The sequence below is a fragment of the Dromiciops gliroides genome, chromosome 3, assembly GCF_019393635.1.
Source record: "Dromiciops gliroides isolate mDroGli1 chromosome 3, mDroGli1.pri, whole genome shotgun sequence".
Taxonomy (NCBI): Eukaryota; Metazoa; Chordata; class Mammalia; order Microbiotheria; family Microbiotheriidae; genus Dromiciops; species Dromiciops gliroides.
The window spans coordinates 584,730,905-584,802,993 of record NC_057863.1 but is presented as its reverse complement, the minus strand read 5'-3'; the positions used below and the strand labels follow the sequence as shown (position 1 = coordinate 584,802,993).

General features: G+C 38.9%; 4 protein-coding genes and 1 pseudogene across 4 annotated transcripts; 1 reads left to right on the top strand and 4 right to left on the bottom strand.

Moving 5' to 3' along the window:
* Positions 1 to 1,924: 1,924 nt before the first annotated feature.
* Positions 1,925 to 2,872, bottom strand: LOC122750818 (olfactory receptor 52N5-like). The gene is given in 3 exon segments (XM_043997636.1): positions 1,925 to 1,964; positions 1,966 to 2,095; positions 2,098 to 2,872. Coding segments are annotated over 3 exon segments (945 nt in total).
* Positions 2,873 to 24,716: 21,844 nt separating this feature from the next.
* On the top strand, positions 24,717 to 29,183 carry LOC122748089 (probable E3 ubiquitin-protein ligase TRIML1). Its single transcript, XM_043993810.1, has 6 exons — positions 24,717 to 25,130; positions 25,768 to 25,845; positions 26,467 to 26,685; positions 27,355 to 27,377; positions 27,495 to 27,592; positions 28,633 to 29,183. Exons 1-6 carry the CDS (start codon positions 24,717 to 24,719, stop codon positions 29,181 to 29,183), a joined length of 1,383 nt encoding a protein of 460 aa, XP_043849745.1.
* A 6,057-nt stretch (positions 29,184 to 35,240) lies between these two features.
* LOC122748087 lies at positions 35,241 to 36,196 on the bottom strand (annotated as a pseudogene).
* Positions 36,197 to 49,466: 13,270 nt separating this feature from the next.
* LOC122748086 (olfactory receptor 56B1-like) lies at positions 49,467 to 50,426 on the bottom strand. The gene has a single exon (XM_043993809.1). It carries the CDS (start codon positions 50,424 to 50,426, stop codon positions 49,467 to 49,469), a length of 960 nt encoding a protein of 319 aa, XP_043849744.1.
* A 14,896-nt stretch (positions 50,427 to 65,322) lies between these two features.
* Positions 65,323 to 66,273, bottom strand: LOC122748085 (olfactory receptor 56B1-like). The gene has a single exon (XM_043993808.1). It carries the CDS (start codon positions 66,271 to 66,273, stop codon positions 65,323 to 65,325), a length of 951 nt encoding a protein of 316 aa, XP_043849743.1.
* Positions 66,274 to 72,089: the final 5,816 nt, after the last annotated feature.

Here is a 72,089-nt window from a genome sequence, read left to right as displayed (position 1 = left end):
TGCTCTTGAACAATGGTGGAGAAAATCTTGGTACACTATACATTTATATCAACTGGGCCATCACTGCTATTAGGCAATCCTTCTATAACCACTTTTTAAACTCACTATCCCATTTTCCCCAGAGGCTTTTTCAAACCTTTTCATCCCTCCTTGAACCTCTCTTGACTCCCCCTCCTTCCCCGCCTCGGGTGTGAACCTTGCTTCATATTTTATAGAAAATAATTGAAGACATCCATCATAATCTCCCTTTTCCTCATCTATCACTCTGATGCCCTCTGCCACTATCTGCTCTACCCCTGACTCACATAATGAGGTGGCCTTTCTCTTTACCAAAGCTAACCACTCTATTCACTTAAATGATCCCATTCCATTCCATCTCCTCCAACAGATTATCCCCTCTGTCATGCCCACTCTTTTTACTTATTTTCAATTTCTCCCTGTCTCCTCTCATTTCCTACTGACTATAAACATGTTCATGGCTCCCCCATCCTGAAAAACTCTCACTTGGTCCTTCATCCATCCCTCCCATTATCTTATATCTCTTCTCTCCTCTAACTCTCTTAACTTCTTACACTATGACTCCAAACCTTAGAGTTCCAATTTCATATCTCTAACTGCCTTTCAGAAACCTCAAGCTGGGTATTCAGTAGTCATCTTAAAGTCAACATGTCCAAAACGAAATTTATTATTATTTCCCCTAAGCTAGCTCCTTACCTTCTACGTTCCCTATTAGTGTAGAAAGCAATATCACCCTCCCAGTCCCTTAGATTTTAGCCTTTCCTGGATTCCTCACTAAATCTCACCCCCACCCCTCTAGCCCCACTTATCCAATCCGTTGCAAAGACCTGATGATTTCACCTTTGCAAAATTTCTTAAATACTCCCCCCTCTCCTCTGACACCACCACCACTTTAGTGTGAGCCCTAATCACTTCATGTCTGGACCTCACACCTGCTGGTGGGTCTGCCTGCCTTAAGTCTCTCCCCACTCCAATACATTCTCCATTCAGCCACCAAAGTGATTTTCCTAAAGTGTTCCTTATTGCCTCCAGGATCAAATACAAAATACTCTGGTGTTCAAAGTCATTTATAACATAGTCCCTTCTACTTTTCCAGTCTTTTTATACCATACTCCCTGCCAAATATTCTTCCACCCATTGACAATAGTTTCCTGGCTATTCCAAGAACAAGAAACTCCATTTTTTGGTTACAGGTATTTTCTATGGCAGTCTCCCTTGACTCAAATGTTCTTTCTCCTCAATTTTGCCTACTGCTTTCCCTGTCTTCCTTTAAGTTCCAATTACAATCAATTTCTTCTTCAAGAAAGCTTTCCTAATCCCTTTTAATTCTAATGCCTTCCTTCTGCTATTTCCTATTTATCCTGCATATAGCATAGTTGTACATATTTGTTTACTTGTCTCCTCTTTTAAATTGTGAGTTTCTTGAGGGGAAAGTATTGTCTTTTGCCTCTTTTTGTATCTCTGATGTTTTAACACAGTGTCTGACACATAGTAGGCACATAATAAGTGTTAATTGATTGACTACTGCAGTATTCAGTAATGTTATAATCTATTCTAGAGTGTTTTTCTCATACCTTGACACAGTGTGTCAAAGTTATAGTGGCACAGAAGACTGGTTGCATGTACAAGCATGAGTCAATAAAATCATAGTCCTGAACCAATTATCCTTAAGCACTAGAAAGTAATCCAAACTTAAGAAAAGTTTTGCAGAGGACCACAGGTGATATATATGAGCAGGATAGTGGGACATAACAGGGCTGTTAGAGGCATGGCTGGAGATCTCGAATGACAGATCTATTTTGGGATACCCTGGAAAACTAATAGAGGTAAGTCTGAGTAAACTTTTAGTCTCCATTTTCATATCCTATGGTAATTTTTTTTCCTGTGGCTTTCAAAATATCTCAGTTCACCTTCCCTCCTTGTCACAATGGAAGAACCTGATGACAGTCTCTGATCTCCTTGGTCTTCACCCCATACACAATGGGGTTCAGGGTTGGGGGTAGGAGTAGATAGAGATTAGCCACAATTATGTGGAGGGATAGAGGAATAGAATGTCTTCCAAAGCAGTGGGTGAAGTAAAAAAGGCTGGAACATACGTAATGATGATGGCACAGATATGGGCTGTGCAGGTACTAAAGGCCTTCTGTCTTGCATCTGTAGATGCCAGACTCACCACAGCTCGCAGTATCATGGTATAGGACACAGAAATGCAACATATGTCAAACACACCAATTAGGAAGGCAACCATTAGACCATAGATAACATTCACCTTAATGCTGGCACAAGATAACTTCACCACAGACATATGGTCACAGTAGGTGTGGGAAATGATATTGTTCTGGCAAAAGGGTAGACGTTTGACCAAGAAGGGGAAAGGTATCGTGAGTATCACACCCCGAAGGAAGGTAGCAAGCCCATCCTTGGCAATAATAGTATTGGAGAGGATAGAGGCATAGCAGAGGGGGCAGCAGAGAGCCACATAGCGGTCCAGCACCATGAGCATTAGTACCCCAGACTCTACCCCCATGAACCCATGGACAAAGAACATTTGGACTAGGCAGGCATCAAACTTGATCTCCTTTAAGTTAAACCAGAAGATGCCCAGTGCATTAGGGAGGGTAGTACTGCAAGTGAGAAGGTCAGTGAGTGAGAGCATTGCCAGGAAGAAGTACATTGGCCGGTGAAGCGACTCTTCATACTGGATGAGATACACAAGGCCCAGGTTGCCCACAAGAGATATGGCGTACATAGCACAGAGAGGAAGAGAGATCCATATATGGGCAGCTTCCAGGCCAGGAATGCCATTCAAGATGAAAGAGTCTGGGGCCACATAGGAATTGTTGAAAATTGACATTCTTGTCTTCAGAAGACTCTATGGCTTCACAACAGACTAATTTTCCTGGGGAGATTGGGAGGAAAGGAAATTAGGAAAAAGCATATGGCTCAAAACTTCCTATAGAATCCAGACATATTTTCCCCAGTTTTAATAGGAAATAAACTTGTTCCTAAGCTTAGGGCAGACAAGCTGAGGGAAGGTGAATTCTACTAAAGTTCTATTCTTTGACACAAAAGTTAATAATAACTAACATTTGTATGGTGCTTCTTGTTGTTAAGGAGCAACTAGTTAGTTCAGTGGATAGAGCACTAGACCTGGAGTCAGGAAGACCTGAGTTCAAATATGGCTTCAGATACTTTCTAGCTAGGTGACCCTGGGCAAGTCACTTAACTCTGTTATCTTTAAAAAGAAAGATAGTAGGGCGCAGCTAGGTGGTGCAGTGGATAAAGCACCAGCCCTGGATTCAGGAGTACCTGAGTTCAAATCTGGCCTCAGACACTTGATACTTACTAGCTGTGTGACCCCGGGCAAGTCACTTAACCGACATTGCCCCCGCAAAAAAAAAAAAAAAAAAGAAGAGAAAGATAGTAACAATAACTGATATTTATATAGTGCTTATTATGTGCTAAGTACTTTACAATGATCTCATTTGATCTTACAACCCTGGAAGGTAGGTGTCATCATTATACTCATTTTATAGATGAGGAAACTGAGGCAAATAGTGGTTAAGTGACTTGATCAGGGTCACCCAGTTATTAAGTACCTGAGGCCAGATTTGAATTTGTCTTCCTGATTCCAGACCCAGTACTTTATCTATCGTACCACCTAGCTGCCCCACTTGTTAGTTTACAGTTAGTAAGATCAGTTATATAAGAACACATCTGCACAAAATCAAAACTGAGAAGGCTACTGCCTTTTCTACACTGAGCCTTTGCTTTATGAATCAAGATGAACCTCATTTCTCTTGTCCCTCTTGATACTTTCCAGTCATCTCCAGGTCATTCTGCCTGTACCTGTCTTTGTCTTCAATCTTTTAACCCTAGCAGTATCACACCTGCTTTTGAAGAAGAAAAGGTTTTATATTAAGGTCATCCCCTAGCTCACATAGGCCTCCCTAGAAGCTAGGTGAAGACATTGTTTTTATTCCAAATTATCAAAATATTCCCATAATAGTAATAACTAACATTTATATAGCACTTACTATGTGCCAGGCACCACACTTAGTGCCTTACAACTATTATCTCATTCAATCCTCACAACACCCCTGGGAAGTAAATGCTAATGCCCATTTTGCAGATGAGAAAACTGAGACAGACAGTGATTAAGTGACTTAAGTGTCTTAGGCAGTATTTTAACTTTGGTCTTGCTGATTCCAGGCCCAGCATGCTATCTACTGTACCACCTGGCTGCTGTCAAATCTCAGTATAATTTATATATTTATGGTGATAATGATGATCAGTATTGAAGCATCCCTGAAATGGTAGCAATGCCAGTGTCAGAGATACCATTTGTAAGTGAATACTGATTCCTTATTTTCCCAATATGTATTGCTGGGCTACATCCTTTCAGAAGCTCAAAGCCATATTTTTGGCCTTACAAAATGCTTTGAGGCTACTGGCAGATAAACTGAACTAGCAGGAGGAGAGAGAATGTAGAAAATGACCAACCTTTATCCCTACTATTTGAATCCGGAATAGTTGTGAGAATATGGATAAACTGAGTTTGCAGGGGGATAGTTATATTGAAGCTAAATAGACTATAAGATTTACCCCTGTGTCAATCCAAGGATATACTCATTTTAAATTCATTCATGTAATTTCAGAACTGAACCTCTGGAGCTGTGGGGGAGCCATGGAGTCTAACACACTTGTGAAAGAAAACTCTGCATTCTGCTTGAAAACCAATGTTCTTTGTTCAAAATTGATGGAATAGACTACTTCTTTTTGTATCACCAGTGGTTAGCACAATATTTAGCACATAGTAAGTAGTTAATTAAAGGTTTATTTACTGACTGACTAACTGACATCCCAAGATATCCCATTTCACTTTTGGTTAGGACAATGTTTGGAAGTATCTTTTCTCCTTGTTTTAAACCTTAATTTGCCCCCTTGTAACTTATGTCTATTGTTCCTAGTTCAGGACTCATAAAAAAGTAGAAAAGTTTAATCCCTTTTTCATGTGAAAATCTTTCAGAGACTTAAGGACAGCTGTCATGTTCTTCTTTGTCTTTTTCCATCCTCCTGTGGAAATTTATTTTGATTTGGGGACCCTACCTTTAGGCTGAGATTAGAAAGCCTTAGGCCCTCAGGGTCTCTCCCCCTCCTCCTCAGCTTCAGCTGAGTGAAAAAGCCCCATGGACTATACAAGACACCAGGTCAGACTGCTGGGGGTGGGGGGGATAAAAGCCCCTAGCTCCCTCTGACCTGAGTGGAGCTATCTGAAAGATAGCCTGTGCTGAGGCACATGAAGTGGGAGTGCACCCCCACCCCCCAAACCAGCCGCAGCCCTGGCTGGCAGATTAGCTTGGTCTGTGGGGGCGAAGGAAGCCCCGAGATTTGAGTGGAGAGAAGAAAAGGTATATATAGACCTGGGAGATAGACAGGAAAAGAAAGAAGGAGCGAGGACGGATGAGAGAGAGAGAGAGAGAGAGAGAGAGAGAGAGAGAGAGAGAGAGAGAGAGAGAGAGAGAGAGAGAGAGAGAAGATTAAGGAGGGGGGCTGACTGGAGGAGGACGGACTAGATAGACAAGAAAGAGGGTGTGACCAGAGGGGAGCACGGTCAAGGACAGAGGAGAGTTCGGTTAGGAAAAGGAGAGATGGGCTGACAAGGTTACAGGCCTTAATACAAGCCAGGGAAAATGTAACGTGCCTTGAGGCCGGAGGCGGCTAAGGCCCTTATTGTATTCAAGAAGTTAGAAGCTCAGCAGGTGGGAAAGAGATGCAGTGGAAAGAAACCGCAGGAAAGCAGTCAGGTTGTACATTTTATTTCCCTGTATTCTTAATTTTAAATAGTATCTCATAAATAAACTCTGCTTTGATTATTTGGTTAAGAGGCTTCTTAATCTTTAGTTTATCAATTTGAGAGTGAAGCAGTGTGGTAGAACTTTAATTTTTTGTACACTCCCCACCTCAAAGGAGAAAAAAATAAAAGTTCTTCTATTCTCTTGACTAAATATCTTCAGCTCCTTCAACCAATTTTCATATACCATAAAGTCCTGGATCTTGACTATCCTAAGTTGCCTTCCTCCAGATATCCTCCAGCTCATCAATGTCCTTCTAAAGTATATTTCACAAAATTAAGTATAAAACTCCAGATATTATTTTACCAGGTCTGAGTACAACATACCTGCTATTCCTTAATACTAGAAGATAGACCTCTCAATGCAATCTAAGTTTTATCAGCTGCCATATCACACTGTGTACCCAGATAGAGCTTACATACAGTTAGTATGGGCACCTAGATGGCACAGTGGATAGACTTAAGTTCAAATCCAGCCTCAGATGCTTATTAGCTATGTGATCCTGGATAAGTCCCTTAATCCAGTTTGCCTCATTTTCCTCATCTATAAAATGACCTAGAGAAGGAAATGTCAAAGAACTCCAGTATCTTTCCCAGGAAAACCCCAAATGGGGTTAAAAAAGAGTCAGAAACAAGTGAACAACAATACCAAGAACAACAATACCACCACCACGTGTTTTGTCATGCTTCTCAGAGAGATTAAGTGATTGGTTCAAGGTAACTGAGGTAGAAAATGATAAGGCTACAATTCAAAACAGTTTTCTAATTGTTCTTTCTATCTTGGTTTATATACTGCCACCAAAACTTAAACCACACATATTACTGATGAGAAAACAATTCAAAATCTTGGCCTATGGACACAGAATAGGCATATGGTATAATTCCTTTCAACTGTGTTTTTGTTAAGAAGGAAGAATGAGGGGGCAGCTAGGGTAAAGCACAGGCCCTGGATTCAGAAGGTCCTGAGTTCAAATTTGGCCTCAGAAACTTAACACTTACCAGCTGTGTGACCCTGGGCAAGTCACTTAACCCTCATTGCCCTGCAGAAGAAGAAGAAGAAGGAGGAGGAGGAGGAGGAAGAGGAGGAATGGTACATTTTTCTCAGTGGTTTTGGAAACAATGTAATGATGCTGATGGTAATAATGAGAGGAATGACAAAAAGAGATCATGGTAGCAGTAATAATAGTTCTGGAAATGATGGCGAAGACAGCAACTAGATATGAGAAGTCTGTGCTATCCCTTTCTATAGTTCAATAGGATATACACCTATCAGAAGAGAGTTTTTCCCCTCTAAATTTTCTTGACACTCACATGGCTAACTTTACCTTTAAGATGATTCCACAGGAGTCCATTCCTTGAAGGTCATATTCCCTTGGTTTTCTGATGACAAGACTAGCCTTTACTGCTTTAACATACCAATCAATCAATCAACAAGGATTTTTTAAGTGCTTACTATGTACCAGGAATCCTCCCTACTGACTTGTATCACCCATGACACATGGTAGTACAAACTAAATCACAAATAGGAAACATTTAAACATTAAGCTATGTGGTTAGTTACTATTTCCCTTTGACTAGAATTCCAAGCCTTTTATAGAAAAGATCAACTTTTAATTTGCCTGAAGTCTCAAGATAACTAATAAGTAAAACAGTAGGAGAAAACACTAATAATGATTAGGTGAGGGAGTAGGCTAGACTATATAGCTAACCTTAACTGATGGTTGCAAGGTTCTTTCTTAGTCATTTTTTTCTATCATCAAGAAGAGCTACAATTATAGTACTACCTCTACCGGTAGACTAGTGACTCTTTTGAAGTATCAAAATAAATGAAAAAGATGTCAAAAAAGTGTTATAAAAAATGATTCCTATAAGACTGAAGACCATTTTCCAGTGGATAAATGTTTGGATACTGTTAGCTGAAGGATTTTCAAAGGAAGTATTAAGAACTACTAACAAATGAAAGGTTGCTGCAATAATCAAATAACTCTGAGGTTCTACCTACCACTGAGAAAACTGGCAAAAATGACAAAAGATGGGAGTAGTCCACCTCAGAGGGAACACAGATAGACAAGCATACTAGTATATTTTCAGTGGAGTTGTGAATGGAACCAATCATTCCTGAAAGCAATTTTGAATTATGCTAACAAAGTGACTTAAATGTCCATATCCTTTGGCCCATCAATTACACGGATAGACACATACCTCAAGGAAGCCAAAGGCTGAAAGAAAGGTTATATATGTGTGTGTATATGTATGTATGTAAGTTTGTATATATAACTGTGTGTATATGTGTCTGTACATACACTGTTTGTAGTACCAGACAATAGGACACAAAATAGAAACTCATTTGTTGGGGAATGGCTAAACAAAATGTGTTATATGAGTATGTTAGAATATCAGTGTGCCATGGTAAAAAAATGAATACAGAAATTCAGATAAATGTGGGAAGACAAATGAACTGATGCAAAGTGACATAAAGAGAATGAGGATAGTGGCATACACAATGATTAAAACAATATAAATGGAAACAACAGCAACAATAGGACACTAATTTTAATGACTATGGTACATGTGAGATGTTTGAAGTGTTAGTTTTACCAAACTGATTTTTTTTTCTTTCTTATTTGTCCTTTGTTACCATATATAGATTGTTGAGCAAAGGAGGGAAAGCGAGACATTTGAAAATAAAGGGGATATAAGACAAAAACTATTAATAACATTTAAAAAAATTGTTCAGGGAAGAAGAGCTAACTTCCACTTATTAGTCCAAACTCATCCCACCTCCAACACTGTTTTGACAGCGGAGGAAACTAAGTCCCAGATAGGTTATATAACATTATACAAATGACTTGGATGAAAAGTCAGAACTAGAACCCAGTTCTCCCATATCCCAATTGAAGTTCACTTTCCCCTCACAATAATGCATCCCTCATTTTATATTACAAATGAAATTCAAGGTCTTCATACCTTAATAATAATGTTAACTATGATGTCCAGAAAACCAATGTCTTCCTCTCAAGGGAACAGGTCTCTTGAGTAGTTGGGTGTACAGGTGCATTGAGGACAGGAGCCCAAGATCTAGTCTGGCAAAACATCTTTATGTGAGGCCCTCAGAAAGGTTTTAAAACAAAGCAACCTGTAAAGTGAAAGGGAGCATGCTACTATATTTGGAGATATACAATGTAAAGATTTCTCCTCCTCCTCTCCTTCTTCTTCCTCCTTCTCCCCCTCCTCCTCCTCCAGCAATTTGGGTTAAGTGATTTGCCCAGGGTCACACAGCTAGTAAATATCTGAGGCTAGATTTGAACTCAGGTTACCCTGACTCCAGGGCACCAGTGTTCTATCCACAGTACCATGTAGTTGCTCTGATAAGGATACTTTAAATATCTACACAACCGGAGAAGTTTTCTCTGACCAAAGAAGAGCAGCTAATACTTTTTTGACTTGAATTAGTAGAAGCTGACCACACAATTATGACATGACACTGTTAGAATATTATCAGGAAGGCTGAGATATCTTCATTCCAAATGTTCATATAGACTATTTGTGTCCAACCTATGTTAAAGCTTCCCATGCTCATATTGGTCTGATCAGCCACCATTGGATAAACTATACCTTGACCTTGATGACATCATTTTGGTCCTCTTTAAACAAAGACAACAATCACTTAACCATGAGGAAGGTGAAAGTGCAGAAGGAATTAAAGTTGGTGATGAGTGCTAAGAACAAGAAAAATGGGTTTTTCTTTGGCCCTATTGTGGGAAAGAGGAGGGTCAAAGATTGGTGCTCAGTTTAGCTGTGAAATTGTTAATTAATGATGGAGAAAAAGCTGAGCTGTGAGGCTCTTATTTTGCGTCTCCCTTGATTTCTCTAGCTTCTCAATTCCAGGATACAATTTAGAGAGACCTTAGGAGCAGTGAAGAACCTTGACCTTTCTTATTGTTTTTGTTTGTTTGTTTGTTTGTCTGTTTGTTTTGTTTTTTTTTTGCAGGGCAATGAAGGTTAAGTAACTTGCCCAGGGTCACACAGCTAGTAAGTGTCTGAGGCCGGATTTGAACTTGGGTCCTCCTGAATCCAAGGCCGGTGCTTTATCCACTGCACTACCTAGCTGCCCCCTAACCTTTCTTATTGTAAAGCACGAAATTTTAAGATCATGCAGCTAGGGCTGGAAGAGACTTGAAAAGCCATCTGGCTCAATGCTTTCATTTTATATATAAGAAAGCTGAAGGCTAAGGAAACTGTCATATAGACCAAAATAGAGACTTGGACTTGGAGTCAGGAATATCTGAGTTCTAATCCTGTAGCAGACACTAGCTGTAAAGACCCTGGGCAAGTCACAACCTCCAACTACTTTAGTTTCCCCGTCTATAAAATGAATATAATAGCATCTATTTCCCAGGGATAAATTGTGAGGATGAAATGAAATCATATTTGTAAAGCCCTTTGAAAACCTTAAAACTGTACAAAACTAGTTGTTGTTGTTATTAATATCATTATATAGCTAGTGGAACAGTGGATAGAGTGCTGGGCCAGGAGTCAGGAAGTTCAAATCTGGTCTCAGACAATTCCTAGGCATATGTCCTTGGGCAAGTCAATTAACCTCTGTTTGCCTCAGTTTCCTTAAATGTAAAATGAAGATAATAGCACTTACTAGGGGGCAGCTAGGTGGTACAGTGGATAAAGCACTGGCCCTAGATTCAGGAGGACCTGAGTTCAAATCTGGCCTAAGACACTTGACACTTACTAGTGGTGTGATCCTGGGCAAGTCACTTAACCTTCACTGACCTGCTAAAAAAGAAAAAAAAAATATCGCTTACCTTGAAAGGTTGTTGTGAAGATTAAATAATACTTGTAAAGATCACTAGTGCCTTGACACTATATAAATGCTATATAAATGTTTATTTTCTTCCTCCCTCCTTCCGTCTCTTTCTTCTTTCCTTTCTTTGTTCCCTTTTCCCCCTTCTTTCCTCCCTCCTTTCCTTCCTTCCAAAGTTACAGAATAAGTAAGTAGCAGAGGTAAGATTGGATTCACATGATCTGATTGTAGACCAAGAGTTCAGTCCAAGAACAGATTTCAGGAGATCCATTCAGTTGAATGGGGGAAAATATTTCACCTTTATAGTCACTAACTTGTATCAATTTATTGTCCAGCTTGGCTCCTCTGGAAAACAAGCGGAAAAATGTTTTCTATTTGGATATTTAGCTTGGGATGGACCTGTGCATACTTATGTTTGTAAATCCCAAGCGTCATCCTTCCCTATGTCTCCTCTTTTGGGCCTAATTGTAAATTCACAGACCCTTTTACTTCCCTTCCTCTCCCAATTTCAAAAACTGATACTTTAGGGAGGGAGAAAGGGCTTAGTGGCCTTCAGTTTCAACTCCCTGAAGATCTTTTCTTTCTCTCAAGGCAGCACGGTATAAACAAAAGATTATAAACACTAAAACGATTTTTTAAAAACCCTTTTTGTGGCATTGATCCCTTTTGGCAGTATGTATGGATCCACCCCACGCTAAATATACAACTAGAATATCTTCCTTTTCTTGTTTTCCAGAAGAGTCAAGTATGAACAACAAACTGGTAATGGAATCCATTGATTAAATCAAATTTCTTTGTTACAGAGAGAGCCCCCAAAGAGATAAACAACCGACTTCCTTTCAAGCATAGAGCATTTGCTTCCTCTTGTAATACCTAATCCTAAAGATCCGATTATTTCTGGTGAACCCAGAGTAAACTGAGAGAAAAGTGCAGACCTGTCCCAAACAACAATTAGAGAGGGAAAGGGATGAGAACAGTGGTTCTAAGAAAAAAAAAAAAAGAAAAAGAAAGAGAAAAAAACCTTTAATTTCTCTTTAATCCGCTTGCAATTTAGCTCTTACTAAAAATTCTTTCTTTGTATAAACCTATGCAATTCCTTAGTGTTCAAAGTCCTGAATGAGCCAAAGCACTCTTAACATAAATAAACCTATCAATGAATTAATAATGAGCATAAGCTGGGAAAGCCAGTATGGCATGGGGCAAGGTAGGTTGGATCTGCAATCATGAAGTTCCTGCTTGTGTAACTGACCAGTTCATTTAACCTCTCAGGGCTCCCAGCCATTCTATAAATTACAAATAATTATATAAATTATATACAACTATAATTTTTTTTACTGTTTAAATAGAATTTTATTTTCCAAAATATATGTAAAAACAAATTTTAACAACTATAAATTATAGACAAGTTTTCCCATCAGTTGAGTGTAGATCAATTTTTTTTTCTCAGACAAATAAAATCACAGTTCTTCATTGAAAAAGAACAGTACGAGCCACAGCCCCAAGAGGCCTGGGCCGCGAAGGATGGAGCCCGGCAGCGCAGCCAGCGCGCCAAAGGTCGGCCAGAGGCCGCTCCTCTCCTTCCTTTTCCTCTGCCAGCTGTTGCTCCTCCTGCTGCTGCCGCCGCCGCCGCCGCTGCCGGGCTCCTGCGCCCGGGCCACAGGGCAGCCCAACATCGTCTTCGTGCTGGCAGACAACCTGGGCTGGAAAGACGTGGGCTACCACGGCTCCAGTTTCTTCACCTCACACCTGGACGTGCTGGCGGCCGGCGGAGTCTGGCTGGAAAACTACTACACCCAGCCCCTGTGCACACCGTCCTGGAGCCAGCTCCTGAGAGGCCGCTACCAGTTTCAGCTACCACCTCACCCACCCATCTATCTCAGGACCTGATCTCTCTTCTGAACTGCAGATCCACTCTCCAGTAGTCTCTGGAACATCTCCACCAGGATGGCCCCCAGACACCCTAAATTCCATGTGTCCTAGTCTGTGATTGTTATTATTAATTATTATATGACATATAATACAATATGATATAATATTGATATATGATATTAAATATTAATCGTATTAAATAACAACCACCAAAAAAAAAGAAAAAGAACAGTACAAGCTTAAAGTTCTTTCGTGTACCTTGTAAGACTCATAAGGAAATGAGAAAATAAAGTTAATGGACTATATTCACGTAGGTATTCAGGCTCCAGAGCACAGAATTTTTTCCACTATGTGCTGATTGACACCTTGAGAAGAAATAATAAAATATTTCCAAAGGCAAATCAAACCTTGTCCGACTTTTCCTATAGCTCCCCATTCTCAACTGGGGGAAAAAAAGGTGACCCAAAATCAACTCACTCCCTCATTCCCAAGAAAATCTCAATAATTAAATTTAATAACTGAAAAGAGTAAACTGTAGCTCACTATATGGATTTTCAGTCTCAAGTGATTTGCCCAGTTGCTTTCCTCAGGCTATTGTTGTTCAGTTGAGTCCAGATCTCCATGACCCCATTTGGAGTTTTCTTGGCAAAGATACTGGAGCAGTTTTCCATTTCCTTCTCCAGCTCATTTTACAGATGAGGAAACTGAGGCAAACAAGGTTAAATGACTTGCACAGGGTCACACTTGCTTGTTAAGTATATGAGGCCAAATTTGAACTCAGGTCTTCCTGACTCCAAGTCCTGTGTTCTAAACACTGCACCACCATGCTTTCCTCATACACCAAAGCTAAAAGGGAATCTCACATATTTTATCCAGCCCCTGCCTCTAGCAAACACTGTACCTAATTTCATTTTGAGAGAAAGTGGTATTTCAGTCCTCCAATGCATCTGTAATCTGTCCACCTAGGCCTTCCCTCCATTGATGCATATCAAAAACCAATCCATCCTTACCCCTCCTGTCCCATAAGGAAAGAAATTGTTATGTCCTTTCCTGCACATTCCCAAGTCAGCCTCAGGTAAGATTACCTACAGGTCTCTGAATCTTGACACATCAATGCAAATCCTATTATCTTCTCTTTGTCTCACTTTCCTTATTCAGAAATCAAGACCAACATATATGTCTGAAAACGTGTCTATGCCACATATAAGGATATCGTCTTTTAAAAAAAATTACTATACTTAAAAAAATTTTATTGATAGCTTTTGTTTCTTTTATTACCTTCATTTTCCAAAATGTCCCTTCCTCACCCCTCACCAGCACTTGATCCCTAATTACAAATAACTTTTTAGAAAGAGAAAAAAATTCAGTAAACTTAACCAATACATCAAACAAGTCTGACAACATCTGCAGTGTTTCATGTTCAAAATTCTCTACCTGTGCAAAGAAGGTAGAGAGAGGTGCAGGGAAGTTTTAATTGGTAGAACTGGATCTACAGAGTACATACAGCTTTTCTCAGTGAATCACTTGGACAGACCCAAACTTCTATTATTAGGGTTATGTGAGGTTATGGATAGCAGAAAGAAGAAAAGGTGGCCAGAAATGCTAGCCATCTTGAATCTCCATTACTCTCCACAGCTCTTACTCAGTACTATTTTCCAGGGATTTTAAATAACTCAGCAAGTTTAGATAATGTTTCAATAATAGAGCACAGTACTTCAAACTCCAAAGTCAATGATTTTCTCACAGAACCTTGAGGCTAATTCATTATCCATTTGTTATTCTTCACAGTGACCAGTTTGAGGCTCATTAGTTAAAAAAAAAAAAACATTTGCTATTTGGTGATGACTGACTATAATTAAGAACTCGAGAAAGATTTGGGGATTTCAACAGTTCCAACTTTATTGCTACATCCTTTTTCATTTATCTTTTCTCCAAGGAAGTTCTTGGAATACATTACAGAGGGTCCGACATCAGGAAGATCTAAGATAGGAAAAAGAAAACACTGGACCTAGCTATGAAAGGCACAGAAGAGAAGGGAGGGGGGTGTCTCATTTTCAGGACAAATATTCTGGAATGGTAACTATTCTGAAGCATCACCAAGAGTAGGCTGCTTCCAGGGAATCTGGATTTATGTTATAAAAGGCAGGGGGCAGTTAGGTGACACAGAGCACTGGCCCTGGATTCAGGGGGACCTGAGTTCAAGTCCAACCTCAGACACTTGACACTTACTAGCTGTGTGACCCTAGGCAAGTCATTTAACCCCAATTGCCTCACCAAAAATAAATAAGTAGATTTTAAAAGGCAATAAAAAGAGCAATATGCTCTATAAGGCAAATACTTCTGATACTGCCCCAAAGAACAATGACCAATGAAGACTCAGGGAAGGCTCTACTCCCCAATACCTGAGCTCCAAATAATTTGGGTGTGACAAAATTGAGTTCTCAGATAAAATATTCATTCCATTAATTTGGTTATTTATTATGGGTAAAATAGATGGGTCAATGAAGACTGAGGCTTTTCCAGGCAAAGAGCCTCCAGAAGAGAGAAGCTGAGGCCAGGCTGGGCCTTTTCTACAGAATGAGAAGACATGTTCCCAATGGGAGGAGACTTAGTGTATTCTGATCTTTTCTTTTCCTCTAAAAGGAACAGAAGCAGCAAAGGTCCAAGCCCTTACATAAATTAACTAACTAGTTGTATGACCTTGAAAAAATAACAATTTTTGAGGCCTCTTTTCCTCTTTTCAAAATGGGCAGGCCAGCATATTCAGCCTCTCTTGCCCCTTCTAGATCAAAAAAGGTATAACTACCTGATTCTACTATGAAGATAAATCTTCTTAATACCAACTATCCTATATACCACACCCTGCTCTAGGAACAAAACCCAGAGTTTTCCTTCATAGTCCAATACTGGTCAAAACTTCAGGGAATCACACAATCAGATATTTCTCAATTAAATTTAGCAGCTTTATTTTAAGGACCTATGATGTGTATAATTTAAAATTCTAAATATGGGTTCTAATCTGTTCCCCCGGTTTTTTTTTTAAGGGTTTATTGAAAGTTAGTAAAAGAAAGAGAAAGATTGAGAACAGATTTCCAATAACCTGGTGACCCTAACCTTCTTAAACCTCCCACTCCTGAAGTTCTCTGCCACCATGCCAATGTCTTGCACCAAAAGAGCAAGAGCTCTCTCGCCAGTATCTGCTTCCTCCTTCCTGTTCCCCTCCCACAAATGGGAGGTTCTTCAAGCTGATTGGCTAGTGTCATTCAAATTCATTTGTTCACTGGACCCGAAGGTGGTCTCGGTGTGAAGTTCAAAGTTTTTAGCTTCTGAGAACAATTACTTTCTTAAGTACCCTTAAGTACCAGCCAAATGTGTTTACAATCTAGTTAACTAGAAGTAAAGCAGTAATCCAGTCAGCAGTCAGTTGCCTTATCCAATTCAATCAGTTTAAATCAGTCTCCAGGTGGGCCTCTGAGTATCTGCTAATTTTCATCTATCACATTTCATTATCTTGACACGGATGTGAGGAAGCAGGCAACAGATGAGTAAAAAACTAATTAGACCCTTCTGATGACTTCCTACACCTTATAGAAAAATATGGATATGGAACACATGAAAAAGTAACCATGATATAAAATACTCCACAAATCAATCAGTAAACTTTTATTAACCATCTACTATGTGCCAGGAAATGTGCTAAAAATCTGAGGATACAAAAAAAGTAAAAAGACTGCTCCTACTCTCAAATAGCCCACAATCTACTGAGTGAGACAATATGCAAAGAATTACCTCACAAACAAGTTATATACAGGATAAATTGGAGAGGATCAAGAGGAGGGAAAGCACTAAAATTAAGAAGGGTAGGAGAAGGCTTCCTATAGCTGGTACTTGAAAGAAACTAGGAGACAGATGTCAGGAGAGAGAATTCTAGGTCTGTTGGACAGTGAGCAAAAATGCCCAGGGAAAGGAAATAGAGTGTCTTGTTCAAGGAACAGCAAGGAGACCAGTGTCCCATGAGTTACAGACTGTCTTAGGGTGAGACATGGATATAAGGAGTAAGAAGAGAGGAAAGGTGGGGGAAGGACAAGTTATGAAGGGCTTTGAACATCTAACAGAGGATTTTATATTTGATCCTAGAGGGAGACAGTGGAGTTTATTGAGTATGGGAGTGACATAATTAAGTTTACACTTTAGGAAAAATACTTTGGAAACTGAGTGGTGGATGGACTGGAGTGGGGAGAAACTTGTGTCAGGGAGATCAATCAGCAGGGTAATGCATATTCAGGCATGAAGGGATGTGGAGTTCTACCAGAGGGCTGGCTGTGTCAGAAGAGAGAAGAGTGCATATTTGGAGAGATGTTACAAAGGTAAAATTGACACGCATTGGAAACAGATTAGATATGGTAAATGAAAGATAGTGAGGAATGGAGGATGATACATAGGTTGAGAACCCTGGTGACTGGCAAATGATGCTTACATGCTTATATGTGTGTGTGTGTGTGTGTGTGTGTGTGTGTGTGTTCAAAGCCTAGCCTAGTTCAATACTGAGAAGCTTAGCACAATGAACTTGGCAATTAGGTGATGATAATAAAGAAAAAAAATTGTTCATAGAGACTGTTAAAACTATATTCTGAACTTGAAGGAGCTTTGATCTATTCTATGGGTTTGATCACTTAAATGAATTCACAAATCCTTGAAGTAATGCAGAATTGAGAGGGTTGTAGAACTGATTGGATGTAGAAGGTGAATAAGAAGCAAAAGTCAAACATACTGATTTCCACATGACCCAAATTCAGAAGTATTAAATATAAGCTCTTTGAGTTGAAAGAAAAAAATTCCCTAAAGTCAGAGTAGACAAGGGCCAGGAAAAGCTTTCCCACCTGTTATTTCTCAGTAGAATTGACCCACCTGTGCAGGGAACAACAGAAGGAAGATACCTGTATAATGTGCTGTTCTCATAAGGTCTGTCGAAAATCCTTCTCATTCTTGTTTGTACTGTTCTAGCTGAAAACAAAGACTAGCTATAGAAATAGCAAAATTGCCAATTAACTTTGGATAGTCTTCACCTAAGAGGATCAATTATGCAGTTTATGATGGCAAGAGAATGACATCATCCGGTATCCTCAAGAACAAAACCTTGAATTCTAGCCTGTTTAGTCTCCTCCTTGGCCTAGGAAGGGAAGATGCTTTGGGGCACAGTAGGGTGCAAGGGAGCCAGGGCTAAGGTGGATGGGTGAATGGACCTGGCAGCTGATTTAGCAGCAAGCTTTGCCCTGTGATTCCTTTGTGCTATGAAGAGCTGATGACTTGGTACTCTTAGCAGTGCATAACGGAGACCTGACTGGACAGGTTTATGGTCTCAAGTAGGCCCAGAATCGCCTTTCCACCCTTTGAAGGAGAATTCTTTGAGGTCAATAGTCCTCTTTCTTTCCAAATGGAAAAAATGAAATGCATAACTATCTTTAACCTAAATAAATCCTCCTAGTTACCACTCCCCCCTCCCCCTCTCAAAATGTGTTTGCAATGGGGAGGAATTTAAGTTTCTTCTAAACCAAAAAGGAAGATACCCAGTTAATTTAGCCTTATAATAATATGTAAACATTAGCAGGCAGATGGCAACCTTGAGTATTAATGTACCTTGATATGTTTGGCATATCAAGTGACCATACGTTTAGACTGAAAACAGTAAAATCTTACCTGCATTGTATTCAAATCTACTGACTACTTGCTCTGATTATAGAAATCTGATATAAAAGTAAAAGCAGGGACATGATTATAACAGCCAAAATAAAGCATCCTTAGCCCTGTTTGATTTCAAGTATGAGTCACAAGTGACAACCAGTAGCCAGATAGATTCAGGAATAGCCAAGTGGGAAACATTTCCTGTTCAGCAGGAACACAGTGGGGAAGCTGAGTTAGAAAGATCCTACCTTAGATAAGACCAGTATCATCCTTTCGGCTTTTTCCCAGACACCTCCACTTGGAAGCAGCACATTCCCTCTTTGTGGCATTCTCTCCAGTGGTCAATTACTGATTTAATGATCCAGACAACTATACCTGAATTCAAAACTCAGAACAGTATCAATTACAATCCTACCATATTTTAACTTAAAGAGCAAATCTCTATTCTCATCGAGTTGTTTTATTTTATTTTATTTTTATTTTTGCAGGGCAATGGGGGTTAAGTGACTTGCCCAGAGTCACACAGCTAGTGTCAAGTGTCTGAGATCACTTTTGAACTCAGGTCCTCCTGAATCCAGGGCAGGTGCTTTATCCACTGTGCCACCTAGTTGCCCCTCTCATGGAATTGTAATGAGCACAAAAAATGTTTGCCAGGACACACATCTAAGAGGTTTCACATAATATCTTTCACTTGTTTTTTTTTTTCCTTCTTAAGTTTAAACTCATCCTGGTGTAAGATCAAGCATTCGAAATTACTTCTATATAATAAACAATCTTATAAATTCTCAGTAAGGCCATACCTTGTTTAGGGATTTCACAAGCTCTTTTCTGGTAAATTTACAAATTAAGGGAAGTCTTTCCTCTTATTTCCAAAATTCTTCCAGTGCTTTCCTCTTTGTCTTAGAGAGGAAACAAAACAATTTACATAGTCTATAACAAAAACATGTAGGAGTTTCATACAAATTACAGGTGTTTCTAATCCTAACACACATACACACCAAATTAAAAGTTACTTTAAAATTGACCAGTACTTTAGTTTGCAAGACTGTATATATCCAAGTTGATCTTCCAATCAAACTCAATTGCTTTTTGGTTCTTCCTGGATTGCAAGTAAGCACTTAAAGTGACAGTACACTTTTTTTTCCCTCAAAAGTTTCCTGTTTTCACTGTCACTATAAACAGGGCAGAACTTTCTACTTGTTTTTACCAATCATGAAATTCTCTGGATTTATTCTCTCTCACCCACCCCCCTGATACTTCTGCAGTCAGCATCAGGGAGGAAAGGAAGGAGAGAAAGAGAGAGAAAAAGACTGTTTCCCTTTTTAAACATACCTACATAACTCCAAATAGCTTAGTTAACAGTATAATTTAGTACTTGAGAACATGGTGGTCAGCAGACCAATAGCTTCCTAATCCATCCTTTCCCTTTTTAACAGTAACCAAATTAATAACTATAAACAAAACAAATTAATTGCCAATCAGGTGTTCTTAGTTTAGTTGCATGTGCTTTTGCTCTATACTTTACACAGAACAATTTGGAGTTTAAAATGTGCAAGGCTTTTTTCCCCTTCCTTTTGCACTAACCTTCACAAGCAGAGGCACTTAAGGCTTAATGCTAACTGGGAGTGGCATTTTTCACAGGAATTAAATAATTAAATCAAAGTCAAAAGCTGGTTTTAGGACAGTATGGTTCAATGGTTAGAGACGTTAAACAATCTTTTACTTTGCGACTTTTACACATTACAAATAATTCCTGATTTTAAATTATTCCAGTGCAAGAGATTCCAAAAGTGGTAGTATATAACAGATCTCAACTATGCTAAACCCTTAGGGATTAAATGCCATCAGATTGCTCCCCTCCCCCATAGCAGAAACTGCCAGGCGGGAAGACAGGGGCTTATCCCTATAGCAGAAACTGTCACTAGGAAAGAGAGGAGTTTCAGGACACATGGTGTCCTTCATTTTGATTCTAGCCCCCTGTATCCATTTTGGAAATGAAAAAAGAATACATTATATTCACCCTTCTTGTGGTCTTGCAGTGATTAACCCTGTAGTATTGGAAGGGTTAATTTATACATTAAGAGAAAGACATCAGTCTGCAGTCAAAATCTGATCAACTACAAGCAACATCTTTCTGCCTGGACACACAAGGTATGGTGCTTGACAGACACATAAGTGCACGTAAGACTCTCTTAAGACACAAATGAACAACTGTGAGATAGTGAAGGTTACTTCTTCCTATCTAGCCCACTCTGGGTATGGTAAGGGCTATTCAGGAGACCCATCTACTTTAATTCTCTCTCCTGCAAGTAATGGTTATTTGGTGTTACGGTAGAAAATCATTTGTTTCTTTTCTTCCAAGTCCAATTTTCTCTATTTTTTTAAGGATACACCCATGCTTCTTTAAATGAAATTGTAAGAAACAGATAAACTGGGACAGGATCCCCAGTCTGGTGCAAAGCAGGAAGGCCATTTATTCTTGACCTTGCAAGGATGGGCAAGTACCCTCTTTTGGGTACTGCCCTTTGTTCCAGTGAAGTTCTCCTTTTTATCCTAGATCTAATGCAAGGTTCCCTCACCGATCTGGGTTTACATTCTTCACAGACACTTCTAAACATGTAAACCACCTCCCCCAGATGTGGTGCCACCGCTGCCCCCACCTCATGGGACGGCCGGGACCCTGAGATTTTACAATCCTTTGTTCTCTAACTTTAGAAAACCTCTTTTGACTCAGAAGGGAAAAGGAAGGGAAATTTTGGGGAATGGGAATAAGCTTTTAGGGCGTAAATTACATAGTTTGCTCTTATCTGAGAGAAGCATGCTCTACTGGTTAACTGTTAACTCAGCAGGAAAAAGGAAGGAATGGTGGAGATGGGGGGTGGGGGGTGGGGAAGAAGGCCCCAGGACTTGAATAATGTATCCTGCCAACTGAGGCAGACACACCATTTCTATCAGAAATGAAAGATGAAAAAAAACAAACAGAATCATAATCTCATAAATCCCCTAATGAAACAAACTTCTTCAAATAAACTCTATAGGTAAACTAAGTCAGGTTACCAATTAAACTACATTTAGAAAGTTCACAAATAGGCTTGCTGAGGAGGAAGATTTACATTTCATCAAAGAGCCAAAGATTCTTCCTCTGGCTTGTTATCTAAGGAATATTTAAGACTCTAAGTCTATTTTCACATCCCATGTCACAGGTTTTTGGTCATGTGACCTTAATAGCACTAGAATACAGACTTTTTGTTAACTAATATTTACAGGAGGAATGACCAAGAGTTCCTAACTTTTAAAAACAGGAAATTAAAAATTCCTATAACAAAACCTTTGTAAATAGTATTTCCTTTGATCTTCACAGCAACCCCAGGTGGTAGGTGCTATTATTATTATTATTATTATTATTATTATTATTATTATTATTATTATTATTATTATTATTATTATTATCCCCATTTTACAGATGAGGAAACTGAGGCTGACAGAAGTTAAGTAACTAGCCCAGTGTCATAGAGCTAGAATTAAGTGTCTGAGGCCCATAGATCTGACCCCCATTCTCAGGAACTAAAATTTACTGCTGCCCTAGTACCTAGTACGTAGCACCTAGGGAAAGAAACCAAACAACTCAGTCAGAAATGAAAAGTGCCTTTTTCACTTTTCCACCTCAATTTACAATAACTTCCACTAGTTCAAAGTAAGTTCCCTGAGGGCAGAGACTATTGTCTTTTTGTAGCTAGCTAGGAAAGAAACCAACCATTTAGAGTTGTTACTGCTGTCTTGTTTTTATTTTGATTGTATCAATCAGATGTGATTGAAACCAAATTGGTCTACCTCTTTGAACCAATCAGAGCCATTGTGAGAGACTAGGTCACACTCTTTGCACTTGGTATAAAATGGAGAAGCTACCTTGGGAATTTGGCCAGAAGACATTCTGAGTTTCTGAATTCTATGTGCTGCTACAAACCTGCAGTCGTGAAAGGCTTTTGAGATCTTTAGAAGAAGGCACCTTAAAGAGTCCTTGGCTCGAAATCCAGGGGATCCAGGATAAAGAAAACCCTCAAGAAAAGGTCTGTTTTTTCCCTCATCTGCTGCCACCTTCCTGCTCCCCACCCCCCGGCCCCAGCCCCCAACTCCTTTCCAGAAGTCCACCTATCTATCAGTAGAGGTTGTAATACAATCTGCTATTTCGTTATCCAGGTGTTTCCAGTACCCTAATTTTTGCCTTAAGCACAAAGAAGTCAGGGGTTAGAGAAGGTGAACCTAAGTTGGGTTCAGTCTTGGATTTTCCATAACTGAGGATTCTGGGTAGATTTGGAACTACGTTTAGAACTTTTTAAAAAAGTAAAACAAGTTCCTAAAGACAAAGAGAAGGCTTTGGAGTGGACATTTGCCATTCCCTATTAGCATTTAAGTTCTTTGACGGCAAGGAGTGCCTGTGGTTTTGCTTATGTTATGTTATCTGGCTTGTTTAGTGACTACTTAGTGCTAGGAATATAAAAGGGCAAAAAACCAGTCCCTGATATCATAGAATCTATTATTGTCCAATGGGAGAAGATAGCAAGCAAGGCACCTCCTCAAAGAGAGATCCCAGACTGTTGACATTTGAATAGTTTTTTTTCTTTTTCTTTCTTTCTTTTTTTTTTTTTTTTTGGTGAGGCAATTGGGATTAAGTGACTTGCCCAGGGTCACACAGCTAGTAAGTGTTAAGTGTCTGAGACCGGATTTGAACTGAGGTACTCCTGACTCTAGGGCTGGTGCTCTATCCACTGCGCCACCTAGATGCCCCATCATTTGAGTAGTTTTAAAAGCCAGGCCATTCTGGGTATAGACCAAAGCAGAATATTCACACCTGAGCTAGCCCTACAGTAGGCACAAGCAGATTTCTGGTATTGACCACTTCTTCATCTCCAAAAACAATTCCATTCCTTCAGAGGAGAAGAACTACCGGGTTTTTACCCCCACTCCACCTTCACAAACAGTTGATTTAAGAATTTAACTAAAGCTGCCCAGGTCTCTTTCCCCCAGGCTAATGAATTGCCTGGATCTGACCAGACTTTTTCACTTCCACCCTCTGATTATTTTGCAGATCTCCCAAACTCTCCGCTCCAGAGATTCCCAAGGTTCCTTTATGGACTTTTGCTTTTGATATAAAGCCACTTAACCTTTGAACCTGAGATGCCTAACAACCCCCCCTCCCCCAAACACACACACACCCAGATAGTATCATATAGTATGGAGAATCTGTATAGATATGAATCTAATCTACATGTACCTAGGCCTTTGACTGGTTTTGGAAGGTGAGCCTTGTCTAAAGTGATTCCAGTGGACCCAAGACCAGGGTCCTAACTTCTGCTGCCACTTCAAAGCTGTGAACTCTCTTCAGAGGCAAAATATAAGGCAAGTCCAGTCCAGACTGAAGAGGCAAATTCATACCTTTTTTCCAGAAAGAGTAGTAGGGCAGGGCTACCACCATCTTTAAAAGGGGTGAGAGGTTTTGGGAAGAGGTAAGTGGAAAATCTACTGAGGAAGAAACGAGTTAGGGAAGGCAGGTTAAGAACACACATTTTGCCCCTTTTTGAATGGGTGCCAAAGTAGAATTGGGAAGGGACAGGTAAAAGGTGTGGACAGAGATCCTGGAAGACAATGCAAATGACAAGGAGAACATTGCAGAGAGAATTGATTAAATTGTTCCAGGGTCTATCACTCCCAAGTACCTGAAAAAATGAAAAAAACGAGAACAAGATTGCTCGGTGGGAGGGGGGAAGGGAAAGGGGAATTGTTGGGTCTTTAGGGAGGGCTTAATAGCACATCCTCAACTATTCTTAGTTAAGCACTTCCTCCTGAGTGGCAATAAAGGGGATAGAGAACTCCGTAAGTTCTCTCATTCAAGCCTTCACTCAAGCTTTTCCCACCCCCAAAGGGAACTTTTCCATTGGTGATCACCTTATCTGCCATTTATGAAAGTTGTTGCCTTTCTCCTGTTGGAGATAGAGGACTATCGACCCCTCAAGGTTTCCTTTCTCTAGCACTTAAATAAAAGATTATTCTAATTGGATTTGGGTGTGAGAGGTTGTAATTCTTTAAAGAGGAATACCTAAGGACCCCCACACCACCAATTTCCCCATGACAAAAGGATTCCTCTTAGCACTCAAGATGCCTAGGGCCAGGTCTCATCATCAAACAAAGGAGGGGGAGTATCTTGGGTCCTATTTGTTTGGGTCCTGAGTTAGAATAGAAGAAGTTGGAGGTAGGTGGAGGAGAATGTAACTTCCTCATACCATGCTTTGCATTTTGGCCTAGACTAGAACCACCTAGCACATACTTTGTAACAGTGGTTCAAATAGGAAGGAATGTAGCTCAGGCATATACCTATACCTTCTGAAGAGTGAAAAAACCATGGATACTGACTCCAAGCAGGGTAAACTCTCAGGGCAATTTTCTAATCGGCCATGGTGCTGATTTTCTTCTCACAGAAACATGGATGCTGTCACACTGGTACAAAGTCTCCAGCAGGAAACCACCTGCAGCATCTGTCTGACCTTCTTCTCAAAGCCTGTCACCCTCAACTGTGGACACAGCTTTTGCCAGTGTTGCCTGACCAGAAGCAAGGAAGATTGGGACACAAATTTCACTTGCCCTGAATGCAGGAAAGTCTCCCAGAACATCCCTGTCTTCAATGTGCACCTCTCAAAGCTGTCTGCTATCTGTAAGAAGCTCAGCCCTCAGAACTTGCAGAACCTTGTGGGACAAAGTCACTGTCAGAAGCACCAGCAAGTCCCTAAGCTCTTCTGTAAGGAGGACCAGACCTCCATTTGTATACCCTGTACTAAAGGTCAGGAGCATGCAGCCCACACCTTTTCCCCCATTGAAGAGGCTGCTCAGGATTGCAGGGTGAGTAACATGGGGTAGGGGAAGGACTTGAGACAAGCTCCCTTGCACTAAACTACCTGGATCCCTCCTTGACCCATGTCCTTGAGCCTCCGAGGGTCACCTAATCACGGTGAAGGGCAGCATGAATAATGAACAGAGCAAAGATCCCTGGACTAGAAGTCTTGAAGTTTGAGTCCTCAGAGGCTTAACTGTACTTTATTTGATGAGTCTAAATAGAAGTTGGGCTTTGTTTCTACAAAATGAAAAGCTGTCCTGGGCAACCTTCCCTTTTTCTTCTTACATAGCTCTTTGCCCCCTTCTAAGGAATGTTGAATGAGAGTACCAAAGTTTTCTGAAGGGAAAGCTTGTGGCTAAAAGTCACGGTAAAGAAAATAGACACACATTTAAAGGAAACCCAGGGTTGGGCTTGGAGTTCTCATAGCAATTAACCCCTCAGGTCCCTTCTATTTCTCTCATTCTTTTTTTCCCCCTTTGGTGTTAACTCCTTGAGTTTCACAGTTTGAATTTTAATCTGTTTTCCAAAACCATAGGAAATAATCCTTTAATAAGAGCTCCACAACAAATAGTTATGGGCCTGCAGGGCATTTTCTTAGCAAACATTAAGATATCCCTTGATTTCATCTTTTGTCTACTGCAGAAAAAACTCCAGAAGACAATGCCTCTTTTGAGAAAGAAGATCAAGGAATTTAAGGCACTTAAAACTTCAAAAAAGGAAGTAAGTAGTGTCTGGTTCTTGTCTCCTAATTGCTAGCCTGCCGTGGAAACTAAGAAGCCATAATCACTCAATGTCAGTCATTTCACCTTGGTTATTTAAGGAACTCCTTTCCAGAGCAAGTTGGCAGGCTCAATAGAGTATACTTTTCTGTTTCTTCATGGATAGACAAACTACATAGGCAAAACAGTTGGTTGAGAATGAATTATAAATTTAAATCATGTGTGTATTTTATATTTACACATATGTCTGAAGGGAGTAAGGAAATTTAAAGTCATAGTAGAATGGGCTCAATGGAGTTTCCTGGGGAGTTGGGGGGTAGAGGAAAGTTGGTGTATAGCATGGTGACAGAATAGAATGCAACAGCAACTGATATGGGTAGTAGTACAATGGGTCAAATCCTTTAATTTAGAATGGAAGGTTAGAGATGCCAGAAGTCTTGGTTGTTTCAGTGAAGGGGGGGGGGATTGTTTCTATGGGGGGGGAATACTGAAAAGACACCTAGGACAGTTACCTGTCCTTGTAGCAACAAGGAAAATATAAGCAGGGAATTAGAAATGTGATTAATGACAGGGATTATATCAACTTTTTTGAGTGTCACTTATTAAGGCCCTTTCCTTATAGAGACGAGTTAAGTGGAAAAAGTTGATTAGAGAAGAATATGAAAAAATGCACCAATTACTGTTTGAGGAAGAGAGTGACTACATGAGAAAAATAAAATGTGATGAAAAGATTGAATCCCAGCTAAGGGACAACTACTATAATCAGCACGTGAAAAACATGGAAGATACTATAGGAGAGATAGAGGCAACAAGATTCATACCTGATTTGGACCTCCTTGAGGTGAGAATTGGGGGATAGCTCTCTAGAGCCAGGTATACTGGGATATATACAATGAGCAGAGTGCTGGGGGATCTATCTCTTTTTGAGGCTTTTAACTTCTAAGATTTCAAAGTCCAAGATTATTTGAAATCTTTTTTTTTGGGGGGGGGGGGCCGGGCTGGGCAATGAGGGTTTAGTGACTTGCCCAGGGTCACACAGCTAGTAAGTGTCAAGTGTCTGAGGCTAGATTTGAACTTGGGTGCTCCTGAATCCAAGGCCAGTGCTTTATCCACTGCACTACCTAGCTGCCCTATTTGAAATCTTTTACCATTAAAGGTGGTGATGGTGTCTGGGTAGTTGAAAGTGGCAGAACAGTTTCTAGGGGAGCTAGGTGTCACAGTGGATAAAAGTACTGGATTTGGAGTCAAGAAAATCTGAGTTCAAATTTAGCCTTAGACACTTAACTAGATCTGTGATCCTGGACAAGTTGACTAGTCTCTGTTTAGTTCAGTTTCCCTATCTGTATAATGGAGATAATACCTACCTCTCTGGGTTGTTGGGAGGATCAAATAAAAGAATTATTGTAAAGTACTTACAATAGTAAGTGCTATGTAAATCTCAATTCTCATCATGATGATCACTTTATTATTTCTTGATGAACTAAACCAACCTTTATTTGTTTCCCCACAGGAAAGCAAAGAGCTGTTACAAATGTAAGTTTCCATTTGCAATCTAGCTGTTTGTCTAGTTTGGGAATTGTCATGGGGTGTGGCATCTGGGAATGTGTGGCTTGCATGGCAGTTATTCAACTGAGCCTTCCTTTTGCATAGGAGTGAGTCTCTGCTTTGTGAAAGGCCCAAGTCTTTCACCTCAGAGTTAAGAAAATATCCTATCACTGGGATGAAAGAGTTGCTAAAGCACTATGCAGGTAAGAAACTGCCCTTTGACAGAGGATCTACCATGCAATTTTTCTATGTGGCTAAATGTAGACGCCTTACCCTCAACCTCCTTCACAGGAGTAGAAGCTAGTTCTTAGCAATTAGTCCATGGCCAAAGGCTACCAGCATTGTGGGTTGGGGGATCTACTCTCCTGGTTGGTGGAGAGAGGTAAGAGAGAATCAGCTCTTTTACCCATCTACATGTCACATTAGGTCATTTATCAATCCAAACAACCATACTTTTCCCAGGTCCCAAATTATACATATTCCAAGGGCAACAATTCCTAAAAATGGATCTGCATTTCACATTGTAAATTCATGCTGACTATATAGATCATTTCCCTAATCTTAGAGATAATGACTTACAAACATTGTCATGGATATGCTGGTTAGCCAGCAGATTCTGGAATTCTATGAGAATCTCTGATTCTGTCAGTTTTCAAAAACCAAGTTGCCCTTCGGGGCAGCTAGGTGGCACAGTAGATAAAGCACCACCCCTGGATTCAGGAGGACCTGAGTTCAAATCCGACCTCAGACACTTGACACTTACTAGCTGTGTGACCCTGGGCAAGTTACTTAACCCTCACTGCCCCGCCTAAAACAAAACAAAACAAGTTGCCCAGACGAACCCAGAAACTGGTGACTGTCCAGACCACCTTAAGAAAGGAAAGAAGAGAATTGAGACTCGAGAGGCTCATTCCATTAGCCTGATCCAGAGTAGGATAGTACAACAGGCCATTTCCAATTGCATCAGTGCTACCCTTAAAAGAGAGGGCAATTTATGTAAAAGGGAGGCAGACTGGGAGATGGTAGACAACCTTTTGGCAAAGTGTGTGTGTGTGTGTGTGTGTGTGTGTGTGTGTGTGTGTTGGGGGGGGAATCATTCGGGCCTGTATAGAGTTAAGGGGAGGTACAAACTGGGTTGCTCTTGGTCTCTGCATTCAACTACTCCTGGCAACAGAAGGTGTTGGCCAGAAGGAAGGTTTGCATGCCTCAGGATATTCAATTTTCCCCTTTATTCTCTCTGCAGTGAATGTCACCATGGATCCTACAACAGCCAGTGACTATGCCATTGTATCTGAGGATTTGAAAAGTATAAGACATATAGACAACTGTCCAGATCAGTCTAACCGGTCTGAAAAGTTTCCTTATTATTTTGTCTTTGGTCAGCAGGCATTTTCTTATGGCAAATGCTACTGGGAAGTGGATGTGAGTGAGCAACCTCAGTGGGCACTGGGGATAGCTACCAAGTCCCTCAGGAAGACCAAGAGAACCCAAAACTTAGTTATGCGTCCATACATACTTTGTTGTGAGAAGAAGGGAAGTGATTTCTACCTGATCACTCAACCAGGATTAGTTCGACAGCAAATGAAAGACCCTGTGTCTGTAATTGGCATATATCTGGATTTTTCTCGTAGAGCCCTTCTGTTCTATAATGCTGTTGAAGCCTCCCTCATCTATGGAATATACACTGTGCCAGTCACAGAGCCCATCAGGCCTCTCTTCTCTCCTTGTCCTCCTATGCCTGGAACAAAGATTGGTTCCATGACCATCTGTACAACAGTGGAGGAGACAGAATAGTTGTCTCTAAGCATCCTTTTGTGAAGGAACTCCAGGCAAAGCCAGGCTCTCTGCTTATGTCACTGTAAACTGTAAAAATAATTGGGTTGTTGGCAGAGACAGACATGTTCAACCTCTGCTGAAGATCAGCCTTTAGCAGGAGCCAAATTGCTGGCAAGTTTAAGACTGCCTACAACAATCCTTAAGGACATCATTCTCAAGTGGCTTATTTTCTGTTTCTCCCAATGTGTACAGTATGTTGATTTATTATTATTGCAACAAATCAAACTTAATTTCATTTAACTCACTCTCCTGGATTAGGTATTTAAGATGCTGATTGGTACTGAAGTTTAATAATAGCTTTCAGACTATGGAAGAACCCTGTCATTTCTCCCATTTTTTTTTCACCCCCTTTGCCCTAGAGGACTGGGTAGATTTTGATAATGATGCAAAGAGGTACAACATTTTGTGTGTTGTTTGCAAGTGGTGGGAGTTAATTTCTGGCAAGCAGTTAGGAAAAACTTGCATGAAGGATCAACATTTGAGATGGTTATGATCAACTAGCATTTAATCATTTGGGTGAATATCTTCATTTTGGGGTGTGCTCTTTAAATGGATCTATTAACTTAAGATGCTTGGTGGCACCATATATGAAGAATTCCAAGTGAGGTGAAAACTATAGAATTGTCTGAACCTATCCCTGGGTGGCACAGAAACCAAATGTTACTTAGAAATTAGTTTGGTTTAATGCTTAACTCACAACTCCAGGTTATCCTGATCCTGAAAACCACAATATCTCAATCTTTGAATCTTGATTTAGAAGAGTTTTTTTATAGCCTACCCCCAATTCAAAAAGAAAATCCTTTCAGGAATCATCAGGTCTCATTTTTGAATCCTACCCTTCTCCCATACCCGATAGGAACTGTTCCCCATCTCCTCTGACCAGCTCATTTTTCCTGACATCAAGCTTAGATTTGTCACTTTACAAATTCTTGCTGTATGTGCCACTTCTTAGATATGCCTAAAAATTCAGATCAGAATTCTTTCTCAGATATCCTACCATTCACACTTTCCCACTCATCTTTTTCCTTTTTGAATTTTTATTTATTAGTGATAAACATTTTTATTCAAAGTCAAAATTCCTGCTCTTCAAGTATTCTTCAATCTCCAAGTCCATGCTGCCTAGTGCTCCCAACTCTAATCCATGGTTATGTGATTATCTATTTCTTTCCCCCTTCTCATCTCACCATTACTGCCTTCCTTCCTTCACCACCCAGCCTATCTCCATGATAGTTCCTTCTGTATTGTTTTTGCCTCTTGTCTTGATTTCTATGTTGCTTGCTCCTCAGTGCCTTATGTTGTACATTATTATTGATGCATATTTTTTTAATTTTTAAAATATCTAAATATGCCAAAGTATCTTCCCCCAGAGGAATGACATTGAAGATTTGACCCATCCCATGAAAATATTCTCCCTCTTTTCCCTTAAAGGATCAGGCATATTCTGCCTAGTCATAGCTTCTTCCACTCACAAGGAAGCTACCATATGATAGTGGTCTATTTTAAACTTGTAACCTTTCAGCTCTCAGAAACTTAATTATCAGCTGAGGTAAACTTGCTTCTGCATTCATCTCATATATTCAGCCATCTAGTAGACATCTTAAACTCAACTTGCTGAAAATCTTTCTCTCCCTCTCCCTCCTTCCCTTTCCCCCTCTTTATCTCACTTCCTTGTCTCATTTCTCAACTATTAGACTGATCTTCCTAAAGCACAGGTCTGATAATCTCATCCATCTATTCAATATAGTCCTCTATATCTCTATCTCTTGTTTAGTCATTTCAGTCTTGTCTGACCCTTCATGATCCCATTTAGGGTTTTCTTGGCAAAGATCCTGGAGTATTTTGCATTTCCTTCTCCAGCTCCTCTTACAAGCAGGGTTAAGTTTAAATGGCTTGCTCAGGGTCACACAACTAATGTCCGAGTTCAGATTTGAACCCAGGAAGATGTCTTCCTGACTCCAAGCACAGCACTCTATACATCACCACATAGCTGCCCTTATCTCTAGGATCAAGTTATAAATTCTGTTTGCCTTTCCGTGTTGTTCATCCTACTTTAGCCCCTCCTTTCCTACCATATTATAAAAATATATTTATATATAATTCCCCCTTCCTATGCTCTGTAATCCAGTGTCATAGGCATCCTAGTTATATCTTCCTCAAAGCATTCCTCCCAACTCCAGGGGAGTGTTGAGAGGAAAAAGGCTTCACAACTCTGAATGGCTGGTGTCAAGCCCAAGAACTAAGGAACACAGGAAGAAAGTACCCAAGGACAGGACACCTTGTATATATGAAGAATTCTAAGTGAGGTGAAAACTATAGAATTGTCTGAACCTATCCCTGGGTGGCACAGAAACCAAATGTTACTTAGAAATTAGTTTGGTTTAATGCTTAACTCACAACTCCAGGTTATCCTGATCCTGAAAAACCTTCCAGGGGTCCCAAAGGCTGATGATAGGTCATATCTGGAAATTGCCTCTTCTGAGAAAATTTGCAATGATGGGTTTTAGGGGAACTCTACCTCCACTCAGGCTGGTTTCTCAGAGCCATCCCCAAAGGTGCATTAGAGATCTGATTAATTCAGAGACAACAGAAACCACACCCATCTGAAAGCCTTTGCCCTCAGAGGGTGGTCTTTTACCGGACCCAGAGCTCAGCACTTACAGCTCATTTTAATATGGACCACCCTAAGGTCCCATCAACCAATGGAATTGAATGATTCTAGCCAATTAGCTTTGAGTTGTGTAAGAGCTGCCCTGAGGGAAGGAGGAATGGGTCTGGACTGCAAGAGGCTTCTCTCTTGCCACACATTCTCCCTCTAGGTAATGGAGGGCTTCTGAACTCTGCTTAGAGCAATGTACTCTTGCCACCCGGGGGCTGGCTCTCCCCAGCCCTGCTTCCTGGGACTCCATGCTGGGTGCATTATTGGTGGGAATGTTCTTCAGACATGCTTGCTACCAAAATTGGTGCAATCGCCTTATAAATTTGTAAGTAGCAATATCTCAAACCCCAGCCTGGTTCCTCAAAAAGCAGGCAGAAAAAGGCTAGGCCTCCCAGTATTTTAAATGACACACTCTGTACTAGTTTCCTTGTTCCTTTGAATCTTGTGTGTAATTCATAGAAACTCAGAGAAGAGGGCACTACTTTTTTTTTTTTTTTTGGCTTTCTGCCTCTGACAGATGACTTAAATTTCTTACTAAAATATTTCAGTTCTGGGTTTTATTCTGCGAGAAACAGTGATGGTTTGATACATAGTGGAATTTTCTCAGAATAGCTTGATACATGAGGGGAATCTTGTCAAAGGAAGTATGCCCATGATAGGGAACATCAGGGCAATATTATCTAATGAATTATGTCAACTCAAGAAAGAAGTCAGCTTTTCGGGGCTAGAGATAGAAACCAGTTTGAGCTGGCTCTCGCTGGTGTCCTAGAGAAAGCAGGTAAAAAGTTAACCCTAATCTCTACTGTGCTTGCTTAATAAACTTATTAACTTCTCCCCTTTCTAAAAATATCCACCCCATCTTCAGTCATGGGTCACATGAAGGGGTAGGGTGCACGGCATGCCTAGCAACCTCTAATGGCTTAGGGGAGGGACTGATCACAATCAAGGGGTAGGATTAAATGCTTTCAGCACTGCTACTCACTGATTGGGTCACCCACAGTAAACCATTCTCATAAGAATGCAATAAAGGTTTTTGTCATACCAAAGATGCCTCTAAAAGAACTTTTTTTTGAGGAGGTGATCCGCAACTGTTTTTTTTACAATTCTTCTTCATGATAACTTGTCATTAACAACATTCAGCAAGGACCAGCTCTGACTATCCAAGATGCTCATCACTATATTTTTCATATCATTTTGCAGTATTGCTTAACAGTGTACCAGGATCATGCTTGGCAGCACCCATTTCTAAGGTGGGAGAGAGCTGTTTTCCCCTTGGCCTATGGAGTTTGAATCTTTTGGATTTCTTAGGGTCCCACTACATTCCCACAACATTGGTACTAGGCTTTTTCCCTAGCAGGTAGGTGTGTGTGTGTGTGTGTGTGTGTGTGTGTGTGTGTGTGTGTGTGTGTCTGTGTCTGTGTCTGTGTCTTTTCCACAGGAAGATGAGTATGGAAATAAAATTTGACAAGTAGATAGAGAATGGTTCTGTAGTCAGGAGGACCTGAGTTCAGATCTAACCTCAGACACTTGACCCTTACTAGCTATGTGACCCTGGGCAAATCACATAGCTTAGTGCTTCTCAAAACCAAAATCAAACAACCAAATAAAACAATGGGGGAAGATGACAAGCAAGGCACTTTGTGACTACCTCCTCAAAGAAATCCCAGACTGTTCCAATTGAGTAGTTTTAAAAGCCAGACCATTCTGGGTATAGGCAAAAGCAGAATATCCACCGCTAAACTGGCCTTCCAGTAGTCAAAAGTAGATCCCTGGTATTTACTACATCTCTATCTTAGGTGATGCACACTTAAAATAGGAAAAACTGGAGATAATTCAAAGTAATAACACCAACATTAAGGGTCATTAGGAAAAGCTTCTTGTAGCTGGTCTAATGGGGGGGGGGACAATATGCAAACAACTATGACCAAAGAAGATAATTGGAAGGAAGCTAAGATACTGGGGTGGGGAGTGAGAACATTCTAGGCATGGGAGATAGTTGGTAAAAATGTTATTTCTATATCTTGGAGGCTTATAATAATATGTTTGGTGAATTAAAGTCTTCCAGTCAAGCTGTATAAGGAGATTTCTTTGTATTGAATTGCTTTATACTTTGGTATGAGCAATATGGTTCCTTTCACTTTTTAAGGCTCAACATTATTTCCATGTACCTTGCTATGAACCTCCAGTTCAGTGTTCCCTCTCTCCTCAAATATTGGATATGTGTTTATTGATTTCTTTGTATGTATGCTATATTATGTCAGTAGAATTCAGTTCTTGGAGGACATAAGAGTTTTGTTTTTAACTTTTTTTATTCTTAGATTTTACTAGAGATCTATCTCATGGTAAGGTCTCTATGGTTTTTTAATTGAATTGAATATGATTGCTGAACCTCTGATTTTTGTAATATCATGGGAAATTAAAGAAATGTTGAAAACCCATAGTGCAAGTATTTTTTCAAATGTGGGGAAAAATACCTTCCCCAAAATCTAACTTTGTTGTTTTTTGGAAGTTCTGTCAGCATGACCTGCACTATGATATGTCCTAAAAGGTTTCATGTCTGGCTCCAGCAATTGATTTTATGCTTGTCATAAGAGGACCAAGCACATTTGCGTTATAGATTTTCCACAGCAAGATCTATGAGTACAATATTTTGGGGAACAGAAACTGGAAATCAGTATATCAAGTCTAAAGTTTGCCTCCCTGGAAAGAAAGTCTAGACTGTAAACAGCTAGATTGTCTGGTGTATGGAGCACTGGCCCTGGAGTCAGGAGAACCTGAATTCGAATTGGACCTTAGAAACCTATTAGCTGGGTAACCCCTGACAAGTTAGTGTACTGAGTTTGTCTGTTTCCTCATCTGTAAAATAAGCTGGAGAAGGAAATGACAAAACCACAATCTTTACCAAGAAAAACCCACGAACAGTGCTAAAATGATAAAAATTATCAGATGAGCCCCTCAGGTTGGGAGGTATCCAATACTCTACTAGGGAAGAATAGAGGACAACTACAAATACCTCCAGTTCTAATGAAGAGGCTGAGCCCAAACCAAAAAGAAGCTCAATTGCTAATGTATCTGGTGATGAAAGGAAAGTCAAATCCCATAAAGATCAATATAGCACAGGACCTGGAATGTTATAGCACGTCTATGAACCGAGGAAAGCTGGATATGGTTAGAGAAGATGGAAAGATTAAACATTGACTTCTTGGGTGTCAGTGTATATAAATGGATCGGAATGTGTGAATTTACTTCATGTGATCATTATATATACTACTGTGGGTAAGAATTCCTTCTTTTGTTTGGAGGAGTTGGAGAATGTACACATTGGACACCTGACTTCAGGAAGTCTAGTTACTTTGAGCTCATTTGCTCTTTATGCCTGGCAGAAACACATTTAGGAAGCCCAGCCTGAGGTCTTGGGTCCTAAATGCATACACTAAAGGATTGAGGGCTGGGGGGATGATGTTGTGCAGCACATTGAAGAGCACAGGGATCAGGGGATACTTTCTCCCTGCCAGGTGGGTGACACAACAACAATGACAGTAAAGAAGAAGAGGATGAGAATGAGGTGGGAGCTACACGTGCTCAGGGCTTTGGATGCAGCTTCTGCAGAATTCAGCTTCAGCACAGAGTAGAGAATCAAGGCATAGGAAAGGATGATCAGGCTTAAGTCACATCCCATTATGAGCACAGCCAGGATCATCTGGCAAATGCTGTTGACCCTCCTGTCATCACAGGACAGACTGGTGACCCCCAAGTTAGAACACAGGCAATGGTCTATTTCATTTGAGGAGCAGTAATCTCTCTGAGCAGCCAGCACAGGCACTGGGACAACAACCAGTGCATTTCTGAACACCATGAATATTGTGGCTTTGAAGACAAAAGAGTCTGTGACAATGGTGGGATAACGGAGGGGTTGACAAATGGCCACATATCTGTCAAAAGCCATGCAGAGGAAGATGCCTGACTCCATACCCACAAAATAGTGTATGGCATAAATCTGAGCAAAGCACTCAGGGAGGCTGATGGCTTTGGCGTCAAACCAGAAAATGGCCAATATCTTTGGCATGATGGTGGTGGCCAGGCCCATGTCCACTACAGATAGGATGCTCAGGAACTGGTACATGGGCTGATGCAATTTGGGTTCCTTCCAGATGGTGATAAAGATAAGTAGATTGGCTCCAATGGATGAGATGTAGAGTAATGCCAGAGGTAGAGATAGCCAATGCTGCCAATTGTGTATTCCTGGGAGTCCCAGAAGGATGAATTCTTTGACTTGTAAGTGGGAGCCATTGAAGGGTCTGATAGAAGAAGTCATCATTCTCTAAGAAGAAAATTTCCCCAGAATCATTTTTCTACAATGTGTTCTTTATTTTTTAATTAATTTTTTCTCATGTGTAAAGATATTTTTTGAGTTCCAAATTTTTCTCCCACCCTCCCTTTTCTGTCCTCTCCCAAATCCAACAAGTTTTTTTTGCCATTTAGTAGGATTTGTTAAGTGTCTGTTTGCATGTGGTATAGTATTTAAAAATATTTATACAGAATTCTAGCAATAGAAGCCCTGAGATGCAGAATACAAGGAACTAGGGTCTGTTAATTGCCCAGATTCTGAGTCCAGTCAAACAGCAATGGCTAAGAGAAGACAGAATTGGTGAAGGGCTCTTTTGTGGATGAAACTGTTCTTTATGTAGTGCTATCAATCATGACCATTACTTCCAAGTTCTTTGTTCTCAAGACTACTTAACTTGTAGTAAAACCTGGTACATAGGGGCAGCTAGGTGGTGCAGTGGATAGAACACCGGTCCTGGATTCAGGAGGACCTGAGTTCAAATCCAGCCTCAGACACTTAACACTTACTAGCTGGGTGACCCTGGGCAAGTCACTTAACCCCAATTGCCTCACTAAAAAACAAAAAACAAAATAATAACAAAATCTGCTACATAAAATATCCCTGGCAACACACCTTACTAAAGATAGCAAACACATTGACACACAGGGGGAAACTACCACAGAGAAGCTGAAGGCACCACTATTGTATGTTAATTTCAGGTTCCTATCACTCTCTATTTACAGAGTAAAGTATTGGTGCAGTGGACTTGCTTTTATTTTTTATTTTTTGTTTTTGGAGGGCAATGAGGGTTAAGTGACTTGCCCAGGGTCACACAGCTAGTAAGTGTCAAGTGTCTGAGGCTGGATTTGAACTCAGGTCCTCCTGAATCCAGGGCAGGTGCTTTATCCACTGTGCCACCTAGCTGCCCCAGTGGACTTGCTTTTAAAACAGAAGATATAGTCCTTGGTCTCTGGCCAGGTCTATCTTTGAATTGCATGTGTCTCCACCTTGGACTAGAACTGATGTATTTCTTATGTGAGATTAAAATTGGATATTAGATCATAAATCTCCCCTACTTAACCTTTCCCTTAATTTATTGATTTCCATGCGCTCAAGTCACTTGGTTTAAAGGGGCTATATTTTCTGTCTTGAATTGGTGCTCCTTTTGTTGCACATATATTCTCTCCAGGGCCTGCATCAGAGTTCACAGCAAGTTAGTCTCTGAAATGATAAGTTTCCATACTTCCGAAATCTCATTAATTTCACCAAAGACAGTATGATGGTAAAAATGTGTGCTATGCTGCATAACTGAGAACATATTAGTGATATATACAATAATTCCAAACCATACCCAGAGTATAATGACATATAAATAATAAACGAATGTAAATAGCTGATTATATTAGACATTGTTACATAATCTTCTTTTAGACATTATTACATAATCTTCTTTTAGCAAGTAGACCACATCATCTTATACATGAATTCTCTAGTATAACAGTAGCAGATACTTAAAGTGGTGATTAATTCATCAAAAAGAAATAAGACTTCAATTAGCAAGATTCAATATTCACTTAGGTCTGATGGAAAATAGCTGTTGCTCTCTCATCTCTATAATTCAACTACTCTGCCTCTAGCAGGAAGAAGAATAGATTTCAGGCAAATTTGTCTACCTTTTACTCCCAGAGATTTGTGCCCCACTTTGACCAACTGCTCTTAGCTCTCTTCCATAAAAGTGGCACATTCACCCATTCACCCTTATCCACTTACAGACTCATGTTGGACAACATTGGTATCTCATTCATTCAAGTTGGTCAGAACCTGAGATTGTCCAACTTGCTTTTGAAACTGGTTCTATGAAAACGCATTCCAAGTGAGAACTTATGTGATGTTCCCCTCCTCCCCTCCTGCCTCAGAGTTTAGTAGTGTCAGCACTACTTCTTTTTCTTTTTTTGCAGGACAATGAGGGTTAAGTGACTTGCCCAGGGTCACACAGCTAGGAAGTGTGAAGTGTCTGATGCCAGATTTGAACTCAGGTCCTCCTGAATCCAGGGCCGGTGCTCCATCCACTGTGCCACCTAGCTGCCCCCAGCACTACTCTTAATGGACTTTCTCCCTTTTGTTGATACACTATAGTATTAGACCAGATGGCTCAGGGTACCACTTCATACTTTCAGGTCTCTAATTATCTAGTGCCCTGGTACAGTACAGTGCAGAATTCCTAAAATCTTCACTTTAGTTGTCTTGATTAATGACATTAAGATCACTATTTGAGCCAAAAATGACTTTTAAGTAGCAGAATTTATTGACATTCTCTTATGTCCCCAAATTTTCCTAGATCACCTAGTTTATACCTTTCCTTTGCTACTATTATCCCCAACTCCACATGAAACTTATCTGTGTACTTGTTGCACCATTCTTTCCCCAAATAATTAGAGAATAAACTCCTTGATGACAGAAATGGTGCCATGATTTATTGTCATAGTTATCGGTGAGGGAGCTAGGTAGTATAGTGCATTAGAACACTGGATTTGGAGTATGAAAGACCTGACTTCCAGTACTGCCTCAGATATTTATTGAGAGAATATAGTTAAGTCACTCAGGTTCTGTTTCTTTATCTGTAAAAGGGAAATGATAATAATAGCACCTACCTCCCAGGTTTTCAGAGATGAAATAATATATGTAAAATAGTATATAATGATTTAAGGTAGCTATTGTGCTTATTATATTCACCAAATCTAAGAGTAGCTGAGTCATGGTACAAGTGTAATATAATTGCTTGTTGAATTGAAATAGTGATGGTCCTTTTTGATGGTTGCTCAGTATTATGGTCAATGTGAAGTTTCATGTGAAGATGAAGTAATGGTACTTAAAAATTGCAAGTTTAATAAGTTAGTCATTTTGTATAGTAGCTAGAAAAAATGAGTGTACTATTAGGCTTCAATAATCAAAGTATCATGAAAGTGATAATCTTTTTCTACCCTGTTTTGTACTGATCTGGGATTCCAAGCCCCATTCTCTGGGTGGCATTTTAGTTGAGGCAGTGGAATACTGAGGTTAATGAATGAGGAAAAAGACCTAGATGCGCAAATTATTGTCTGCAGCTCTTTTCACTATAGCCCCAAACTGGAAACTAAATAGGTGCCCTTCTAATGGTAGATAGCTAAAAATTATGGCGTATGCAGATAATAGAATAATATTCTTTAGAAGAAATAATAAAATAGACAGTTTCAGAGATAATTGGGAAGACCTTTATGAACTGAAGCAGATTTAAGTGAGCAGGGCAAATCATGACATTATAGAAAAAAGCAACTTTGGAAACCTTTAGAACTCTGATCCATGCTGTGATAAATGATGAGTCCAGAGGACTGAAGATGAAACACGCTACCCATTTACTGGCAGAGAAGTGATGGACTTCAAATGGAGAATTACTTATGTAAATTTGGACTGACAAATTTGAATCTTTTTAATTGATAGACTATCCATATTTTTATTGGGGTCTTATATGTTTTATTGTTCTACTGGGGTGCAGTGGGAAAGAGGGATAATAAATCCTTGCCAGAATCAAAGAGTTTATTAAAAATAACCTCGAGATTCTACAATTCTATAATTGTACAATGCTTGAGGTATGGACACTTGCTACACTGCTTAAGGCAAACAGTTCTGACATCTCTAGGACTTTTCCTTTTTCATGTGGAAATTTTTTAGTTTAGGAAACAGGATCAAAATACTGCCTTTTTCTCATCGAGTTAAAACAATCCTCACTCAGCCTTATAAAATGTTTTGTGAACACTTCTGTTGTTTGCCAGGGGATTGTTAAATGACTGATGTTTGAGTCACAAAAATTCTGTTATTGAGGTGCCAGCACCTCCTTGCCAAGGTTTCTCTCCCCGTAAGAAGCTGGGCTCCTCCCTTCTATGGCACAGTTCACAATCAATTGTGGATACAAAAACTAAGAGTTTCTCCACCACCATCCAGCCAAGGTTTTTGATAATCAAATGAAGACTCAGAGACCAGGACCATGGTACTCACCATGACCATTGATAGATGTGGGATCCTATAGTAATCAAACCTTCAGGAGTCAAGTCAAGGGGATGAGTTGAACTCGGAGGTAAAAGTAAGTACAGACTTACAGGAGAGAAATAAGATTTTATAGAGGATGCAAAGCAATTAAAGAGAAGCATAGAGATCATATGAGGCACTTGATTAATGGGAGGAGGAAGGACTAAAGAAAGGTTACTGTATCCCTCAGAGATGTATTGCAAGAAAGTAAGCCCAAGAGGCAGCCCAAGTTAGGGGCAATGATTCTACTGACATTAATTATAAAGTTTGATGACACAGTATAGAATGCTTTGATCTATGAAATGTAAGTGCTGCTGAAATGTGTGCTAATATAATTTTTCTTGCAAGTCATTTTTAAATTCATGAGGATAATTTCTCTTCCCCTACAGGAAAGTAGAAGGAGAACATGATAAGAGAAGTATGTGGGGAGGGGTGATAGAATGGAGGGTAAATTGTGTAGGTAAAAGACAAGCAAAACCCTTCTAAGGATGTACAGAGTAAAAGGAGAGAGAGAGTTTAGGATAAATTAAGGGGATAGGATGGAGAGAAATGCACAGTAATCATAACTGTGAGAGAAATTTAGAGGAACTTTCTTTAATAGACTCCACCTCTCAAATAAATAGAAAATAGAGTCAAATTTGTAAAAATAGGAGCCATTCCTCAACTGATAAATGGCCAAAGCATATGAACAAGCAGTTTTCAGACAAAGTAATCAAAGTTATCTAAAGTCATATGAAAAAATGCTTTAAATCTGTATTGATTAAAGAAATGCAAATTAAAATAAGTGAGCTACCACTTCACACCCATTAAATTGATTAATATGACAGAAAAGGAAAATGACAAATGTTGGAATGGATGTGGGAAAATTGCCACAGTTGGTGAGGTTGTATACTGATTCAATCTTTGTGTGTGTGTGTGTGTGTGTGTGTGTGTGTGTGGCAATTGGGGTTAAGTGACTTGCCCTGGGTCAAACAGCTGAGGTCAAATTTGAACTCTGGTCCTCCTGACTCCAGGGCTAGTGCTCTATCCACTGTGCCACCTAGTTGCCCCATGATTCAATTATTTTAGAGAGCAATTTGGAACTATTCCCAAAGGCCTATAAAATTATGCATTTCTTTTGACCAAGCAATACCACTACTAGGTCTATATCCCAAAGAGATTTAAAAAAAGAAAAAGGACTTATGTGTACAAAAATATTTATAGCAGCTCTTTAATGATTACAAAGAATTGGAAATTGAGGGGCTCTCCATCAATTGGGGAATGACTGAAAAAATCCTTGTATATGATTGTAATGGAATATTGTGCCATAAGAAATAATGAGCAGGTTGCTCTCAGAAAAACCTGTAATCACTTATATGAAAAAGTGAAATGAGCAGAACCAGGAGAACATTTTACACAATAACAGCAATACTGTATGATAATCAATTGTAAAGGACTTTACAATACAATGATCCAAGACAATTATGAAGGATTTATGATTAAAAATGCTTTCCATCTTCAGAGAGAAAATGGATGGAGTCTGAATGCAGATCAAAGAATACTTTTTTCTTTTCTCTCTCTCTCTCTCTCTCTCTCTCTCTCTCTCTCTCTCTCTCTCTCTCTCTCTCTCTCTCTCTCTCTCTCTCTCTCTCTCCTCTGTGTTTTCTTCCACAGCATTACTAATGAAGAAATGTGTTTTGTGTGACTGCACCTATATCAAATTTCTCACCTTCTCAATGAGGGAAAGAGTTTGTACTGTAAAAGGTACAATCAAACTTCCTGTCACCCTATCACTAAACATCATAAGCTTCCTTCTTACCTTCTCTGCCACATCCAATCTATTGCCGATGCTTATTGATTTTAGTTCTGCAACATTTTTCCTTGGTACCCCCTTTTTTCCTGTGTTACCACCATCAATGCAGTGGAGGATTCCATCAACTAATGTCAGGATTGTTATGATCACCTTCTAGTTGGTCTCCCTCAAGTCCCCCCTACTCCTGTCCAGCTACCACTTGGCTATCAAAGTGATGTTTCTAAAGAAAAAAAATCTGGCTATATCAATCTACCATTAGTTAAATCCATTGGGTCTGTATTATTTTCAGGATCAAATATAAATTCTTCTGTTTGACTTTGAAAATCCTACATAACCTTATCTCTTCTCACCTTTTCCAGTCATCTTTTAATAGATTCCTTTCATTGTCCTCTATGACATAATGACTGGTCTTCTTACTGGTAATTATGATAAACAGATTTAAGATTTGCAAGGTATTTTACATATATTAACTTATTTGATCTTCAAAATAACTCTGCAAGATAGGTGCTGTTGTCATTCCTGTTCTATAGTTGAGGAAACTGAGGTGGATAAGAGTTAAGTGACTTGTCCAAGGCAGCATGATTAAATGTCTAAGGCCAGTCTTGAAGTCAGTCTGACTCTAGGACCAGCGTGCTATCCACTTTACTACTTAGTTGCCTCAAGTAGGCATTTAATAAATGTTTATTGATTTGACTCCTCCCACCTCCAATATCATATTACTATATGACTCACTATTCAGAGTTTATCAATATGCCCCTTCCCTTCAAATGCAGATTATATTGACTTTAACTATAATTTAATAAATATTTAGGTACTTGGATTCAGATTCTAAGGGAACATCTCTAGACTCCTAGATTTGAGTTTAGTTTCCTAAATCCCTAATCTATTTTGAAGTATTCATCAAATACATAATAGGAAGACAAATGCATATGGAGACAGAGGACTTGAGCTTGAATTCTGAAATATTATATATCTTAATGCATGATGTTGGGGAGTTTCTTAAGTTCCTTGGGCCTCAGTTTTCTCACTTGTAAAATGAAAAGGTAACTTCTAAAGTCTTTACCAGCACTAAATTTTACAGTTTTAAGATTTTATGTCCCGAATTATTCTTTTAGGAAAATCCTTAAATTTATGTTTCAAATTTATTGTCTTAAAACCTACTCTTAGGTCTACTAGACTGCCTTGCAAGCCACTACTTCACATCACTTGAACTTTGCTTAATTAGAAATTGATTACTCCAAAAAAAAATTTAATTCTTCCCTTCTCACAATAAATTCAACAAATTTCATGAATACTAGTGTTATTGGCATAGAGATCCTAACCTGAAAGTAAAAACTGAGATTTTATACTAGCCATAAAACAGAAGAAAATGTAGGTGTGTGGTTTTTTTTTATTTTTGGTGAGGCATTTGGGGTTAAGTGACTTGCCCAGGGTCACACAGCTAGTAAGTGTTAAGTGTCTGAGGCCGGATTTGAACTCAGGTCCTTCTTACTCCAGGGCCGGTGCTCTATACACTTTGCCACCTAGCTGCCCAGGTATTTTTCTTGATGGCAGATATTCATAATAAAGTAAACAAAAAATATGGATCTAAAAAGGGGGGAAAGGCTTATATCTTTTTTGTCACTTAGTTCTTGTTTTTTTTTAATTTAAAAATTTTATTTGTGATATGTAATTATATATTTTATACATGTATCAAACATAGATATATACAGAGACATATGATAATGTGTAAATGTAAATTTTCTATATCACATTTAGATATACTTAGATATAGTCTAATAATATAACTGCCCTAAGGCAAGGTGGTGCTTCAGCAGCTACAGGACCAAGTTGACTGGAATAATAAGCTATTGGGTGCTGGACAGGTCCTAATTTGTGAGTCAGGACCTCAGAAGCCACTCCATTCTGTTCCTGTACAAAAAGAGTAAAAGACTTAGTGTAGTCTGGGAGTCCTAGTGCAGGTGCTGATAACAATGCCCCTTTTAATTCTGTTATAGCTGAAAGATGCTGGGAATCCAGCTGTAAAGGTTCTGGGACAGAATTTTTGGTTAGAGATGTAAGAGGCTTAGTAATTTCACCCAAAGAGGGTATCCGTTGTCTGCGATATCCAGCTGCTCCCAGAATAGCCCTTAGCTGCTTCTTAGTAGAGGGATGGCTCCCTAACTGGAACAAAGAAAGGGATATGTTGGACAATTAAAGTGATTAAAAAAAGATATCAATAAAAATACAAAAAAAGGAAAAAGTTTAATTAAAAATTTTTTATTTTCAATATTTAGAATTTTGTTTTCCCAAATTGCATGTAACATACATATTTTGACACCAACTTTTTAGAACTTTGTAAATTCTCTTCCTCCCTCCCTCCCCACCACCCCCAAGAACTCAAGCAATTCAATATAATCTACACATGAGCAGTCATGCAAAATATTTCCACATTAGCCAGGTTGTGAAAGAAAATAGACAAAGACAAAACTTCAGATAAAGAAGCTAACAAAAATTATGCTTCAATCTGCATTCAGATACCATCAGTTTTCTCTCTGTAGATGGATTGCATTTTTCATAAGACCTTCAGCGTTTTCTTGGATCGTTGCATTGCTGAAAATAACCAAGTAATTCACAGCAGATCATCTTATAATATTGCTATTATTTTGTATACAGCACATTTCACTTTGCACCAGCTCATGTAGCTCTTTCCAGGTAAAACGGACAAAGTTTAAAAGAAAATCAAAATAGTACTAACTTTGCAATCACAGGACTTGAATATGAATCCTGGATCTGCTTCTTCCTACCAATACGACCCTGGATAAGTCAGTTAGTCTCTTTGGGCTTCAGTTTCTTCATCTGTAAAATGAAGAGTTTGGACTCTACCTTCTACATCTTCTACCTCTAAATTGATGACCCAGTAACATCTGGGGTATGGTTAGCAATGATTCATCTAATATGAATCAGCCTGTGAGCCTCTACCTACAGGAAGTTTTGTTTTTCCCCAAATCTGAAATATTTTCCAATGGCCTAGACTCAGAAGAAGCTCTATTACTGTCTCTCTTGATTGTGCCAGCTACCTTCTTACCCAGAAAGTTCTCTCTGTGTTGATGGTCTCCTTGTCCTAAAACATCTCTCTCTCTCTCTCTCTTTCTGGCCTTTTCCCTTTGGCCCATCTTTCCACAATCAAGGCCCACTTCTCCCATTAGTAAACTCCTCCCAGAACCTCCATTTTGAGGAAGGACTCAGGACAGCCATCTTTCATTCCTCTTCTGGCTTTGCAGCTGACATTCTGGACATTGTCACCATAATACATTAGAGTGAGTACCTTCCCCTAACTCTTCCACCTCAGTTTTTGTTTTGTTTTGTTTTTGCGGGTCAATTTGGGTCAAGTGACTTTCCCAGGGTCACATAGCTAGTAATTAAGTGTCTGAGGCTGGATTTGAACTCAGGTCCTCCTGAATCCAGGGCCAGTGCTCTATCTACTGTGCTACCTAGCTGCCCCAAAGACTATTTTTTTTGGAGGCAATTGGGATTAAGTGACTTGCCCAGGGTCACACAGCTAGTAAGTGTCAAATGTCTGAGACTGGATTTGAACTCAGGTCCTCCTGACTCCAGGGCTGGTGCACTATCCACTGTGCCACCTAGCTGCCCCTTTCTTTTATGTTTTGATTGTGTTTGTAACTCCAGAGCTTAGCACAGTGCCTGGCAAATAGGAAGCTCTTACTAAATGCTTGCTGATTTATTGACTAAGAAACTGTGACCTAGGACCAGCAGAAAGTCTTGCCTGTTTTGTCACTGCAGAGTCTTCGATCTGGAGGCTCCTTTCATCTGTCTAACAGGACACTGTCACCTCCAAATAGCAAGTTCTTCAGAACAAAGATCAAGGTGGTCTCACCTGGCTAAAGCATGTAGGTTTAGTCTTTTCTTTGGAATTCTCTTTTCAATGCAGGTTTGCTTCCTATGATCAGACATTTCAACCTAGCTTAAAGTTACCATTACATTTTCTTCCCAAATTTTTATCTAAACAATAAGCTCAGTCTTAATATTTGCTCAATGGGGGCAGCTAGGTGGCGAAGTGGATAGAGCACCAGCCCTGGAGTCAGGAGGACCTGAATTCAAATCTGACCCCAGACACTTAACACTTACTAGCTGTGTGACCCTAAGCAAGTCACTTAGCCCCAACTGCCTCACTAAACAAAAAAAAATTTTTTTCTCAATAACTGCCAAACAGATCAAAGGTGTGGTTTCCTCAGTTTTCAAACCTTAAAGTTCTTTTATTCTCTTATGTTAATAACTGGATGGGGAAACTGACACAGAAAAAAATATGCCCAGGGACAAGTTCATTATTTCTGCTATTTCAACCTCATTTCTCTCATCTTTATGTGAGGGTATGGCCAATCAAATTCTGAGAGGGGCTTTGGCCTATATATCTCTTTCCTTACATCTCATTGTCTTTCTCTTTTTAAAAAATTATTGCTCTTCTCATCATCATCTTTCCCCACCTTATTCACCTCCATTTATTACATGATCCATATACACTTGACTTTTTTTCATTCTTCCCAGAAGACACTCCATTTCCTAAGTTGGTACATTTTCACTGGCTATTCTCATTCCTGGAACTTTCTGCTCATTTGTTCCTCGTCACTTTCATAGATTCTCTCAAGTGTCAACTAAAATTTCTCCTTTTTTTAAGAAGCTGTTCCTTATCCCCTTTGATGCTACTGCCTTTCTTCTGTAATTATCTCCAATCAATCCTGTAAATATCTTATTTGTACATGGTTGTTTGTATGTTGTCTTCCCTTATAGACTGCGAACTCCTTGAGAGAAGGAAAAAAACATTTTTTTTGCCTTTCTTTGTATCCTAGCATTGATTAACGTATTTGGTATATAATATGCACTTAACAAATACTTGATTTTTTGAGCTTATTTTGTATCTTTCCAGCTCTTTTCATATGCCAAGGCATATATGGGCTTATATACAGTTACTCAGTAGATATCTTGTTAAGAGTTTGGAAGCCCTGAGCAAATATGCTTAAGAAACATTCTAGTGACTTGTGAGAGAAGAAATCCCAAGGAAACACATGATTGTTAGCCTCTCCTATGACCATGCTGTGAGGTATCTATCAGAACTTCATTTAACTGACACTTAGAAAGTCCCTGGAGCAGCTATGAGGACAGCAAATAAAAGTCAATGTAGATCTAGTCAGATGGGGTGAAGCACATGTAGTTTGACCTGAGAGAGAGACTACTTGGTCACCTTTCCCTTAAAGCAGACAATGCTTTGAGGTGTGTATGTGTGTGTAGGGTTGTAATCCTATACCCACTGGGTGCAGAAGAATGGATGAGAGAGATGAGATTTCAGACCACATTAAGATCATCAGATTTTCTGCTGTTGGGGGGTTTTTAAAGCTAGTGTTGTTATTTTTGTTTGCTCCAGAGTAAAGTCCAGTTGACTTGCATGGGAATTAGAAATCCTATATGTTCACACAAAGTTGGGAAAGAGATTAGAAGCTCAACAGATAGAAGGACCAGCCACTGGATAAATTTTGCATTATTATTGGCCACATTCATACCCTAACATGACAGAAACCTAGAGCAAGGCACTGAAATGTCCTAGACATGTAAGGTAAGAGTGAAAGAGAACTCAGGCCATAGATGGGCAAGGTCCTGCTTGAAGATAATTTTTGGTCCTCAAGCTCTGTGCTACATTTAGCATAACTGACGAACTTCTGTATATTCTTTCTTCCTCATTCCCCCCTCCTCCTATTTCTCTTGCTTATAATGATGATTTCTTATCATCTTAATTTTGAGGATGATCATCTGTATTCTATCCTCTACTTGTGAGTGGAAACCAAGGCTCTCTCCTGGCTTCTCTCTCCCTCTCTCTGTCTTTCTGTCTCTCTCTCTCTCTCTCTGTCCTCTTTCTCTTCCCTTCCCCTTTCATGCCCATAAACAGTGAAACAATGTTCAATTTGTTGGTGTAAATGAGTGAATATCAGAGGATAAGCAGGGATGAGTGAATTGCAAGGTATTATGCAAATCTCTTTACTTCATCTTCCCTCCAAAATCTATGGCTTTTTAGAATTTTCATATTACTGTCCTAGGCACTATCATCTTTCCAGTCATCTAAGTTCACAAATTTTGGTTTCATCTAACCTCCTAACACCCCCTCTCTCTACCTATCCAGACTATTGCCAAATATATTCTTTCTACCTCTAAAAACATCTCTCAATCTTCTCCTAGTTTCTATTTTTATGCAGACTCTTGACACCCAGTTTCAGAACATTAACACTTCTTGCCTGGAGTTTCATAAGCACCTCCCAAGTGGTTTCCCTGCCTCAAGTCTCTCCCTTCTACAATCCATCCTCTCTCCACACATGCCATAGGTATGTGTGACCATGTCACTTCCCTCACAAAATTCCAGGTACTATAGGATCAAATATTCCATATTTATCTCATCCTTTAAAATTTTTATTTTGCATAAGTTTTACAATGTACATAATTCTCAGTATAGCAGAGCACTTGTAATTATGCAAATTTATAAATATTGAAGATCAACCTCTATTTTTCCCCTACTTGCAAATAGGGATGTGTGAGGTTATAAGAAAAAAAGGGACTTGGAGTTCACTCGCCAGTATATAAGGAAGAATACTATCTTGTGGCTTGCCAGTCCAACTGGGTTTCAGGAAACTTGGAGTTTGCAAACCATTAGTTTCAATGTAAAGCAAGTACTTCTATGGCATAAATATCCTTTATACAGAGTATTTAATGTCTTACTTTCAAAAGTTAAAAGGATGGAAACTACATAGATTCAAAAATGAATGTTTGCTGTTGTTCATTTTTTCAGTCATTTCTAACCCCTTAAGTTTTCTTGGCAAAGATACCAGAGTGGTTTGTCATTTCCTTCTCCATTTCGTTTTACAGATGAGGAAACTGAGGCAAACAGGGTTAAGTGACTTGCCCAGGGTCACAGAGGTAGTAAGTGTCTGAGGGCAGATTTGAACTCAGAAGATTCATCTTTTTTTAACTCCAGGCTCTGCACCCTATCCACTGTACTACCTAGCTGCCCATAAATAAATGTGTGAGATCTTAGTTGTGTGCCAAGTCTGCCAGTTTACACTCTTCATTATAAGCAAAGTGGGATCATTTGCATTCATCCAAGGCATTGTTAAGTAGTAACAATAGATCATGATCTGTGATAAAATTCTTTGGGTCATTAGAATTCCCATGATGTGTCCTGATATTATGCCCTAAATGAATCATAAATGCTAGGAAACACTCTGAAGATATAGCAAACACTTGTGGGACACTTTAACTGTTGCTTGGCTAGAAAAAAAATCCACCTGGGTTTCCATTTGTCTGGAGGAGATGGAGATTGTACACATTGGAAACGTGACTTCAGGAAGTCTAGTTACTTTGAGCTCATTTGCTCTTCATACCTGGCAGAAACACCCTCTGGAAGCCCAGCCTGAGGTCTTGGGTCCTAAATGCATACACTAAAGGGTTGAGGGCTGGGGGGATGATGTTGTGCAGCACATTGAAGAGCACAGGGATCAGGGGATACTTTCTCCCTGCCAGGTGGGTGACACAAATAACAACAATGACAGTAAAGAAGAAGAGGATGAGGATGAGGTGGGAGCTACAGGTGTTCAGGGCCTTGGATGCAGCTTCTGCAGAATTCAGCTTCAGCACAGAGTAGAGAATCAAGACATAGGAAAGGATGATCAGGCTTAAGTCACTCCCCATTATGAGCACAGCCAGGATCATCTGGCAAATGCTGTTGACCCTTCTGTCATCACAGGACAGACTGGTGACCCCCAAGTTAGAACACAGGCAATGGTCTATTTCATTTGAGGAGCAGTAATCTCTCTGAGCAGCCAGCACAGGCACTGAGATGGAAAGTAGTCCATTTCTGAGCACCATGAATATTGTGGCTTTGAAGACAAAAGAGTCTGTGACAATGGTGGGATAACGGAGGGGTTGACAAATGGCCACATATCTGTCAAAAGCCATGCAGAGGAAGATGCCTGACTCCATACCCACAAAATAGTGTATGGCATAAATCTGAGCAAAGCACTCAGGGAGGCTGATGGCTTTGGCATCAAACCAGAAAATGGCCAATATCTTTGGCATGATGGTGGTGGCCAGGCCCATGTCCACTACAGATAGGATGCTCAGGAACTGGTACATGGGCTGATGCAATTTGGGTTCCTTCCAGATGGTGATAAAGATAAGTAGATTGGCTCCAATGGATGAGAGGTAGAGTAATGCCAGAGGTAGAGATAGCCAATGCTGCCAACTGTGGATTCCTGGGAGTCCCAGAAGGATGAATTCTTTGACTTGTAAGTGGGAGCCATTGAAGGGTCTGGTAGAATGAGTCATCATTCTCTAAGAAGAAAATTTCCCCAGAATCATTATTCTACAACATATCATCTACCATTCAGTAGGATTTGTTAAGTGTCTGTTTGCCTATGGTATGGTATTCCAAAATGTACACACAGAATTCTAGTCATAGAAGCCTTCTCCCTTAAGGCCTTGCAGTGCTAAGAAATAGCAGGATTTGGGGGCAGCTAGGTGGCACAGTGGATAGAGCACTGGCCCTGGAGTCAGGAGTACCTGAGTTTGAATCCAGCCTCAGACATTTAACACTTACTAGCTGTGTGACCCTGGGCAAGTCACTTAACCCCAATTGCCTCACTAAAAAAAAAAAAAAACAAATCAAAACGAAAAAAAAAAAGAAATAATAGGATTTGGGGATGCAGAATACAAGGAACTGGGGTCAGTTAATTGCCTAGATTCTGAGTCTAGTCACACAGCAATGGCTAACTGAAGAGAGAATTGGTGAAGGGCTCTTTTGTGGGTGAAATTGCTCTTTATCTAGTGCTATTGATCATGACCATTCCTCCATGTTCTTTGTTCTCAAGACTACAGGTAACTTATAATAAAACCTGCTACATAAAACTTCCCTGGGGACACACCCCACTAAAGACAGCACACACATTGATACACAGGGTAAAGCTGCCACAGAGCATGTGACCCTGAAGACCCCACTATTCTATGTTTATCTCAGGTTCCTATCACTCTCTATTTATAGATAATTTAGTCTAAAGTACTGTTGCGGTAGACTTGATTTTAAAATAGAAGATATGGCCCATGGTCTCTGTGTGGGTCTATCTTCAAATTCCATTTGGCAAAGTCTTAGAGAAGGACTGGTGCACTCTTTAGGACTAAAGGCAACAGCTGCTACTTTCTCATCTCTGTAGCTCAACTGCTCTACCTTTAGCAGGATGAAGAATAAGTATCAGACAAAGATTTGTTTATATTTCCTTGTGCTCCACTTTGGCCTATTACTTATAGCTATCTTCTATATAAAAGTCACACACACATACTCTCTTCCTTATTCACATCAGGCAACATTGGTATTTCAGTCATTCAAGCTGGTCAGAACCTGAGATCGTCCAACTTGCTTTAAAATATGACTCTATGAAAACAGGTACCAACTGAGAACATAAGAGTTCCCCTCACCCCTGTGTGTAACACTTGTCTAGATTTATAGCAGCATCACCTTTCTTCTCAATGGACCTTCTTCCTTTCTTTGGTGCATTGTAGTATTAGACCATATGATGTAGGGTACCACTTCATCATTCCAGACTTCTAATTATATAATGCCCTGATACAGTCATATGTTTCTAAGTCTTCATTCAAGCTGTCTTCGTTCATACCATTATGATAGTTTCATCTTAGCCAAAAATTATTTTTAACGAGAAGAATTCATTGACATTCTATGTTCCTAAATTTTCTTATATAACCTTGTTGATCTTTTCCCTTTATGGCCACTATGCTCATCTTTAAATGAAATTTATCTGTGTAATTGTTGCACTACTCCTTCCTTAAGCAACTGGAGTACAAACTGCTTGATAACATAAATGTGGTCATGATTTATTATCTTAGTTATATATCATGGAGCTTATTGGTATAGTACATTAGGATAGAGCTTCTTAAACTTTTTCCACTTGTCACTCCTTTTCACCCGAGAAATTTTTACGTGACCCTGGGTATATAGGTATAAAACAAAACATCTTTTTTTTTCAGGGCAATGAAGTGTCTGAGGCTGAATTTTAACTCAGGTTCTCCTGAATCCAGGGCTGGTGCTTTATCCACTGTGCCACCTAGCTGCCCCTAAAACAAAACTTCTTATTATTTTACCATTGCCAAATTTTTCATGACCCCCACATTTAGTTTTGGGACCCCATATGGAATTGCAACACACAGTTTAAGAAGCTAGCCATTAGAGCACTGGATTTGGAATTAGGAATACTGTGTTCAAATGTTCCCTCAAATACTTACTAGTGGAGTGAACCTATTGAAATCATTTAAATTATCTCAGCCTCAGTTTCCTCATCTGTAAAGTAGAGACTTTAATGAGGGGCAGCTAGGTGGCAAAGTGGATAAAGGAGCAGCCCTGGATTCAGGAGGACCTGAGTTCGAATCCAGCCTCAGACACTTGACACTTACTGGCTGTGTGACCCTGGGTAAGTCACTTAACCCTCATTGCCCCACCAAAAAAAAAAAAAAAAGAAAAAAGTAGAGATGATAATAATAGGACCTACCTCTCAGGGTAGTAGAGATGAACAAATGAGATAGCATATATAAAACATTACATAATGGTAGCTAGTTATTATGTTTACTATATTCCTCAAACCTAAAATTAAGACATGGTAGAAACAATAAAATTGTTTATTAAATTGAATTAAATTAGTGATGGTTCTTTGTAATGGCTGCTCTGTATTATAGCCAGTGTATAATGGAAGTAATTTCATGTGAAGATTAGGCAGTTATTCTTGTAGATTGCAAGCTCAATAAGTCAGTCATAATGTATGGAAGCTAGAAAAAAATGAATGTAATCTTAGTCTTCAATAATCAAAGTATGATGGAGGTGATAATGTTGCTGTCCTCTACCATGTTTTTGTGTTTTGTGTATTTGGTGTTCCAACTCTCATTCTGGGGATAGTATTTTATTTTATTTTAATTTCATTTTAAGTTTTGGATTTTTTAGGTTATATAGTACAGTCATGTTAAACATATTTCCACATTAGTCATGTTGTGAAAAAAAAATCAGAACAAAAGGGAAAGACCACAAGAAAAAAAAACACAACAAAAGTAAAAGTAATTTGCCTCAATATGTATTCATACTCCATAGTTTTTCTCTGGCTGTGGAGAGCATTTTACATCATGAGTCCTTTGTAATTGTCTTGGAAAATTGTATTTCTGAGAAGGTCTAGGTTTATCATAGTTGAACATCACACAATGTTGCTGTTATTGTATATAATGTTTTCCTGATTAATCTCACTTCATTCAGCATCAATTCCTGTAAGCCTTTACAGGTTTTTCTGAAATCCACCTGCCCTTATAGCACAATAGTATTCCATTACATTAATGTGCCACAGATTGTTCAGCCATTCCCCAACTGATGGACATGGGGATAGTATTTTAGGTGAGGCAATGGAGTATAGAATTGAATAAAAGAGGAAAAGGACCAAATGTACAAATTATTTGTCATTTCTTTTTCATTTCCTTTTTCATTAATATATTCGTTGTTTTTTTTTTTTAGTGAGGCAATTGGGGTTAAGTGACTTGCCCAGGGTCACACAGCTAGTAAGTGTTTAGTGTCTGAGGCCGGATTTGAACTCAGGTATTCCTGACTCCAGGGCCGGTGCTCTATCCACTGCGCCACCTAGCTGCCCCAATATATTCTTTTTATTAGAGCCCCAAACTGGAAACTAAAATGGTATTTTCCTAATGATGGATAGCTAAAAATTATGGTGTAGTATATAATAGAGTAATATTATTATTATTAGAACTTATTGTTAGAAATATTTTTAAAAGTTTAGGAGGGAATGGGGAAGATCTTTATGAATTGATGCAGACTGATGTGAGTAGGACAAATAATGACTTCATAGAAAAAATCTTTGAAGGACTTAAGAACTCTGGTCGATGCAATGATGCATAATGAGTTCAAAGGACTGAAGATGAAATATGCTACTCATCTACTGTCAGAGAAATGATAGACTTCAAATGAGGAATGATTCATATACATTTGGACTGACCAATTTGAATCTTTGTAATGCATAGCCTGTGCATATTTTTTTTTATGAGGGTATAATATTTTTTATAATCTGATTCGGGTATAGTGGGAAGGAAAGATAATAAATCCTTGCAAAAATGAAACAATTAACAATAACTCCAAGATTCTACAATTCTATAATTGTGCAATGCTTCAGGCATGGACATGTTACACTGAATCAAACAAATGTTTCTGGCACTTCTAGGACTTCTTTTATTTATGTGGAAGATTTATAGTCTTGGAAACAGTATCAAAATGCTGCCTTTTTCTCATCTGGTTAAAATAATCTTCACTCAGTTTTATAGAATGTTTTGTGATCATTTCAGTTGTCTGCTAGGGGATTGGTAAATGACTGATGTTTGACCCACAGATAATTCTTTTATCCTGGTATTAGTTCTATTTCAGTACCAACACCCCCTTGCCTAGGTCCTTACCTATATAGCAGCTGATTTCCTCCCTTCTTCGGCACATTTCATGGTCAATTTTGCATAGAAGGACTAAGAGTTTCACTACCACTACCACCAGCCCAGGTCTTCAATAATCATCAGAAGAGTCAAAGGAGAACAGGACTGTGGTACTCACCATGACCATCGACAGAGATGTGGGAGGCTACAGTAATCAGTCCTGCAGGAATCAAATCAAGGAGCTGAACTGAACTCTGAGTTAGCAATAACTGTAGGCTCATAGCGGGAGAAATGGGATTTTATAGACCTTGCAAAACAATTCGATGGATTAAGGAAGGGACAGGGATCACATAAGGCACCTGATTAATGGGAGGAGGAAGGACTAAAAAAAGGATACTGCCTCCCTCAGAGATGTACTGTTCTCCCAGATGTAAAGAGCGGTAAGCCCAGGAGGTGGACTAAGTCAGGGGCAATGATTCTACTGATATTAATTGTAAGGTTTGATGACTTGGTACAGAATGCTTTGATCTATGAAATGTGAATGCTGCTGAAATGTCTGCCAATATATTTTTTTCTTGTGAGTCATGTTTAAATTCATGAGGGATAATTCAGTTGGTGGTTTGTTGCTTGGTTGTTCTTCACTCTTTTTTTTTTTTCTGAGGCAATTGGGGTTAAGTGACTTGCCCAGGGTCACACAGCCAGTAAGTGTCAAGTGTCTGAGGTTGGATTTGAACTCAGGTCCTCCTGAATCCAGAGCTGGTGCTTTATCCACTGCACCACCTAGCTGCTCCCTGTTCTTCATTCTTTTTTTTTTTTGAGTGAGGCAATTGGGGTTAAGTGACTTGCCCAGGGTCGCACAGCTAGTAAGTGTTAAGTGTCTGAGGCCAAATTTGAACTCAGGTCCTCCTGACTCCAGGGCCGGTGCTCTATCCACTGTGCCACCTAGCTGCCCCTCTGTTCTTCATTCTTAAGGAGGATTAAAAGACATCACTATATTAGAGTCAAGTTATAGTGGATCAGACTGTGGCTGACCATTTACATGGAGGATAATTTATTATTCATAAGAAGCATCTGATAATTTTTATTGAAAATAAAACTTGTTAGTATAGAGCAGATTCTTCCTATTTCCATCAAGCCCATGTGAAACCATTTTGAATATTATTTTGAAATATATTTATCTATTATTCAGCCCTACCCTCTCTCATGACTACAGATCTTACATAACCAGTTGCTTCCTGGATATCTCCAATTGAATGTCCTGTAGACAACCTAGCTGAATATACTCAAAACTAAATTAATTATTTCTCTCCTCCCCCTACACATCAACCTCCCCATCCCTCTCCTGAACTTCCTTATTACTATAATGGAAATAAACATACTTCCAGTCCCCCAGGCTTGAAATCTAAATGTCATCCTAGAAGCTTCATTCTAACCACGCCCCCCCAATCTATTACCAAGGGTTATTGATTATAGGTCTGCCCCCCACTTCTCTCTTCTGACAGTACTACAAACTGGAGTAGGATTTCATCAACTAATGTCAGTATTATTATAATGACCTGGTGGTGTCCCCACCCCAAGTCTCCCCAAGTCTAGCCCAATTATCACTTGGCTATCAAAGTAATCTTTTTTTTTTAATAAATGTTTTTATTGCAAGTTTTGAGTTCCAAATTCCATTTTTCCTTCCCTCCTCTCCTTCCTCTTGAGGCAATAAGCATTAAGATATAGGTTACATATATGCAATTATGTGAAACATTTCCATATTAGTAATTTTGTATAAGACAAAGAAAAAAAAAGGAAAAAAGTGAAATATAGCATGCTCCAGTCTATGTTAAATCAGTATCAGTTCTTTCTCTGGAGGTAGATAATATGCTTCATCATTAGTCATTTTGAATTGTCTTGGATCATTATATTGCTGAGAATAAGTAAGTCATTCAAAGTTCTTCATTGAGCAATATTGCTGTTACCATGTACAACATTCTTCTGGTTCTGTTCATTTCACTACTTATCAGTTCATATAAGTCTTTCCAGATTTTTCTGAAATCCTATCCTGCTTGTCATTTCTTATAGCACAACAATATTCCATTACAATCATATACCACAGCTTATTTAGCTATTTCCCAATTGGTGGACATCCCTTTGATTACTACTTCTTAGGCATCACAAAAAGAAATGCCATAGATATTTTTGTACTAATAGGTCCTTTTTCTCTTTTCTGGATGTCAAAGTGATCTTTCTAAAGAAAAGATCTGACTGCATCAATCTATCATTTTAGTTAATTCCAGTGGCTCTTATTATTTCCACGATCAAATATAAAATCCTCACTCTGACTTTGAAAGTGCTTCATAAACTGGTCTTTTCCTACCTTTCCAGTCTTATCATCTACTCCTTTCACTGTCCTCTATGATCTAGTGGAACTGTGTGTGTTTCTGGTAATAATAATAGTTAGCATTTTGCAGGCATAAGGAGGGCATGGGTTAAACCAAAATTTAAGCTGGATGAAAGTACTCCCCTTTACAGCACACATGAGTAAATACTAAGGAGTTTGTGAAAGTCAAATGACAAATATGGAAATTTTAAAAGAATACACCTGGTTTAAAACCACGATGAACAGGGATCAAATAAAATGAGGAGGCTGGGAATTGTAGGGATAACAGAAAACTTTCTCTGTGAGCAAATTCTAGTACAGAGCTTTGCAACTATCACATAAATTCATTCTATGTAGATGAGTCATCTCTGATCTTTGGACCCAGGCCTTTTCCTTCACTATATTTGATTTCTTTAGTAAGTTCTTTTGATATATTGCTGATGATGGAGTTGGTAAGAATGGTAGTATATCTCAGGGGGTAGCAGATGGCCACATAGCAGTCCAGAGCCACGTGCATGAGGACCCTGCATTCCATCACAGTAATTGTGTGGATGAAGAACATCTGTACCAGACAGGCATTGAAGCTGATTATGTTGAGACTGAACCAGAAGATACAGAATGCGTTGGGGAGAATAGTGTTGCAGATAATAATATCAGTAAGAGAGCATGGCCAAGTAGTACATAGGCCTATGCAGTGTGTCCTCATAACAGATGAGGCCACAGTTACCTACTATGGCTACCACATACATGTAGCAGAATGGAAGGGAGATCCAACCATGCATGTCCTGTAATCCTGGAATCCCATTTAGGATGAACGGAGCTGGGGTCAGTGTAGTTTTGTTGATCTCTTGCATTTTGGTAATGGGATCAGCTTGCAGGAGTATAGTCTTTCTAGGAAGGGAATGGTAAATAGAAAATGTTATCATGGTGAGTAAATTCATTTTACCTTTAGTTCTTTTGAAAAGTTATGAAATCTCAATAAATTTGTGTGATTATAACATACTGGCAAAGAAAAGAGCCATAACTAGGCAGTGGTGATGATGATTTGCCTCATGATGTGAAAATGGAGAGGGCACTCCAACAGTTTAGAAACAGCTGAGCAGGAATAATTCATTAAATTCATTAAAATCAAGCAATTAACTGGTATGCTTTTCTTTCTTTCTTTTTTTTGGGGGGGGTGGGGCAATGATGTTTAAATGACTTGCCCAAGGTCACACAGCTATTAAGTGTCAAGTGTCTGAGGCTGGATTTGAACTCAGGTATTCCTGAATCCAGGGCTGGTGCTTTATCCACTGTGCCACCTAGCTGCCCCTAAGAAGAGGGTAAGGGAGGAAATAGCAGCTGGGGAGGATGAGGAAACATCTGATGGAAGAGATGGAATCTGAACTGAATTTTTTTTTTTTTGGTAGGGCAATGAGGGTTAAGTGACTTGCCCAGGGTCACACAGCTAGTAAGTGTCAAGTGTCTAAGGCCGGATTTGAACTCAGGTCCTCTTGAATCCAGGGCCGGTGCTTTATCCACTGCGCCACCTAGCTGCCCCCTAACTGGTATTCTTTCACCCAAAAATTGTAGTTCCACCCCAAAAAATTCCTCCAGTTAGTCCTACCATGTTCTCCCTTCACTTCATTAACAGTTTTGGTTTCCCCAGGAAGAACCTTAAAGTGTCTTGGGGATCTCTCCTGCACCAACTTAATTTTTTCTAAGCCATAATTACTAGTTATACCTCTGCTTGGGGTTTGGGGACAATGTGGATGGTGCTAAGTGAATCAGAGTTCTTTTCATGTGTGTAGAGAAAGAAGGGGGAAGTTTTAAGCCAGTGGGATAATTTTTATGCAATAGGGATAGAGAAGAAGCAACAAATTTTATTTTGTTTTGTTCAAAATTCTATCAACAGAATGGACTTACCATTCTATTGATAGAATTTTGAATAGGAACGGCTATGAACTAAATGAAAGAAACTGACTCTAACACTGTCCAAATATAGTAAATTATTGCCTGAGTAAGAAAATATTGATCAGGATCAAGGGTATTGTGAGGCTCAAATGAGATAATGGATGTAAAAGTACTTTACAGACCTTAAGGTGCTATTATTTAAATTAGTTGTAGTAGAGGGAGGAGGAGGAGGAAAAGAAGGAGGAGGAGGAGTTGGTAGTAGTAACCTACAGATATCAGGTCTCCAGTCTAGCGATGCTTTCCTTCTCCAAGCTTTTCTACTGCACCACTGCTGAGCTCAAGAACAATAAATGGGTGGACTAGTAGATGTTTTAACAATCAGGCTCTTCAGAAAAAAAAAAGTATATACACACACTTTTAAGTTTAATCTGTATTAATAATATTTTCTCTTCTAAATAATCAAGAAAACAATAAACCAAAGGTCTGATTTGTCTTGACTGCCAATTTCCAACATACAAGAAGTGGCTCCAGTATATTCATATCAGGATACTCTCATGATATTTTAATCAGTGGAATAGGTATAACTAGGGGACAAGTGCCTAGATGCAAAAAGTTATAACATGGAGCATTTTTGAGTATTTGTAAATAATGGAATTAGAATTTTTTTTGAGGCAATGAGGGTTAAGTGACATGTTCAGGGTCACATAGCTAAGAAACTGTTTGAAACTGGATTTAAACTCAGGGCCTCTTGACTCCAGGATCAGTTCTGTATTCACTGTGCATCTAACTGCCCCAGGTTTAGAATTCGAATGTGAGAATGAGAAGAGAATGTAGAAGTGAGTATTGAATGGTAATAAATCAGCAATGTGTGGGGATCCTAGATTGTATGGGTTTGCTTCTAGAATGCATATCTGAGGAATGGGGAGATTGTGAACTAGAACAGCTCATAAGGTTGGGAGATATTTTGAATGTGCAATAGGCTGGTAAAATTGTAGGTTAGTTCTCAGATTCCTTCCCCACAAAGTAATTTCAGCATGTGGGAAAAAATATGTACATGCTGTATATGAATGCTAAATTTTAAAGAGCCCCCTACAGTTTCCACATGGTAGTGGAAATGCCTTAGGAGTGGGAAGACAGTGATTCAAGAAAACATTAAGGATAAAAATGCATGTGAGAACAAATTAGCATAAAGCATTCTGTAGCAAATGTAACAAAAGTGGGGAATGTCTAAAATCCAGTTCTTTCCATATGCTACTGTAAACCTCCCTGTTCGACACTGCAAACATAACATAGATAACATAAGATGCCAAATAATCCAGAAGTTTATGGGCAAAAGAGAATAAGGAGATATACTTTTTCTTGACTCATATTAAAGCTTAAATGAAAACTGCTACAAAGAACTCTTTCCTGACCTTTAAATTTGCCTTTTATTCAGTCAACTCAAATTGTTCCTCTTTGACAGCATTCCTATTCATCTCTAGCATTTCCTTTATCTCTAGGGGTGAGGGCCTGGACTGTTAATCTAAGGTTTGTTCCCTGCTAACCTCCTCCCTCACCTAAGAGAGATGGAGGGGCAACTAGTTAGATAGACTATTGTAGATATTATTGTATTGCTCACTTTTTTGCATATTTCTGCTTCAATGCTTTTCTTTGTCACAAAAAAGGTTTCAGTGTGGAGAGTATTGGAAATAGGAGATAAAGAAACCTATTCTTCAAAAAAAAATTTTTAAAACATAAAAACATTCTTCTTTTCTTTCAGAGAGAAGCTAGAAGTGGTTTTTGTTTGTTTGCATGTTTGTTTTTTGTTTTTAAAGCTCTATGCGATTTCTCAATACTAATTTAGCCCTCCCTCTTCTTCCTATTCAATTCTAGGGTATATTCACTGTCTATTTTTGGGATCTGAGAAACTGGTGTAAGAACTAGCGTAATGTCTTTGTAAATGATTAAATTAACTACACATTTCGGCATAGAATTTCTTCATGGTTAGCAAATACTTTAATGCATAAACACTGGGTAAAAATCATTGTATTCTGCATGAAAACAACATAGCTTGAAAAACTGCATAGCTTATATTAGTTTTCCTTTAAAAATGTCAACAAGGATAAAGAGGTTTTTCACAAACTCATCTTGTTTGTCTGACCCAGATAAACAATAGAAAGGATAATGGGAAGGAGCAATCTACAATGGAGGTAAGAGGGGAGGTGGTAAGAAAAAATTTACAAAAGTTTGAGTTTTTCTTACTGTTCTACATTTTATGCTGAATCAGGGTACCAATATTCCTCTACCACCACTTAAATTACCTGCCTCTATCCATGCAGCATGGCTGCTGCTTTGAACAATACATACTTCAAATTACTGGAAATTAAAAATAAATAAATAAATACTTCAAATTACTGGAAGACAGAATTTAACTTTTCTGTTTCTTTAAAGATTATATTTCCCTCCATTCAGTGGAGACTCCCAGTGGAAGCTGCATAGCTCTTACTTGAATATATATGTGAATGTCCATATGTATGTATATATACACATATATGTATGTATACATACATGCATTCACATAATGTACAAATGTATAGATACCTATATCTTTCTATCTTTGTTCTTATTCAAAGTTTGAAGTTTGAGATTTGAATTCACAAATTGTTTTGAGTCATATGTATAACTTTGTTCCAGAATATGACATTTCAAAGCAAACATGGTTTGAAAATTATTTTAACTTTTTTTTCTTAGTTTAATTCAGTGGCTCCTTCCAGGGGATAAGCAATCTAAAATAAACTGTGGTTTTGATTATAAATTCAGCTCCTTAAAAAGCAATATGCCTACACTATCAGTTGCATAACATAATATTGAAAAAACCCATGTTATCATCCTTCATTTCGAAACTTTAACTGTTTTCTTATTCCCCTCCTTTGTAAGTTCTGCCTATGTTCTGACTTCACTGTGATTGTGCACCCCTACCTAAAATCTCCATGCAAGGAGATTGCAAAAGTTTAAATCTGTTTTTAAGTTACAATGCCGATTGAACCAGCTCCATGTCTTTGGTACTGTGAGCACCTGAAAAGAACTGGGATTTATGTTCTATTAGGTGGATCTTTCCCACAACAAATAGTCATTTTCAGAAATTTCATTACATTTTAATGCCAGGAGAGAAAAATAGATTCATTACATGAAAAGCACCTCCCAGGCCCCAGATGTAGATATGATTTAATCTCTCTGTGTCTCTCTCTGCCTTTCTGTCTGTCTTTTTGATTCAGCTTTTTTCTGTATCTCACTGTCTCTACATCTGGTTATCTGTCACTTGTCTCTTTCTCTCTCCTCTCTTCTCCTTCTATACATCCATCCTCTTCTTCTTTCTCTTTTTCTTTACCTCTTTTTTTCAATTGAGAATTCACATGAAACTCTTCAAAACACTAATTTCTGAGACATTCAAATGCACGATCCTTTTCCAATCCTTTTCCATAGCCTGAAGTCAAATTCAACCATCCCTTTGGATTAGGATTATTTTAAATACCAGAAACTCCTGAGCATGTAGAGAAGATGAGCTTAGATTCAGTCTGGTACAATTTCTTTGTGCTCTTGGTTGAAATAAACTCAAAGAATATGAAGGTAAAACATCTCCTTCTTCTAAGGCCTTGTTCCTGAGGTCTTCTAATCAGTTCTGTCCCATGGGGATGTTTCAAGACAGTAGAGATTCAAGTTCCATTATGGAAAACATCCTCTATTAAAATGGGTGAGACTGGGAAATAAAGTCCTTTCATTGTCTCAAAAAATGATAAAAATAGTATTTCTAATGATGAGATCATTGCTTTTTAAAAGAAAATAAACATTTCAGAATTTGATATACTCTCAAATTCACCAGTTCATTGTAAAGCTATGATGCCTTATATACTTAACATACCTTACACGGTATCGAATTAAATTTTTCTGGCTATATAATAAGAAATATAGCCCTTGTTTTTGTACATCATCAAAACTAACAACAGAGAAAATACAGAGAAGTATGGTTCTGATAGAATTTTATATTTTTGAAGATAGGCCACTATCAACATGTCATAATTTCTTCCTAAACTGATGTTTTGTGATTTTAAAGTTATTCCTTTTGTAAAACTACAAGCCCTGCTACTCTATTGAAACAATATTTCCTGACTAAATGCAGAGTAAAAAATATAGAACTATGACATCATTTTCTTCTAATCTGAGAGAAACTTTATGGGAAGCACAGGAGTGATGGTAGTCGTATTTACTTTTTAAGGTAACTAAATAAGGCAATGGACTTGGAATCAGGAACATGAGTTCAAAAACTGCCTCTGAGACTATCTATGTGACTATGGGCAAGTCATTTTACTTCTCTGGTCTCAGTTTTCTAATTTGTAAAGTGAAGATTTTAATTACACCTACCACAAAAGGTTGTTGTGAGGATCGAATGAGTTAACATATGTAAAGCATTTTGCAAACATTATATAAATGATAGCTATTATTAATAACTACCCATACAGAAGGGGAAAAAGAAGAAGAAGGAAGGAAAAACGGAGGAGTTAACAGCAGAATAGGATTCCAGAGTTGGAAAGAACTGGAAAGGTCATTTCATTAACATAAAAAAGAGCACCCTCAACCACATATACAAGTGGTATACATTTTATATTTACCAGTATTTCTGCTTGAAGACCTATGCAAGGGAACATAATATCTCTTGAACCGTTCCACATTTGTATAGCTCTGATTTTAGGAAATCTTTCCTTACATCAAGCCAAAATATGACTGAAATATTAGTCTTTTACTTCTAGTTCTGCCCTCTAGTATGAAGTAGAAAATGTCTAATCTGTTCCACGTCAGTTCAGCACAAATATTTGAAGAAAGCTATCATATCACCACTCTGTGCCTTCTATGAGATAAAAAATATAATATGTATATGTGCATGCACATATATGTATATGTATATGTGTATGTGTGTGTATGTATACACACACACACACACACACACACATATATATATATATATATATATATATATATATATATATATATTTCCTTCAACCAATGGACTCTTTCCAGGTTACCAATAGTTTTCCAAAATGGTGGTATTAAGAGCTAAATTCAAGATTCCATATGTTTTCAAAGAAGAGCAAAAAGCCCAAAATAATCATAAAACTGACTGTAGAAAGTAAGCCTTTCTTAATGTAGCCTATAATTACATTTCCTTTTCTGGCTGCTAAGCCACACTTTTGAATCAAATTGGCTTTCCATTACACTAAAATTCCCCCTAAATCTTTTTTCTGCAATGTCTCATGTAAATGGGTATATGTGGAGAACCTCATGAGTATTCCAGATTCCATGAATTCATGTATATTTTATATGCATATACAAATATTTGTGTGTATGTGTATATTTAAATGTATTCTCCTTTCTTTAAATTGTAAAAGTTTTTTTAAACCTAAGTGAAATACTTTGTTTATTTCTATTAAATTCTTCTTATTGTATTTAATCCAATGACTTAGATTATCCTGGTATTTTTGTATCTTGATTCCATCTCTAATGAGTTAAGTGAGTCTCCTCACTAGAGTCTAAAAGAACTGAATTCAAATCCTGCCTCAATCATTTACTAGCTCTATAACTGCTTAAGTCACAGCTTCTTTCTGACTCAGTTACTTCATATATAAAATAAAGATTATAGTACCTACTTCCCAGGGTTGTTGTGAAGATAAAATGAACAAAAATATTTATAAATTACTTTGAAAACTGTAAAAGTACTACATAAATTCTAGCTTATTTTTTATTTTTCATTTTTAAATATTTATTGATTTCTTATGTTTACATTGCCTGTATGTCGTTATATGTCTCTCTATCTTCTCTTACCAGAGAACTATCCCTTATAACAAAGGGAAAAGAACATAAAAGAAAAAGTAAACCTTACATTATTTATCATTCCAAACACAAAGTTCTCCACCTCTTCAGAGAATGGAAAAAGGAACATCCTTATATCTTTTCCTTGGAGTAAAGCTTGGTCATAATTATACATCATTCAGTTGTGATTTGTTATCATTGTTCTATTTACATTATTGTAGTTATTGTGTAGATTGCTTTCCTCATTCTTTTTACTTTATTTTTGATCAGTTCATATACATATTCCTGGGCATCTCAGTATTCATCATATTCATTTGTTTTTCACGACACAAAAATATTCCATTACATTCATCTAAATAGATGGAATTCTTAACAAAACAAAGCATGTAGGTGATTATAAAAGACAAAATAGATCACCCTAATTAAGTCAAACTTAAAAGTTGTTCTTCTTAAAGGCAACATGCATGTGGTTTAGAGTCGGAATAAGTAGGATTGAATTCCAGCTGTCACTTTTAATGGCTTGTTAACTGAGAACTATGCATTTCAGTATCTGGGCAGTATCTTCACTATGTTCTCACTCAGATACATTGTAAGCCTTCTTTCCAGGCTGTCAGAGTGCTCTAGGGACCCCATTCCTGTGGATTTGTTTGCTCAACAGTCTAGTCCCAGCACTCGATAGAAGCCCACCCTGAGGTCATGGGTCCTGAGTGCATACACCATGGGGTTGAGGGCAGGGGGTATGACATTGTGTAGCACATTAAGAAGCACAGGGATTAGGGGAAATTTTTTCTCTGCCAGGTGAGTTACAGAAAGCACAACAATGACTGTGTAGAAAAAAAGGATGAGGATGAGGTGGGAGCTACAGGTACTCAGGGCCTTGGATGCAGCCTCTGCAGAGTTCAGCCTCAGCACAGAGCGAAGAATCTGGATATATGAAAGGATGATTATGATCAAGTCAGTACCCATTATCATCCAGGCTAGAACCAGCTGGTAAATGCTATTGAGCCTCCTGTCATCACAGGCCAAGCTGGTGACCCCCAAGTTGGAGCATAGACAGTGTTCGATCTCATTTTTGAAGCAGTAATCCCGCTGAGCAGCCAATACAGGCACTGGCACGACTAATATGACATTCCTGAGCACCATGACCCCAGAGGCTTTTAAGACAAAGGTGGCTGTGACAATGGATGGGTAACGTAGAGGATAGCAAATAGCTATGTATCTGTCAATAGCCATACAGAGGAATATGCCTGATTCCATGCCCAAAAAGCAGTGAATGGCAAATATCTGAACAAAGCACTCAGAAAGACTGATGGCCTTGGCATCAAACCAGAAGATAGACAGGATCTTGGGCATGATCGTGCTGGCTAGGCCCATGTCCACAATAGAGAGAATGCCCAGGAACTCATACATAGGTTGATGTAGAGAAGTCTCTCGCCAGATGGTCATCAGGATGAGAAGATTAGCTCCTAGTGCTAAGAGGTAGAGGAATGCCAGGGGCAAGGAGAGCCAGTGCTGCCAGCTGTGGATGCCTGGGAACCCCAAAAGAATGAATTCAGTGACTTGGAAGTGGGAGATGTTAGATTGTTGGACAGATGGAATCATCTTTACCTGAGAGGGAAAATTCCTCAGAATTATTATCCTCCATAATGACTCTCACCTGTATTGAGCAGCATTTATCTGGTGTCTGTATATGTGTAGCTCAATGATATAAACAGAGAATTGCATAGATAAATACCCTGTCCCTTAGGACACAAGGGACACAACAATACTGCAATTGGGTTTCTCTCATGTCCAATTGGCAAGGCCCGATAAGATTTTATTTTATTTTATATTTCTTTCTCTCTCTCTCTCTCTCTCTCTCTCTCTCTCTCTCTCTCTCTCTCTCTTTCTTTAGCAGGACAATGGGGGTTAAGTGACTTGCCCAGGGTCACAAGCCAGTAAGTGCCAAGTGTCCAAGGTCTGATTTGAACTCAGGTCCTCCTGAATCCAGGACTGGTATTTTATCCACTACACCATCTAGCTGCCCCTGCCGATAAGATTTTAAAGACTAATAATGGCAACTGTCTACTAAGGGAGTTGTAACTTATGGCCTTGAAAATCCCTCCCAGATTCCAAAATATGCAATGTTGTTCCTTTGAAGGGATCCTTTGCTTCAAATATTATCTGTGACCCTCAAGGAAACCGCCCCCCCCACTTTTAGTGTTGTTCAGTTCCTTCCTGTGTATTTAGAAAGATTTCATTAGAAAATATGTCAAGGAGCAGCTAGGTGGTGCAGTGGATAGAGCACTGGCCCTGGATTCAGGAGCACCTGAGTTCAAATCTGGCCTCAGACACTTAACAATTACTAGCTGTGTGACCCTAGGCAAGTCACTTAACCCCAATTGCCTCACCCCCCCCCCAAATAAATAAATAAATAAATATATGGCAAAATAAAAAATGTTAAAGAAATGTAAAGGAGTATGAAAATTCTAGAGTTGATGTGGCATATTTGATAGAGGGATAACTTGGGTTTCAGGAAGGCACGTTTAGGTGCTGCTACTGACGTGTACTGGCTGTATGATAGTGGGCAAATCACCTAAAACCTCCTTTATTCATTTGCCAAGCATTTATTAAGAACCAGGCATTGAAGGGCAGCTAAGTGGTGCAGTGGATAAAGCACAGCCCTGGATTCAGGAGGACCTGAGTTCAAATCCGGCCTCAGACACTTGACACTTTCTAGCTATGTGACCCTGGGCAAGTCACTTAACCCTCATTGCCCCACCAAAAAAAAAAAAAAAAAAAGAACCAGGCATTGTGTTAAGCACAGGGGTAGACAAAAACCAAATACTCCCTTACCCCTCACAAACTTATAATTTATTGTTAAATTTAACCTTAACTAAGTTAATAGTCAATAGGGAATCACTACAATTTTTGTGCACATGAGTGACATAACTAAAAATAGGCATAAAGAAAATCAGCCTTCACTCACCAGCTGAAAACCAGTCATCTGTGGGACCCTTAAGGAAACCATTAGAAATCACAGTGTGAAAATTGTCTTTTTCCTCCTCTAGGGAAGGATACACTCCCTCACCTTAGTAATTAGGTGAGAATGCATCTTTTCATGCATTGGAACAAATATCCCCTTTGACCTTTCTGCTCTAGAGACATCATTTTGTCTGTTCCCTGGGAGATGATTACGAAGAATTTCTAGAGTAAGATTATTGATAGGGTAGCTGACAACAAGGGTCTCTGTTGTTCATGCCAAGATTAGTTCTTCTTTATACCTGATCTAGAAAATTCTCGATGGCTATAATTGTGGCATAAAGGTAGGGATTAAAAGAGGAGGGAGAGCTGTGTGGTATCCACTGCCTGAGTACAAAAATTTAGGATCAAGAATCCAGACTTTAATTCCTGAAGGGAAACAAGGGTACAGAGGAATAGTTTGAAAAGAACATAATCATTTACTACTATTCTATTCTTTCCTAGGGAATTTTTTTTTCTTCTTTGCAATAAAAAAAAGTATAGGTACATATAATGTGTGTGTGTATATATATATATATATATATATATATATATATATATATATATATATATATACAGTCCCACAGGTGACTGGTTTTCAGCTGGTGAGTCAAGGTTACCATATTGAGGCTGATTTTCTTTGGGTCTATTTTTAGTTGTTACTCATGTGCACAAAAACTGCAGTGGCTCCTTATTGACTATTAACCTAGTTAAGGTTAAATTACTTAATTTTAAAATAAAAGTATTTTGAATAAGACTATATATTATAAGTATATTAATTTAAATGCAATATTATACAGTATAGAAAATACTAAAGATATTAAATTATAATTATATATAAACAAATATATATGGAGCTTTATACATATATACATACATGCATACATATGTACATACATACATACACACACGTTTCATGTCCAATTCTAATAAGATTTGTTCATGGAACAAACAAGGTGCAGTGGGAATCAACTGAAGGATTTGGATCCCAGAGCTTCCAAGGTCCTTCTCAGCTGTAAACATATGATCTTATGACACTTTGATTGTTATCTTGAGGTTAGCTCATCTCTGAGGTAGCTCTTTGTGTCTTGGCGCCATGGTAAAAAATAGTACTGGCCATTCTCTGACCCTCATTGCCCCACCAAAAAAAGTATCAGTGAAGAGGTGATTTATTTCTATAACCCAATCATTCCCATTTTGGACGTCACATGTATATGAAAGTATCATACAATCCAAGAAGAGAATACCATTAATTTCTTAAAAGTCAAAGAATGGCCAGTTCCAACCAACTTCCCACTGTATGTTCTTTGCTCCATGAACATACATAAGATTGAGAACATTATGATGTAGTTTAAAGAGCCATGCAAATGGAGTCTGGAGACCTATTTAAAGTCACCATTGCTGCCAACTACATGACCACTGGCAATTCATTTAAATGCATTTTCCTATGTTTAAAGTAGAGGAAATCCTACTTAGATGAACTACCTGACAGTGTTCTTATTGAGAAAGTGCCTTGTTCACTTTCATGTTACTCTATAAATGTGAATTATTATTATTAGCATTATTAAGCTGAAATTATGAGTCATAACAGAATTAAAAGAATGATATAATTCTGGGACCTGAAAGCCCAAAATTATCTGAAGAGTATGATGAATTCTCAGAACAACAACAAATTCTTTTTTTTTGCCACATGGGGGAAAAGAAAGGACTGATGGTTGAGGGGAAAAGGTGAAAATGACAATAAGTGCCTAAAGAAAGCAGAACTACTCATGTTATCATCTTGATTTTGTTTTCTTACCATGGAGAATAATTAATAATAATGGTGATTATTTAGATAGTATTTTTAGGATAGCAAAGCACTTTATATATGGTGTCTCATTTGATCCCCACAACAACTCTGTAAAGAAAATGCTATTATTATCCTATATTTTACCGATGAGGAAACTAAGGCTGAGATGTTGTGACTTGCCAAAGATCGCACAACTAGTAATTGTCTGAGGATACTTTTGAACTCTCATATTTCTGATTCCATACCCAGCCTTCTTTCCACTGTATCACCTAGCTGTGCTAAGCATGGGCTTGGAACTAGAGCAGGGAAATGAATAGGAGAGAAGGTGAAAGTGAAACAGAAGATCATTGAAGAGAACTGACCTAACTTTACCACTGTCTAACCCATATCTTGCTACCTTCTCCATAAAGATAGCATGAGAGATTATCAAATGTTTTGCTAAGATCTCATTATAGTGTATCTGCAGGAGTCACAGGATCTGTTTGGAGGGCATGAAGTTAGGGTGAGAATCTTCCCTTTTTCTCAGTCTTGCATTTAGTCCTGTTGATTTTAATTTTATAATATCTTATCTGTCTTCTCCTCTTTACCTAAATGGCTACCATTTTAATTTAAATCTTCAATATCTTTTGCTTATCTTATTGGTCTCTGTGAGAAAATAATGGGGTTTGGGGATTCCCAGAGGCTCCTGCTCAAGGGCCTAACACAGAGAGCCTTCCCTGAACTTTTAAGACCAGCCCAGAGTCAGTCAAGTTGGACTTTGGACAGTGAATACAGACAATAGAAGTTACCTCACTCAAAACCACACCTACCTGAAGGCTTTTTTCCCTTGGAGGGCTCCATACTCTGACATCAGCATGTATATTGCCAAACCACCCTTAAGTCCAGTAAACCAATAGATTTGAATGATGCTAGCTAATTAGCTTTAAGCAGTGTGTGTGTGTGTGTGTGTGTGTGTGTGTGAGAGAGAGAGAGAGAGAGACAGAGAGAGAGAGAGAGAGAGAGAGAGAGAGAGAGAGAGAGAGAGAGAGAGAGAGAGAGAGAGAGAGAGAGAGAGAGAGAGAGAGAGAGGGTGGCTTCTCCTCCTGACTTCAGCGAGTTTAGGCTTACTGATTTCTCTCTTGGCCCCAGCTGAAGGGGCAGCCACGTGGCCCATTACTCTCTCTCTCCCCTCTATCCTAGGTATGTAGGGCTTCTCATCTTTCTGAGTCATGTGCTCTCTCCCTTTACTAATATTTAATATGCTTTAATAAATGCTTAATGCCCCAAACTAGTGCAGTTCCTCTAATTTCTAAGTAGCAATATATCAGAAATCCCAGCTATGTTTCCCTAAAACTTGGGACAATTATAAGGCAACCCCATATAATTTTAAACACCACATCTCTCAACTCCATTCTCTTTTCTTTTCTTTTTTAGTGAGGCAATTGGGGTTAAGTGACTTGCCCAGGGTCACACAGCTAGTAAGTGTTAAGTGTCTGAGGCCGGATTTGAACTCAGGTACTCCTGAATCCAGGGCCAGTGCTCTATCCACTGTGCCACCTAGCTGCCCCTCCCTTCTCTTTTCAATTCTTTGTGGCACTACCTTTCAAATATCTTCCTAATGTATGAGTATGTTCATGCAAATACCTTGCTTTGGAGATTTACAATGCCATCACTTATGTAAGGGCAGTTAGGTGGGACAGTGGATAGAGCACTGGCCCCAGCATCAAGAAGACCTGGGTTGTAATCTCACATAAGACATTTACTAGCTTTGTGACCCTGAGCAACTCCCTTAACCCCAATCACCTTAAACATGTGGGACAATCTCCAATTGTTCTGATATATGTCTTTCCACCGGACCCAGATGACTCTGGAGAAGAGAGTAATGTTGGTGATTTTGTACAACTCTCCCTTACTTAAATCCAATTCAGTATGAGTCATGACATCACCCCAATGTCATAATCCTCTTTGAGAATAAAGAACAAACAACAAAAACAATTTATGTAGGATATATGTCTGTATCTCCACATAGGTTTGCCTAAATGTAGATAGTTCGAGGAGGCATGAGTAGATATCCCTGGAAAATGGATTCATGCCTGGAGGGAGGCAGGATATTGGTATCATGAGGTTGATTTACTCTGCCGTCTTCAGGAAGTGGATCAGATTAGAATTATGTCTATCCCCTGCCCCCACCTCAATATTGACAGTTTAGGGAGAATGGTTTTTAGGTTTAAACCTCTTTCCTGGATACTATCTTTTAAGGGCAAAAATGCCTCAAAATTGAACAGTGGTAAGAATAATGGGTTTGGAGTCAGGAAGACCAGAGTTCAAATTCATCCTCCAAAACTTATTAGCAATGTGATGCTAAGCAAGTTATTTAACCTTTATTTGTAAAATAGGAATGATATCACCTTCCTTACATGGATGTGATAAATAAATTTAGATAGATAAATGATAGATGGATAGATAGATAGATAGGTAGATAGATAGATAGGTAGGTAGATAGATAGATAGGTAGATATATAGAAGGACTATCATGGCATAGCAGATTGAAGGGTTTATTTTTGAGTTGGGAAAAATTACATTTATGTTCTGCTTCTGAAACATACATAGGATATATAAAAGTTAATAAATACATATACATACACGCAAA

Coding starts and splice junctions, on each gene's coding strand:
- LOC122748089 (XM_043993810.1), top strand. CDS start 24,717: ATGGATGCTGTCACACTGGTACAAAGTCTCCAGCAGGAAACCACCTGC. Junction 25,131..25,767: donor AGGCTGCTCAGGATTGCAGG/GTGAGTAACATG, acceptor TGTCTACTGCAG/AAAAAACTCCAGAAGACAAT. Junction 25,846..26,466: donor TTAAAACTTCAAAAAAGGAA/GTAAGTAGTGTC, acceptor CTTTCCTTATAG/AGACGAGTTAAGTGGAAAAA.
- LOC122748086 (XM_043993809.1), bottom strand. CDS start 50,426: ATGACTCATTCTACCAGACCCTTCAATGGCTCCCACTTACAAGTCAAA.
- LOC122748085 (XM_043993808.1), bottom strand. CDS start 66,273: ATGATTCCATCTGTCCAACAATCTAACATCTCCCACTTCCAAGTCACT.